Source organism: Dendrobates tinctorius, unplaced genomic scaffold (assembly GCF_039654945.1).
Source record: "Dendrobates tinctorius isolate UK_male_01 unplaced genomic scaffold, ASM3965494v1 ptg000020l, whole genome shotgun sequence".
NCBI classification, from domain to species: domain Eukaryota; kingdom Metazoa; phylum Chordata; class Amphibia; order Anura; family Dendrobatidae; genus Dendrobates; species Dendrobates tinctorius.
This window is the reverse complement of record NW_027361688.1, coordinates 3167719-3239807: the sequence shown is the minus strand read 5'-3', so window position 1 is coordinate 3239807 and position 72089 is coordinate 3167719. Positions and strand designations below refer to the sequence as shown.

General features: G+C 45.8%; 2 protein-coding genes across 2 annotated transcripts in view; both read left to right on the top strand.

The window, feature by feature from the left end:
• The first annotated feature begins 28710 nt into the window (after positions 1-28710).
• LOC141083297 (aldo-keto reductase family 1 member C1-like) lies at positions 28711-59798 on the top strand. The gene is made up of 9 exons (XM_073567478.1): positions 28711-28939; positions 29114-29287; positions 29374-29490; positions 29580-29657; positions 36344-36466; positions 36783-36892; positions 58593-58758; positions 58837-58919; positions 59652-59798. The coding sequence occupies exons 1-9, from the start codon at positions 28856-28858 to the stop codon at positions 59692-59694; spliced, it is 978 nt and encodes a 325-aa protein (XP_073423579.1). The 5' UTR covers positions 28711-28855; the 3' UTR covers positions 59695-59798.
• A 2630-nt stretch (positions 59799-62428) lies between these two features.
• Positions 62429-72089, top strand: part of LOC141083702 (aldo-keto reductase family 1 member C1-like) — a 54228-nt gene continuing 44567 nt past the window's right edge. The window contains exons 1-6 of the mRNA XM_073568095.1: positions 62429-62459; positions 65244-65407; positions 65582-65755; positions 66788-66904; positions 66997-67074; positions 67191-67332. Coding sequence (XP_073424196.1) covers positions 62429-62459; positions 65244-65407; positions 65582-65755; positions 66788-66904; positions 66997-67074; positions 67191-67332 — 706 coding nt within the window. The remainder of the gene's footprint in view (positions 62460-65243; positions 65408-65581; positions 65756-66787; positions 66905-66996; positions 67075-67190; positions 67333-72089) is intronic.

Here is a 72089-nt window from a genome sequence, read left to right as displayed (position 1 = left end):
CACACATTAACCCCCAGTTCCACTCATTAATCCCCCATCTCCACTCATTAATCCCCCATCTCCACTCATTAATCCCCATCTCCAGTCATTAACCCCCACACTCATTAACCCCAAACCCCACATTAACCCCCCACTCATTAACCCCCATCCCCACATTAATCCCATCTCCACTCATTAACCCCCACACATTAACCCCCATCTCCACACATTAACCCCCCACTCATTAACACCCATCTCCACACATTAACCCCCCACTCATTAACCCCCATCCCCACATTAATCCCATCTCCACTCATTAACCCCCATCTCCACTCATTAACCCCCACACATTAACCCCCATCTCCACTCATTAACCCCCACACATTAACCCCCATCTCCACTCATTAACCCCCATCTCCACTCATTAACCCCCACACATTAACCCCCATCCCCACATTAACCCCCATCTCCACTCATTAACCCCCACACATTAACCCCCATCTCCACTCATTAACCCCCACACATTAACCCCCATCTCCACTCATTAACCCCCACACATTAACCCCCATCTCCACTCATTAACCCCCATCTCCACTCATTAACCCCCATCCCCACATTAACCCCCATCTCCACTCATTAACCCCCATCTCCACTCATTAACCCCCATCTCCTCTCATTAACCCCCATCCCCATACATTAACCCCCATCCCCACATTAACCCCCATGTCCACTCATTAACCCCCATCTCCACTCATTAACCCCCATCTCCACTCATGAACACCCCCCCATCTCCCATCTTCGGTGGTTCTTCAGCTCCACAGAGGAGCACACTTACCACCAGCGTTCGCTCTGGGCGCCGGGAGTGACGTCAGCAGCGTGATCACATGACCTGATCACGCTGCTGACGTCGCTCTGACCCGGCGGTCAGAGCTTCAATTGTACTGGCGTCTGTATAGACGCCAAGTACAATTGCTGCCTGGGAGTCGGCGTGGCCTCCTTCTCTGCATCGGCTGTCAGCTTGAAGGCTGACACAGAGAACCTCCGATACTGCGGACAGTTGCATTAGGCGGCCGGGCGGCCCAACTGCGCCCCCCTGCTGCCTGCGCCCAGGGCAACTGCCCCGGCTGCCCCCTCCTGGATACGCCTCTGGGTTTCAGGGCTGTCGCTGGGTAACATTGAGTTTCAGCTCCATCCAAAGATTTCTATTGGGTTCAGGTCTGGAGACTGGCTAGGCCACACCAGGACCCTGAAATGCTTTTATCGGATCACACCTTAGTTGTCTTGGCTGTGTGTTTAGGATCATTGTTATGCTAGAGGACACAGCCACAACCCATCTTCATTGCTTTTATTGAGAGAAGGAGGTTGTTGGGCCAAAATCTTGTGATACATGACCCCATCCTCCCTTCAATATGGTGCAGTCATGCTGTCCCCTTTGCAGAAAAGCACACCCAAAGCATGATGTTTCCCCCATCGTGCTTCACGGTTTGGATGGTGTTCTTGGGGTTATACTCTTCCTTCTTCCACCAAACATGGTGAGTGGAGTTGATACCAAAAGTTCTATTTTGTTCTCCTTTGACCACATGACCTTCTCCCATGCCTCCTCTGAATCGACCATTGGGGAACTTCAAATGAGCCTGGACATGTGCTGGTGTAGGGAGGAGGACCCTCGTAGAGTGTCTGGGCCGGAACCAAGGGGACCGCCATCTGAGTTCCTAGAAAAACGGTACCCGGGGGACAACGGAGGAGAGCGGGCTATTGAAAGTGACAGGTCAGCAAGGGGCGGGGCGAGTATAAAGGGGGCGTGGAGCGTGCCGGGAAGTCAGTTGGTAGTACGCCAGACACAGAGAAAGAGACTGTGGGGGTGTGACGGAGCCAGAGTGACTGACGGCGACCAGAGGAGAGATCAGAAGCAGAGAGGAGATCTACGGTGGCCTTCAGAGAGGAGGTACCGAGCTTACCGGCAAGAGACTGTCACCCCTCTCCAAATTGGGCTCGCGACCTGCCCACGGTCGTCCTCAACTGCTGCCGCTGCACTCCAGCCAGTTGCGGCCTGCCCGGTGCCTCCCGCGGCCGCTGACACGCCACTTCAGCCTGTGGTTGCGGCCTGCCTTTCTGCCGCCCCGCCTCTGTCCTTGGTTGTGGCCTGTTCATCACCGCCCACAGGTGCCATTACCCCGCTGCAGATGGCAGTTGGGGCCTGCACCTCGCCTAAGGAGAGACTCTTTGCACAGGCCTAGTCCGTGTGCGTGGCCTACCAACCGCCACTCTTCCAGACTATGTCACTACCCTGCTTGGGGGGACTGGAGTCCCCATGGACTTGCTAACGAACGGGACCCTGCTGTGACTACAGGGGGTTACCACAACGAAAGACTTCCTTAGGGTCTGTTGTGCCTCAACTCCTCTTGGGTGCTGAGACGCCTGAAGACTACTACAGTTCCTTAACAGCTGGGCCCAGCGACTGCGACACCAAAGCAGCCACATCAGTGACACCAAAGCAGCCACTCCAGCGACAACGAGGGACGTCAGGATGGATAAGTTGACTTTAGGAAATAAGGAGCCATAGTTGGCTGTTTCATGGCCCCATAATATCCGGCTTTGCCGGGTCAGTCGCATTCTCATTAAAGAAAAGTGTTATTATTGTTGTTGAGTCCCTGCGAGGACAATTAGTGTTATCCCTTTTTGGTTGCTCAGTATAGCCATAGCGGCTCCAGTTCATAAACGTTACTTTCCAAAACAACACTCAGTCTCGTGTCTGGTCACTGCATCCTGTGAACCTGCTGTTGCCTACATTTGGCGTAGTCGGCATGATGCAGTCTCCGAGCACGGACAATGGTGCCCCAGACCAGGGCAGGGCTGTGAACTCTACAGATAATGAGGGCCCCAGTTCGAGCATTTCTTTGGGGGCTATGCTGAACAACCTGCCTAAGTTTTCCGGCTTCAGTACTATGCTATGGAGCTGGACAGAGCGGATGAGGGGACTCTTTCGGATGCACCCAATGACTCCTGACCTGGAAGCCGAAGTAGCTCTCATGGCATTAGACGGGGAGGTTCAGAGGTCAGTGATGTTGAGGCCCCCGGGACACTGCAACACCTTTGATAAAGTTTTGCAGATAGTAGAACAGACCCATGGGGATCCAACGAATGTGGGAGAATTAAGGACCCTGTTGTTCAGTCGAATGCAGGGAGAGGGGGAGACTATCACCCAGTATATCAATGTCCTCCAAGAATTGCATACGGCTATTGAAAGAAAGGACGGAGTAGGGGTAGGACCTATTGACATTACCCTACGCGACCTACTGGTGACTGGACTGCGAGACCCGTTAATAAAACAGGCATTACGGGAGCAGATCAGAATGAATCCCCGTATAGACTTTTCAGAGGTGGGGAGTCAAGCACGGGCTCGAGAGCAAGAGCAGGGGATGGCGGTCCCCGTGGGGAAGGTCCGGAGTGTGGAGGCTTCCGTGAACGCAGTCGAGGAGCCTCAATGGGTGGAAGAGATGAAACAAGAGTTGAAGAACATCAAGGGTGAGTTGGCCGAAGTGAAGAGAAGGACCGAGTCCAGGACTGGACGGCCTAGTTTTAATCCCGGTCCCTGGGGGCCCCGCTCCCGGCGGGGCGGTCGGTCTGCGCAGGCCCGGTGTTATGAGTGCGGAGAACCAGGCCACTTCGCCGGAGAGTGTCCGCAGCGTGGGAAAAACCCACCCCAGCGGCCATTAAACTAGAGGACTTCGGGCTAGGGGGACGCCGCTCGGAGCCAAAAACCACAACTAGGGGTGGTGGAAGTCCCGAAGATTTGGTCGCAAAATGTCCGGTGGTTTGGGCAGAAGTGGAGGGCCGGGCTGTCCGGTGCCTGGTGGACACGGGGTCACAAGTAACCACTATGCCCGCAACTTATATTCAACAAAATTTCCCTGAGGCAGCCAGGCCCCAGTGGGGGCCCATGATCAGACTAGTAGCCGCCAATCAACTATCGGTCCCGGTTGCTGGGGTGGTGTGGGTGCAGGTGACGTTGTGCGGTAAATCCCTTGGTCGCAGAGGGGTGGTACTGACTCTAGGAGAAACTGATAAGCAGCATTCAGTCATCCTAGGCATGAACATACTACGGGAGTTCGGCAACCTGCTCCTCAATGATCCTAAGCATAAGATTCTGAAGCAGTGGGGTTCTCGCACGGTCCAGGGACAGGTATTTGGTGCGGGAAGCGCGGGTACATCAGGACTGCCAGGAAGGCGAGGCTCTGGGCAAAGTCATCGCCCCAGCGGCTCCCCTGCTTGTGCTGTCTCCTGGGCAGACTGTGATGGCCCTGCCAATTAGAGCCTCGATACCTGTGATGGTATGATATGCTATATGGATATCATTTTGTGTATATTTCTATTTCACTTATTTTCATAGTGTTTTTCTTGATGCTGTAAGTCTACAGCCTGACTGTATCTGTCTCTTGATGACCCCTTGTAGTGCATTAATCCCCAAGGCTCCTTTGTTCTCCTCTGGGAGGCCTGGAAACCGCCCCAACCTGTTTGACTACCCCTGGACACAAGGAAGGGGGTGGGGAGAACAGGAGCTGGTCAAGTCAGTTCCTGTTTGGAGAGGATCGTGTATAGACTGCACTTCAGAGAGAAGGACCCATTTTTATCCTCTGGTGCTAGAGTTTTGGAATCTCGTCTCCCTGGACATTTTATCCTGTTACTGGACTACATTCTTGTTCTGGACTATTGTATCCTCAGTGTGGTGGATTGTTTATGGACCTTCTAATTTTGCCTGTAATAAAGGTCTTGGGATTGTTCACCCTTCCCTCGCTCTGTTGATTGTGTGGTATCGGAGAAGGACCCCATGACAACTGGTGGCAGCGGTGGGATCAACAGAGTGTAACCAAATAGAGAACCACCCACAGAGTGAGTACAGAAATTGGACTGTATCCAGTTTACAAGAGAGAGCCAGAGACCTGGGCCTGAACTACCAGGGACTGACTAAAGAGGCCTTAATCGATCTACTGGTGGGCGCTAGCCCGGCCACCACCTCCCAGATGTCTGAAGGACGAGTGGGTCGCCCTCGCCCACCCAGGGCTGCGGGGTACTCGGTACCGGGCCTGTGGTCAGGGGGATGGTGTGTCACAGCAGCGGTGACCCGTTCCGTGGCCCTGGGCGCCCAAATCACTGGCGGTGTTTGTAGTGTAGTTTAAATGGAATAGTTCGTGACGCCACCTGTGGTGTTTGGCAAGTAAGATGTTAAGCCAACGCTGCATGCAGATCCACTGGGACTGATGAGATGGTGCAGCAAAGATGGTGTAGCTCCCCACAGGTGGAGCTGTAGTCCCAGGGCAGTGTAGGTGAAGTGACACTTAGATGGTGTAGTGTCTGGAGCAGGGGAATGTAGCAGTGCCAGGCTGGCGGACGCAGGAAGGAAAAGAGGACACCAGGGCTTTGCAGTTTCAACGCTTTACTCACAGTTCGTGTCCTCCGGGGCAAAGACTCAATCAACCTCCCAGGCAAGTCAAGGCTCTCCTCTCCAACACTCCGCCAACATGTACCTTTCCTGAACGTCTCCTCTATAGCGCCTTTAAGTGTGAAGATCTCCAAGCTCTAAGTTATGCTGGAGTTCCTCCTGACAGATGTTCGTGTGTTCTCTACTCGTACGGCAGACAGCTGTAGCCTGCTTCGGGGACTCCCTTCTCCTGAGTCCCGGCTCCCTATACAGATGCTGTTGTGCCCCAAGTCTTAGATGGGAGTAGTAGATTTACAGCCAACTACTCCACCGGTGTCTGCTGCAGAACCATAAGTGTCCATACAACCTCGGGGACTGGGCCCCGGCCTAGCGCTGAGAACCTATAGGCAGGGTTCCTCTTCCAACCCACATCTCCTCTCTGTTCTCCTTAATCCGCCTTCGCTCCGTACTTATCTTTCTCTCTCTATGGAAACTTAGGTTACAGTTCTACGTCTTTCTCCTTCTCTTCCCTTTCCCGTGCCAGCTGGCTCAGACCAGTGAGGCAGCTGCAGCACTCCTTCTTCTCTCCCTCTTCTAGGGATCTCCTTCCTCTCGGACCCGTCCTCAGACTCTCCTGACTGACTGTCCAGACTCCCCTCAGACTCATCTGAGACTGACCTGTAATTCTATACCATCCCACTCTTTTATATATCTAAACTCCACCCACCTCCCAGCACATCCAGTGTTCCAAGCAGGGAACCACCACAGGTGCTCTGCTACTCTATAAGTACAAAGCCGCTTGTGGATATGCAGAACTACCCTGTTGTGTGGGATGCGAGTGTTGGAGCGTGGAAAGGAGTTCCCAACCTACCTAGATGGTGGGGCACTACACCTTAGGAGAAGGTGCAGTACCTCTGTGGCGACTGAGCCTCAGGGGCGCCACATACCCCCCGTTAAACACAGCACGTCTGCAGGCTGCAAGGTAAACAAAAGCGACAGCAAAGAAACTTACAAAAATTTTGTAATGCAGAACAAACTTTTCTTATACTAAGCTTCCTAGTATAGGAAGTACTCATTCTTGAACGTTACCAACAATTCTATCTAAAATTCTAAATTAAACAGTGCAAATTTTTCCTTAATTTAAAAGTGCTGTACTCTGTAACACATTTTCTTTATCATTTTTCTCTCTTCTAGACGCAAGACGCTGACCGCAAGTACCTGGTCCGTCACCTGTCTACTTTCAATTGTTAATTCTTAATTCTATATCAAAACATTCCTAATTCTCTGCAAAAGCCATTTCTCAGTTACTAATACTCTTATAAAACACATTATCAAATACTGTACAATAAAACATTTCAAAGATTCTTGTAAGTGCTGGACACCGCTCCCAGCCGGGACTTCTTGCAGTGTCATCTTCGAAAAGTGTCCATGCAAAACATCATCTTCGCAAAGTGTCCTTATGTAAAACATCATCTTCGCAAAGTGTCTTTATGTAAAACCAAGAAAGAGCACCTAAAGAGGTGCAAACTATTTGCAAGAGAGTTTGTGATACACTCCAAGTTCATGATCACTGTAGTTCAAACGCTGCCACTGCAAAATTAGGCAACAAAAGTGCTACCAGAAAAACATAATAACCACAAAAATAGGAACAGGCACAACGGTGCAAACAAACCCTCCTGGGTAATGAGATTTATAGATTCTTTAGTGCTTATCCCCTCCTGGGATGAAAAATGCGTTGGCCATCCACAGGTACTCTTTCTCCCAAGGGGTGAAATTGGTGTCCTCCTGTACCTTTGGCTGCTGGGCTGGTGCTGATGCAGCTGGTTTTCTAGGAGCAGGTACTTGCACAGTGCCAGTGACAACTGTGGGTGGAGGAGCAGCAGGCCGCTTCTGCTTGTAACTTTCAATGTACTCCTCTGGGATACGGCGTATATTCAGGGCGTACCAGCCCCTGAGCCCCTCATGCCGGGTGAAAGTCACGTACTCCCCAGGCCGCAGGTCCCTATCAGGATGTCCCTTCCTCAGATGCGACTCCACGTCCCGCCGACTGAAGAAGAGGTCACTTATTCTTTTGGGGTCTGCAATGAACCCAAAACCCCTCTCCTGGTTCACATTCAAAACTTGTCCCCATACAGCTGCATCCCGGGGACCGTAATGACCAGCACGGGCCGTCTCCTTTCGGTCTAAATCTGGGCCCAGTATCGCTAGCCGGCACTCCGATATATTCTGAAGACAGAGCAAAAGAGATTAAACCGATCAGGGACAAAATGGAAATTCAGCAAAGCCCCAGCCGGGGCAGCTGAACACAAAACTAAGCAAATCAGACAAAATCTCATGGAACAATAACAGAGCAAACCTTAGCTTTAGAAGACAGGAACTGAACTGGAGGCCAGAGCTCAGAGCAGAGAAATCACCAGCAACCCTACAGGGTGTCGGCTGCCTTATATCCACTCAGAGATTCCTGATGTCCAATCGCAATCCACCTGTTCAGGTGACAGGTGCCTCCTATCCAAATCAGTTTCACCACCTCCTTTCACCAGCAGAGGGAGTTCATCGGACATCAAAGGTGAACGAGAAAATGAGCTCACAACAGGTATCCACCGGAATGGTTGGTCCAGGTGCCAGCAATGGTGCAGTCGGTGGCGGCTCTGGGTCCGCGGGGGCCTCTGTAGGGACCTGCGCAGCCGCGACAGGTCCGGGTGGGAGCATGGTCTCAGCACTCGGGTCCTCCGGTAACTTTTTCAGGCAAGCAGCACTCAGCCGCCCGGACAGCGTGGAAGTGTAAATAAGCGCTGCCTGAGGACAGTCCGGTGCAGCGGCAGCAGGTACCGGTGGAGAGGGTACCGCAGGTGTAGGTCCCTCCTGGGCATGCTGCCGGCTCAGCCTCTCCAAGGCCTCCTGCCTCAGCCGCTGCCGGGTGGTCAGCTCGGCTATTTCCTCCTCCAGCTGCCGGCAGTTCATCTTGGAGATCGGGTTGGAGCCTTCAGCCATGGCGCCAAGGAGATCCGTTTCCCCACACTCCGTAGGCCTCCTTCCCTCTCTTTCCAAAATGGTGTTCTTCTTCCTGCCTCGGCCCCTTTCCCGCCACTGACTTCTTCTGCCCCTCCTTCTGGGGGTGGCGTCTTCTTCCCGCGCCTCTATACCAAGCCAGTATACGAACCCCTCGGGGGGTGGGCCATGTCGCTGTCACATAGTAATTCAGGCAGGGAAGGCCCAATACTCTTCGCAGTCTTTTCCTAGGATCTCTGATCTCTTCATCCCTTCTTCTCCACGCCAGCGGCAATTTCTAATGTCCATTTTACAGTCTATCAAATTAGGTCTTCTGCACATTTTCAAAAGTGTAAAGTCCAACAAATTTCAGGCACACAGAACCCGATGGCTTCGGGTCTCGTCATCCTGTTCGTGACGCCAAGTTGGGTCGCCCTTGCCCACCCAGGGCTGCGGGGTACTCGGTACCGGGCCTGTGGTCATGGGGATGGTGTGTCACAGCAGCGGTGACCCGGTCCATGGCCCTGGGCACCCAAATCTCTGGCGGTGTTTGTGGGCCGCCCTCGCTCGCCCAGGGCAGCGGGGTACTCGGTACCGGGCAGGTGCCAAGGTGGGAAAGTGTCACAGCAGCGGTGACCCGGTCCGTGGCCCTGGGCGCCCAATATCAATGGCGGTGATGTTAATGGTGTTAAAGTTTATTAGAACAGTTCGTGACGCCACCCGTGGTGTTTGGCAAGTAAGATGTTGAGCCACCGCTGCATGCAGATCCGCTGGGACTGATGGTGTGATGCAGCAAGGATGGTGTAGCTCCCCACAGGTGGAGCTGTAGTCCCAGGGCAGTGTAGGTGCAATGGATGAGGAGAGGTGCAGAATGGTATGGAGGCTGGTACCCAGGTGTAGTGGTGCGGGAATAACTGGAGGACACCAGAGCAAGCGGTTCCAAAGCTTTACTCACTGTTTGCAGTTCACTCAACTGCCTGCCTCCGTACCGTGTTCTCCAGGTCAGGGCTCCAGCCAACCTCCAGGCAGGATAGGATTCTCCCTTCCACACTCCGCCAACATGTACCTTACTGAACGACTTCTCCAATGCGCCTTTAGGTGCGAAGCACTCCAGTACTTAGTTACCCTGGAATGCCTCTCTCTAGGTGTTCCTAGTCTTTACTTGTCTGACAGACAGCTGTAGCCTGCTTCGGGGACTCCTCACTGCGTCCCGGCTCTCTATTCAGTTGCTGCTGTGTCCCAAGTCTATGATGGGAGCAAGGTGTTAGCGGTTCACTACTCCTCCGGTGTCTGTTGCCGGACATAAAGATCCAATCAACCTCGGGGACCGGGCCCCGGCCTTTGCGCTGTCTGGACTGGAAGGGTTCTCTATCTTTCTTCAACCAGCTTCCCACCGTCCTTCTATTCTCCTTCGTTCTGATCTGTTCTAACTCTCTTATGGAATCTGTAGTCTCCAGTCTACGTCTCTTTCTCCTTCTCTTCCTTCCCTAGGGAGCTCGTTCCACTAAGACCAGTCCTCAGCCTCTCTTGACTGACTGCCTTCCTCCGCCTTGAGCTCCTCTTCTCTCTCCCTCTCTCAGACCCTTGTCTGACTGACCTCCTTCTCTGGGACTCACCCCAGACTGACCTCCTTCTCTGGAACTCACCCCAGACTGACCTGAAATCCTACACCTTCCCTCTCTTTTATATCTAACGCCACCCGCCTCCCAGCACATTTCGTGTTACGAAGCAGGGTTTCCACGAGGGGTGCTCTGCTAACCCCCAGCCTGGATTACCATGCTATCACCCCAGACTCATTTAGGGCCAAGTTCTGAGACCTCCCATGCACCACGGGGGGATCGTTTAGGATGTATGCACATAAGATGTCCCAGGCATGTCGGAGATGGCTGGAAGCAGAAAACACCTTTACTGTGGAAGATGTTATACAAGCGTTCCATATAGAACATTTTCTTGCCAAGCGCCCTGCACAGGAACGGGAATGGGTCCGGGAGCGCACGCCGTGTACCGTGTATAGAGCTGCAGCCCTGGCCGATGAAGCCCTTACTATCCGGCCGCAATGGAGGAGGCTTCTGGACAATGAACCACGGCCTGCTCCCGCACCCCGTCACCCTCCAATTTTATCTGCCCTTCCACCTAGTCACAAGCCGATGACAATCACGCCTCACAATCCTAGACCCCAACAGTTCCGACCATGACCTGGGGGTATGACAGAGAGGAGGTGTTATGGGTGTGGGCAACCTGGACATTTGCAGTCTGGCAGTCCCTCCAGGATTCGGAGGGAGCCCACGCAGCCCCACCTCGTCCAGTGCATCTTGTGCACTCCACCACGCCTGAGGAAGAGCTAACACCACCCCCATCAGAGTGGACCACTGACCACGGCACCATAGATACTCCTCCTGGAGTGTACGGACTCCGGCCTCTGTCCTTTAGCTACTCAGAGCTACGGCAACGCCACCTGCAGGATGTCTTAATTGTTGGATACAAAGTGTCAGGATTTAGAGACACGGGGGCATTCTTGACTATCGCTGACCCCCGTGTGGTTCGACCCGAGGCAATTTACCAGGGTCCGGGAATTCCCATTGTCCTGGTGGGGGGTGCCCGCAAATATATACAGCGAGCTTCTGTGCGTTTGGATTATGGTTGTGGAGAAAAACTGTGTTGGATTGGAGTTATGGGAGGACTTCCTGCAGATATCCTCCTTGGTAATGACATTGGGGAGTTATAATGCCAATTTGTGGGAGCAGTCACCCGACTACAGGCCCTTCAAGCACTACATCATCCGGACCTCACCGGGGAGCAACCACCACGAACCGCATCAGAGGTGGTAAGCAATACGTTCGCTGCTACTACATTGGGAGAGTCTTGGGACAGAGAGGAGTTTATGAGAGAAATAGAGGGTGACACTAGCTTAGCAGCCCTTAGGCGAAAGGCAGAAACTGGGCACATGAGAGATAATGGGGATGGCTTCACTCGAGAAAACGGACTGTATTATCGTGTAACAAAGGGCAGTGACCAGGGCAACCCTAACGCAACGACCAGGCAACTTATTGTCCCTCAGAAGTACAGGGCACAGCTACTCCAACTGGCCCATGACATCCCCTTGGCTGGGCATCAAGGGAGAAAAAGGACTGAAAAGAGACTCACCCAAAGTTTTTACTGGCCGGACGTCTCGCAGTCGGTAGCCCATTATTGCCGCACCTGTGATGTGTGCCAGTGAATGCGGCATCCAGGAGCTCGACATAAGGTACCCCTGCAATCCCTGCCCATAATTGAGGAAGCATTTCAACGTGTAGCTGTCGACATCATAGGTCCTCTGGCCCACCCCAGCCGATCGGGGAAAAAATATATCCTGACCGTGGTGGACTATGCCACTAGGTATCCAGAAGCTGTGGCCCTGTCCAGTATTACAGCAGTAAAGGTAGCCGAGGCCCTTGTTACCATCTTTACCTGGGTAGGGTTTCCTAGCGAAATATTATTGGATCAAGGCACACAGTTCATGTCAGATGTTTTTCAGTCCCTATGGCATACCTGTGGTGTTCAAGCCATTCGCACCACACCCTTACCACCCGCAGACCAACGGACTATGTGAACGCTTTAATGGAACCCTAAAAAATATGCTGAGGGCTTTTGTTGACGTTGAAAAAGACTAGGAAAAGTACCTGCCACATCTCCTCTTCGCCTATCGGGAGGTTCCCCAAAAGTCCACAGGGTTCTCTCCCTTCGAACTACTGTTTAGCCGGAAGGTCCGTGGGCCTCTCACGCTTCTGAAATAACATTTGGAGGGAGACATCTCAGATACCAGAATGCCCATCGTTCCCTATGTTCTAGAGCTCAGAGACCGTCTCGCCAGCTAGCTACCTTCGCTAAAGAACATCAGCGAATGGCCCAGTCCAGACAAAAAACATGACCGTAATGCCAGGAACCGGGAATTTATGGAAGGACAGCAAGTGCTCATGATTACTGCTTCCCATGCCAACAAGCTTCAAGCAGTGTGGGAAGGCCCTTATCAGGTTGTCAAGAAAATTAATGACACTAACTATGTTATTGCCCTGGACTCTAGTGGTCGACGACAGAAAACCGTCCACATTAACATGCTGAAAGACTACCACGACCGATCTCTGCCTGTTCTAGCTGTCTGCCACCCCCCTAGTGATACCGCCGCTGCCTAGTATCTCCCCGATCTCCTCCAGGTTGCCCAAGCGGGAGGATCACTGGAACAAGTGCCCCTGGGCTCCCATTTATCGGATATACAAAAGGACAATATTGTCGCCGTACTAAGGCCGAGGGCTGCTGCTTTCTCCTCAAAGCCGGGGAAGACTACTCTCACCAGCCACCATGTGGAAACCCTCAGACAACGCCCCATCCAGCAGGCTGCCTACCGGGTTCCAGAGGCTGTTCAAGGCATGATAAAGAATGAACTGGACCGTTCGATGTTTTGTCAAGCAGCGCACTAAAAGTCCATGAATTAGTTCTATGAAAAGTCTGAAAGAACGAACTGGAGGAGATGAAATGACTGGGAGTTATTCAGCCATCTCACAGTTCTTGGGGATCTCCTGTCATCCTGGTCCCCAAGAAGGATGGTACAACACGATTATGCGTTGATTACAGATGATTAAATGATGCCACCAAACGTGATGCTTATCCCATGCCCAGGATTGATGATCTATTGGATCGTATCGTCTGGCCAGTGTCCAATTTGTGACCACTGTTATGATTGAGTCACCGTAGGAGGCAAAAACAGAAATGCTAGCTAAGTCCTGAAAACCAGAGAAGTTGGCATCTATCAGATTGCAGACCCCTGAACCTATCAACACAACTAGCAGTAGCCGTGGGGGATTCCTACGATGACCTAGACCCCTCGATCACAGCCGGAGAGATACATAGGCCTAAAGAAGGAAAGGGGAAATCTAACTGCCCCAGAGCAGACCCCAAAGCAATAGGCAGCCCCCCACATATAATGACGGTGAAGCAAGATGAAAACACTTACACAGACAGAAAGACAGGCTGAGCAAAGACGGGGCCCAAAAACTACCTAGATAGGAACGGATAGGAAGGCTGCTGTCTGCAATCTGCCAAAACCCTATCAGAGACAAAAGCCAACAAGCTGATATAAAAATGGCCCTGAAGCAACTAAGCTTCAAAAACTAAATCAGCACTCAGGTACTTTCAGAAGACAGAGCTCAAGGAACACTGCACACTCCAGCAGGGAGTGGCAGAATCCAAAAAGCAAGAAAAACAAAAACAAATCTTAGATGCAAAAAGGCAAAACAGAAAACTTAGCTTTAGGAGAGCAGGAATCAGACTGGTGTCCAAGAGTCCACAGAGAAATCACCCGCAGGGCAGAAAGGGAGGAGGCTGCCTTAAATCCAGTCAGTGACTCCACTCAGCCAATCGTCTTCATTAGTCCCAGGTGCCTGATAATCAGGCTCACTACCTTCCTTCACTAGAATAGGGAGTTCACCAGGCCTCAGTGACGGAGGGGAAAATGAACTCACAACAGTACCCCCCCTTGAGGAGGGGTCACCGAACCCTCAACAACGCTACCAGGGCGATCAGGGTGAGCCCGATGAAAGGCACGCACCAATCTTTTGGCATGAATATCAGAGGCAGAGACCCAGGAATTATCCTCCTGACCATAACCCTTCCACTTAACCAAATACTGGAGTCTCCGTCTAGCCAGACGGGAATCCAGAATTTTCTCTACCTCATATTCCAAGTTACATTCAACCAATACAGGGTCCGGAGGTGCCACCTCAGGCACAACTGGCTCAACAAACCTCTTCAACAATGACTTATGGAACACATTATGGATCTTAAATGTGACAGGAAGAGCCAAACGAAAAGAGACCGGATTAATAATCTCCAAAATCTTGTAAGGTCCAATAAATCTAGGCTTAAACTTAGGAGAAGCCACCTTCATAGCAATATTTTTTGATGATAACCACACCATATCACCAATCTTAAACTGGGGACCAATGGTCCTATGTCGATTGGAAAACCGCTGGGCCTTTTCCTGGGAGAGAGATAACTTATCCACCACTTGGTCCCAGATCTGGTGCATTCTCTCCACCACAGTGTCAACACCTGGGCAGGCAGAAGGTTCCACCTGCCCTGAAGAAAATCGAGGGTGAAAACCAAAGTTACAAAAAAAAGGTGACATCAAAGTGGCAGAACTAGCTCTATTATTTAAAGCAAATTCGGCCAAGGGCAAAAATGAAACCCAATCATCCTAATCAGCGGAAATAAAACATCTCAAATACGACTCCAAGGTCTGGTTTGTTCTCTCTGTCTGCCCTTTGGTCTGAGGGTGAAAAGCAGAGGAGAAGGACAACTGAATTCCCAACTTGGAACAGAACGTCCTCCAAAATTTAGATACAAATTGAACTCCTCTGTCAGATACAATGTTCTCAGGAATCCCGTGCAAGCGAACCACCTGTTGTAAAAACAGAGGCACCAACTCAGAGGAAGATGGCAACTTAGGGAGTGGTACAAGATGAACCATCTTAGAGAACCTATCACAAATCACCCAAATAACAGTCATTCTTTGAGAGACCGGCATATCAGAGATTAAATCCATTGAAATATGGGTCCATGGCCTCCTGGGGACCGGCAAAGGCATCAACAACCCACTAGAGCGAGAACAAGATTTAGACCGGGAGCAAGTCCCACAGGGCTGCACAAAATTCCTGACATCATGAGACAAGGTGGGCCACCAAAAAGAGCGACTCACCAGATCTCTAGTACCAAAAATACCTGGATGACCAGCCAATGCAGAGCAATGAACTTCAGACATCACTCTCTTCTTCCACTGGTCCGGAACATACAACTTTCCACTGGGGCAACGCTCAGGTTTGTCCTCCTGGAACTATTGCAGAGCAAGTCTCAAATCGGGCGAGATGGCAGAAAGAACTACCCCTTCGCCTAAGATGGTGGCAGGCTTGGTCACCACAGGAGAATCAGCAAAGAAACTCCTAGAGAGGGCGTCTGCCTTGACATTCTTAGTTCCAGGAAGGAAAGAGACCACAAAATCAAAACGTGTAAAAAACAAGGCCCACCTAGCCTGTCTAGGGTTCAAGCGTTTAGCCGACTCTAGGTAAATCAAATTTTTGTGGTCAGTGAGGACCACAACTTGATGTTTGGCTCCCTCCAACCAATGTCTCCACTCCTCAAATGCCCATTTCATGGCCAACAGTTCCCGATTCCCCACATCATAGTTATGTTCAGATGAAGAGAACTTACGGGAAAAGAAAGCACAGGGATTCATTTTAGATGTTACCGGATCCTTATGGGACAACACCGCTCCTGCGCCAATCTCAGAAGCATCCACCTCTACCTGGAACGGGAGTGAGACATCAGGTTGCCGCAGAACCGGGGCGGAGGTAAATCTACGCTTCAGCTCCTGAAAGGAAGCAACCGCCTCCGGAGACCAATTCAACACATCCGCACCCTTCCTGGTCAGGTCAGTCAATGGTTTGGCAATACTAGAAAATTTTGCTATAAATTTCCGATAAAAATTAGCAAAACCCAAAAACTTCTGGAGGGCCTTCAAAGAAGTGGGCTGAACCCAATCATAAATGGCCTGTACCTTGGCCGGGTCCATTTCAATAGTTGACGGAGACAAAATAAATCCCAAAAAAGAAATTCTCTGTACTCCAAAAAGGCATTTTGATCCTTTGACATACAGAGAATTCTCTCTCAAGATCCGGAACACAGTCCTTGGAGAAGATCAAAATATCATCCAGATAGATAATCAAAAATTTATCGACAAAGTCTCGGAAAATATCGTTCATGAAGCACTGGAAGACAGAAGGGGCATTAGTGAGCCCAAAAGGCATCACCAGGTACTCAAAATGTCCCTCCGGAGTATTAAACGCCGTCTTCCATTCATCCCCCTGCTTAATGCGGATAAGATTATACGCCCCCCTGAGGTCAAGCTTGGTAAACCAGCAAGCACCTCTGACTCTAGAGAATAGATCCGAATTCAGGGGTAACGGATACTGATATTTAATAGTAATTTTATTGAGGGCACGATAATCAATACAAGGCCTTAAAGAACCATCCTTCTTGGCCACAAAAAAAAAACCGGCACCTAAGGGTGAAGAGGATGGTCTAATATGACCCTTCTCCAACGCCTCCTTAATATAGGACCGCATAGCCTCGTGCTCGGGTACAGATAAATTGAAGAGCCGACCCTTAGGAAATTTACACCCCGGGTTTAGTTCAATTGCACAGTCATAACTCCTATGAGGAGGCAAGGACGCAGACTCATTCTCACTAAATACATCATAGTAGTCCGCCAAATAGTCAGGAACCTCATGCGACTGAGGAGAGGTGGAAAAAACCGGAGCTTCACTAAAGGTACACCGGCAACCCCAACTCACCACAGACACAGACTTCCAATCCAAAACTGGATTATGAATCTGCAACCAGGGAAACCCCAGAACAATGGCATCATGCAGACCATGCAACACCAAAAATCTGCAATTTTCTTGGTGGTCTGGGGCGACCCGCATGACCAACTGGGTCCAAAACTGAGGTTTATTTTTAGCCAGAGGGGTAGCATCAATCCCCCTCAAAGGGATAGGCGTCTGCAGAGGTGTCAACGGAAATCCACAACGTTTAGCAAAATCCAAGTCCATTAGGTTTAGCGCTGCTCCCGAATCCACAAAAGCCTTGGCGGAAAATGTGGACAGGGAACAGATCAGAGTAATCGCCAAAAGAAACTTAGGCTGAACCCCACCAACAGAAAACGTGTGTGCAAAGCGTTTCTCACGTTTAGGACAAACAGAAATAACATGTGAGGCATCTCCACAGAAAAAACACAGCTAATTACGCCTTCTGAATTCCTGACGTTGCGCCTTAGACAAAACTCTATCACATTGCATAGGTTCAGACGTCTGTTCAACCGGTGGCAACACCTCTCGTGTAATCCTGCGTTCACGTAAATGCCGATCAACCTGAATGGCTAAAGACATAGAATCGTCCAGACCAGAGGGAACAGGAAATCCCACCATAGTATCTTTTACGGCTTCTGACAAACCCTTCCGAAAGAGAGCAGCCAAGGCACTATCATTCCAGGTAGTAAGGACCGCCCACTTTCGGAACTTTTGACAGTACAACTCTGCAGATTCTCGACCCTGGTTCAATGCTAACAGGGTCTTTTCAGCCTGATCAATAGCATTAGGTTCGTCGTACAGCAACCCCAAGGCTTGAAAAAATGCGTTCACATTAGTCAGAATAGGGTCATCTGGTTTCAAAGAAAACGCCCAATCCTGGGGATCGCCGCGCAGCAAAGAGATGACAATTTTAACCTGCTGCACGGGGCTCCCTGACGAGTTAGGCTTCAAAGCAAAAAATAATTTACAATTATTTTTGAAACTCAAAAATTTAGATCGATCCCCAAAAAATACATCAGGTGTGGGGATCTTTGGTTCAACAGCATGTGAACGAGCAAGATAGGTGGAAATTCCTCGCACTTCAGCAGCGAGCTGCTCCACACGATCAGACACTTGCTTTATCTCCATTGAGAGAAAAAAAAATTCCCCCTACGGCCTCAGAGATATAGAGGAAAGAATATACACACACCTTTTTTTTTTTTTTTTAAACACAATTCTTTCCTGCTATTGAGTACCCCAGGATCTGCGGTTTGGGCGGGTGATTCTGTTATGATTGAGTCACCGTAGGAGGCAAAAACAGAAATGCTAGCTAAGTCCTGAAAACCAGAGAAGTTGGCAACTATCAGATTGCAGACCCCTGAACCTATCAACACAACTAGCAGTAGCCGTGGGGGGTTCCTACGATGACCTAGACCCCTCGATCACAGCCGGAGAGATACATAGGCCTAAAGAAGGAAAGGGGAAATCTAACTGCCCCAGAGCAGACCCCAAAGCAATAGGCAGCCCCCAACATATAATGACGGTGAAGCAAGATGAAAATACTAACACAGACAGAAAGACAGTCTGAGCAAAGACGGGACCCAAAAACTACCTAGATAGGAACGGATAGGAAGGCTGCTGTCTGCAATCTGCCAAAACCCTATCAGAGACAAAAGCCAACAAGCTGATATAAAAATGGCCCTGAAGCAATTAAGCTTCAAAAACTAAATCAGCACTCAGGTACTTTCAGAAGACAGAGCTCTAGGAACACTGCACACTCCAGCAGGGAGTGGCAGAATCCAAAAAGCAAGAAAAACAAAAACAAATCTTAGATGCAAAAAGGCAAAACAGAAAACTTAGCTTTAGGAGAGCAGGAATCAGACTGGTGTCCAAGAGTCCACAGAGAAATCACCCGCAGGGCAGAAAGGGAGTAGGCTGCCTTAAATCCAGTCAGTGACTCCACTCAGCCAATCGTCTTCATTAGTCCCAGGTGCCTGATAATCAGGCTCACTACCTTCCTTCACTAGAATAGGGAGTTCACCAGGCCTCAGTGACGGAGGGGAAAATGAACTCACAACAGACCACGTTAGACTTGAGCAAGGGGTACTGGCAGATACCCCTAACGGAGGACGCTCGTGAGCGCTCAGCCTTCATTACTCCATTTGGGCTTTTTGAGTTCCTGGGAATGCCCTTTGGGATGAAAACTGCCCCCACTACTTTCCAGAGACTGGTAGATCGACTGTTACAACAATGTCAGGACTTTTATCCACAATTCGGGCCTGAAAATACATGGCACTCCCCAACTACTGTATATACCAAAAAGATCAAGGAAGCATAATGCCATAAAATGTAATTTACTTTATTGAATGACGTATAACAAAGATAGACATAAAAAATAGACATAAAAAGAGATGGATATATCGGTGGATATCACTGGTACAGATGTGCTAAACGTGTACAGATACACAAGAAATGATATACTTAATAATCCGATGTCGAAGATATCCTAACCAAGTGTATCAATAAGAGGTATAAGAAGTATACAACGTATGTGCGTTCTTAGGCGACTGGATTGTAAAATGCTATAGTAATATTACTATCAAGAAAGAGAGCTATAGGCATCCATGGCAGTGATATGGCCACCACCCAATATATATGACCCAAATGGCCAAAAAGAGCTCTTAGCAGCTAATACATTAATATGGCCAAGTTAAGTGCACGACATTACTATAATACTTTGGACAAAAATTCATGTCCTAACAGAGAGGTAATGATATATGTATTCACCCCCTGTCACCGCTATGGCACTGCATAGACACATATACTATTATAATATAACACTGCTATAATTTGGACAACCCAGTCCTAAAAAAGTGCTAATAGTGCAAAATGTAAGTCTGCTGTCACAGCTGTAACATTAAGTAAACGTGCAAAAAGAATAGGCCAGAATGTTCAATGATTGTAAATGCGCTGTTTTAGGCAATTAGAATGCCAGGTAGCATAAAGTAGTATATACCCACATAGTCATATCGCAGACATGGTACAAGGAATAACACAGAGTGTGCATAGCATATAAGTCCCCATAGAAATGCTGATAAGCCCCCTTAATTAAGAGCACATATGACCTGAGATACCGCGGTTCCCGACGCGCGTTTCGCCTTAGCTTCGTCCTGGGAAGTAAGTGAGTATGGCTGTGGGGTGTATTAGAGTATATATAGCAACATGATTGCAAATCATTCACCGCTGAGAAATCATCCGGTGCCCGGCGTGTGACGTCATCATGGCGTGCGTCCCCCGGCCGCACAGCCACTCCCCATCATACACGTCATGATGTGGAGACGGCTGAATGAGGCCAGGGTGAGCGCGTTGCCACGGCGACGCACCACGCTGCAGGATGACGCTGCAGATGGGTAAGCCACTCCTCCACCCGACGTGTCAGGGAAGAGAGGCAGGCTTAACCCATCCAACAGACGTATCCGCACAGAGTGTGCACGGTGCTCTGGGAGATGCATAGAGATTAAGGTATGATAAAGTGTCTTGAAATCATGTTCCTCAAATGCATCATTTATAAATAAATGATAGACTTAAATAGCGTCCTGTCAGATTATATATACAGAAATACATGTTTCCAAAATTTTCACCATTAAACCATACAATATACATGGGTGAATATCCATTGATGAGATATAAGGAGAAAATTCTAAAGATTATTAATATAGAGAGAACTGTATGGTTAATAAAGATTTAGGAAGTTGAGCAGTAATATATATAGCGGCAAAGTTGAAAATTTCAACTGCATACAGTATGAATCGCATCGTACACTAGAGAATTGCAATCAAAGGCATATGATGTCATAAATTATCCCCCTAATTGTCAACATAACTAGAGCAACATTGCACCGTTAAGTAAAAGATGGCCATATGGAGATGTGAAAATGCAACATAACGTATCACTACGTATTCCTTCCCTAAATACTTTATATGGAAATATAGTTATAACCAGGGTGTCAACCATGTGCAAGTCAATTAGCACATGACTATATTGAAATTACAAAGGTGAGGACTCCAAAACAGGTGATGTGTGAACCCAAGAACGTACATGAATGTACTAATGAGTGCACACTCTGTCTAGACATCAGAGTCCACAGTATAGACATACAGCAGTCCTGAAAAATAAATCCCACGGTGATCACATTCTCTCTTGATTTCCCATGAGTGTCGACCAATAGATATTCGAGTCCCTCCAATATCAGATGGGATGTAACAGCTTCTCAATCAGTAGGCTTGGAGGTGTTGTCCTGACCCGATGTCCAAATACACCACACACCAATGTAATACAGAAACTAGGAATAAAATGAGAATAAAAAATATAAAACAAAGAAAGCCAACCTACACCTTACAACAATAGCATCCTACAGAAATGGGGCAAAGCTCAGAACCTCATTGAGTCCCCTTGGTTGGACCGTTCCCAGCTTGTATATCCATTCGGCTTCTTTTTGAGCTAATATTTTCTTCCAATTTCCACCACGGTGGTCAATATGAACCTTGTCTATTCCACAGACCTTGAGTAGTTTGGGATTACTCCCATGGACCAATTTAAAATGTCTCGGAACTGATTTGAGAGTTGTGTTATCCTCGGTATCAGAGGCATTTCTAATGTCCCTAAAGTGCTCCCTAACTCTGATTTTTAAAGGCCTGGAGGTCATGCCAACATATATTTTTTCACATGGACATACAGCATAATATACTACACCAATAGAATTGCAGGTAATGTGCTGCGTGATGTTGTATGTTATGCCACCATCACTGGATTTGAAAGAAGAAGTCTGTTGCATATTAGGACATGCAATGCATTCCTTACATGGGAAGAAACCCCATTTGGGACCCTTCGACCCAAATGCTCTCTCAGGTTTTAAACCCTTATGATAACTGTGCACCAATTTGTCCCGTAAATTGCTGGACCTCCTATATGTAATCGAGGAATGTTTAGGGACATATTTCGCTAGAGTTCTATCAGTCATGAGGATTGGCCAGTATTTATCTAACGCCTGTCTCATTTCGTGCCACTTATCATTAAATGAGGAGATAAATCTCACTTTTTGTGTTTCTAGAGGTCTATATTTAGGAACAAGCAGATCTATTCTCTTCGCCTGATTAGCCTTTCTCATTCCTCTATGGATGCTTCGTCTAGAGTACCCTCTAGACGTGAACCTAGATGTAAGATCCTCTGCTTGTCCCTGATACGCTTCCTCACTCGAACAAATGCGTTTTGCCCTGAGAAATTGTCCTGTTGGAATCCCTTCCACCAGTGATCTGGGGTGTGAAGAAGTGGCGTGTAAGATAGAGTTTACCGCCGTTTCTTTGCGGAACATATCGGTATGTAGAAAGCCGTCTGATCCCTTGAAGATTTTAATGTCCAAAAAGTCTATTTCGGACTGGCTATGCTTACACGTAAGCCCAACATTAATGGAATTATCATTAAGCATACTGAGGAAATTGAGAAGGTCCTGTTCTGTTCCCTGCCAGATGAGAAGAATGTCATCTATATAGCGGGCCCAGAACAGGACCTTCTCAATAAAGGCAACCGGGCGGGTAAAGAAGATGTCCCTCTCCCATTTGCCCAGAAATAAGTTGGCATATGATGGGGCAAACGCTGCCCCCATAGCCGTGCCCTGTTTTTGTAGATAAATAGTTTCCTTGAACATAAAATAATTGTGCTCAAGGGCAAATTTTAATAGTGTCACCAGAAAATCAACAAACCTCTCTTCATAGTCCGCCATCATTAAATAAGTCTGAGTAGCCCGTATACCATCCTGATGTTGGATGGAGGTGTATAAGGACTCGACGTCAAGACTAACCAACCACATGTCCTCTTCAAATGGGATGCCTTCGATTTTACGAAGGACATCACTGGTGTCTTTCACATAAGATGGCAAGTCAAAGACCAAGGGTTTCAAATGGAAGTCCAAATACTTGGACACAATTTCACATAGACTCCCATTGCCCGACACGATTGGTCGTCCAGGTGGGGTAGTACAATCTTTATGGATTTTTGGTATAAAATATATACATGCCACCTTAGGAAATTCTGGTACAAGGTTGTCTCTAAGTTCCCGATTGATCAGCCCGTCTTCAAAGGCATGTTCCAAAATTATTTTGATTTCCTGTAGATATGCTGTGGTGGGATTGAAGGTCATTCTCTGATAACATCTCTCATCCCTCAATTGCCTGAATGCCTCCCTCTCGTATGCTATAACGGGCCATATCACCACGTTACCCCCTTTATCGGCAGGTTTTATCACCACCTCTTTCATCTTACTAAGTTCCTTAAGTGCTTCCCTCTGAGCAAACGACAGGTTACCATGTGAGACATGTCTCGAAATCTTTTCAAATTCATTGGTAACTAGCCGTACAAACATTTCAACATTTGAATATAGGTTAAGGGGGGGAAATTTTTTTGGAACCGGAGGTTTGAACTTACCCTTATTGACAGGTCCTTCATTCTCTTCATTAAATTCCTCTAAGATGTCAGGACTTTGTGCTTACTTAGATGACATTGCCATTTTTAGCACAACCTGGGAGGAACATCTTAAACACTTGGGCATAGTGCTAGACTGTATCCTTACTGCAGGACTGACCATTCGCCCTGATAAGTGCCAAATAGGGATGGCTGAGGTGCAGTACCTCGGGCATAGAGTAGGGGGTGGGACCCTAAGGCCTGAGGCTGCCAAGGTGGAAGCCATTAGCAACTGGTGTAGACCCCAGACTAAAAAGCAGGTACTTGCATTCTTAGGAACTGCTGGATACTATCGCAAATTTGTTTCTAACTTCAGCACCTTGGCCAAGCCCCTAACCGACCTGACCCGCAAGAACATGCCTAGGAATGTGACGTGGATGCCTGCATGCGAGGATGCCTTTTCAGCGTTAAAGACTGCCCACATCACTGCTCCTGTCTTGGCTGCCCCGGATTATAAACGCAGGTTCCTCATGCAGACAGATGCATCCACCTTTGGGATTGGGGCAGTACTTAGCCAAGTGAACGCCGCCGGAGAAGAACATCCTCTTGCTTTTGCCAGTCGGAAACTACTGGATCGGGAAGTTGCCTATGCCACTATTGAAAAGGAGTGCCTTGCCATCGTATGGGCGCTAAAAAAATTGCAGCCATACTTGTATGGCAGAGACTTTACAATTGTTACAGACCACAACCCCCTCACAAGGCTGAACCGCGTATCAGGGGACAATGGAAGATTGCTGTGGTGGAGCTTGTCCTTACAACCCTACAGCTTCTCCATCCAATACAAGCGGGGAAGCCAACACCAGAACGCCAATGGTCTGTCTTGACAAGAAGAACCATAGGCTCCCCAGGCCGACCTACCGCTGCCACTGTACAATGAACTATAAATAACTGAGCAATGTGGACTAAAGTGAGCAGGCCAGAGGTCTGTGTAGACCTCATAGCGTGCTCACTTATTAAGGGGGGAGAGGTTGTGATGGTATGATATGCTATGTGGATATCATTTTGTGTATATTTCTATTTCACTTATTTTCATAGTGTTTTTCTTGATGCTGTAAGTCTACAGCCTGACTGTATCTGTCCCTTGATGACCCCCTGTAGTGCATTAATCCCCAAGCCTCCTTTGTTCTCCTCTGGGAGGCCTGGAAACCGCCCCAACCTGTTTGACTACCCCTGGACACAAGGAAGGGTGTGGGGAGAACAGGAGCTGGTCAAGTCAGTTCCTGTTTGGAGAGGATCGTGTATAGACTGCACTTCAGAGAGAAGGACCCATTTTTATCCTCTGGTGCTAGAGTTTTGGAATCTCGTCTCCCTGGACATTTTATCCTGTTACTGGACTACATTCTTTTTCTGGACTATTGTATCCTCAGTGTGGTGGATTGTTTATGGACCTTCTAATTTTGCCTGTAATAAAGGTCTTGGGATTGTTCACCCTTCCCTCGCTCTGTTGATTGTGTGGTATCGGAGAAGGACCCCATGACATATCCTTGGAGGGCGTGGAGATTCAGGTGGAGCCATGCTGCTCGGAGCGCTTACCTCCTGGCATACTGGTGGCCCGTTCCCTGACTACACTGTGAAAAGGGACCATCCTGGTGCGCTGCATCAACCTCGAAGACCAAGACATTGTCCTGAAAGTGCGGACTGAACTGGCCAAGCTAGTAAGGCCTTTAGAGGAAGTGCTGCCGGCTCCTGCGGTTCAATTCAGAGTACAATCCGAGGATCCTTGGGAAGTAACAATTCGAACTCTACAGGCCACCGAAGTCTCGGCTCAGGAGAAGGGTCGAAACATCCTGGAACATATGCGGGCCGAGCTCTCCAGGTTAACTCCAGCCCAGCTCTCACAGATGAAAACATTGCTCGGACAGTACCATGAGGTATTTGCTAGTCATGAGGAAGATTTTGGGTGTACCACTGCCGTCACTCATGAAATCCCCACGGCAGGGGCGGCCCCCATCCGAGAACGATATCGACAGATTCCTCCACAACTCTACCAAGAGGTGAAAACTTTGTTGGCCCAAATGTTGCGAAAGGGGGTGATACGGGAAAGCCAAAGCCCCTGGGCGGCTCCCATTGTGTTGGTCCGTAAAAAAGATGGTACATTACGATTCTGTGTGGATTATCGAAAACTGGTTGCTTGCACTATCAAAGACTCATACCCACTGCCCCGCATAGAAGAATCCTTGTCCGCCTTGGGGAAGGCGACATATTTTTCGACTCTGGACCTGGCCAGTAGGTACTGGCAGGTGCCCATGTCAGAAGAAGATAGGGCCAAGACAGCGTTCATACTGCCTATGGGACTATTTGAGTTCAATCGAATGCCGTTTGGACTGGCCAATGCCCCGGGAACCTTTCAGCGGTTGATGGAGCGGTGTCTGGGAGATCTCAATTTTGAGGCCACGTTGATATACCTGGACGATATCATCATCTATGCTGCCACAATTGAGGACCACCTAAAGCGGTTGGGACAGGTGCTCGGCCGGTTGCAAAAGTACGGGTTGAAGGTAAAACCCCAAAAATGCCACCTATTTTGCTCCCAGAGTGAGTATCTGGGCCATGTCGTCTCGGCAGAGGGTGTGAGGCCATCTCGGGAAAAGGTTGCTGTTATTCAGGGATGGCTTACCCCCGAGACAATAAAAGACATGCGGGCATTCCTGGGGTTGGCCGGATACTACCGTCGTTTCGTAAAGAATTTTGCATGTCAAGCTCGAGCCCTGCACGACCTGCTGAAGGGGGCTCCCGCTGGGGCAAATGGACGGAAAATCCAGTGGCAACAACCTTAGGAAGAGGCCTTCCGAGACCTCAAGGCTGCGCTCTCGGATGCTCTGGTGTTGGCCTATGCGGATTTCTCGCAACCGTTCATCCTACACACTGACAGGAGTCTTCACAGGCTGGGGGCTGTGTTGTCACAAATTCAAGATGGCCGGGAGAGAGTGATCGCCTATGGAAGCCGCTCACTCCGTGACTCCGAGCGCAACCCTGACAATTACAGTTCCTTTAAGCTCGAGTTCCTCGCAGTGGTGTGGGCCATGACGGAGCGGTTCGCAGAGTACCTAGCGGGCTCCGAGGTAGTGGTGCGGACCGACAACAACCCGCTGGCCCATTTGGAAAACGCCAAATTGGGGGCTCTGGAACAACGATGGGTGGCCCGGATGGCAAAGTTCAACTATAAAATCATCTACAAAAGAGGGACCGAGAATGTCCATGCTGACGCCCTCTCCAGGATTCGACATACAACCCCAGGAAAGAATCGAGACGATGAATTAGAAGGGGAAGAGATACCGCTCACCCTCACCGCTGCCGTGCTCACAGCTACCACCCAAAAAGTATACAAGTATATGGCTGCCCCTAACGAATACATTCCGATCAGGGAGCATGTTTTTTGGGAAAAGTTATGGAGGAACTACACCATCTCTATGGGACTGGCAAATCCCAGACCACACCATACCACCCGCAAGGAAACGGGGCCTGTGAACAATTTAATCGGACATTATTCCAAATGTTGCGTACTCTGGAGAGTGACAAGAAGGCCCGTTGGCTCGAATATGTTCCTGAATTAGTATGGGTCTATAACAACCGAGTACATCGAGTTACTGGCTACACCCCCTACTCTTTGTTGTTCGGACGACAGGGGAAAGGGATCACGGAGGTGGAGTTGGACCCCGAGGAGCCTCAGCCCTGGACCGGAGTATCATCCTGGGTCCGAAATCATCGTCACCGGCTGCAAACCCTTCATCGAATCGTACATACCAAACTCCGAGACTTGGAACACCCAGGAAAGAATACAACTCCACCTCCCCACCTCCAAAGCGGGGACCGTGTACTTGTACTAGATCAACGCCCCCAGAACAAACTGGAACCGCGCTGGGAAGAGAGTCCCTATCGGGTCCTACGCCGTATCAATCCTGAAGGACCTGTGTACGAAATACGACCTGAGAAAGATGAAACGCTGCCTACCCGCATTGTGCATCGTAATATGTTATGCCCGAGTATTTCCACTGACCTGAAGCAACCGGAACCTGCCCCTCCGGCCTCTGAACCGCTGCCCGTGTTTTGGGACCCGGAAAACGACGAAGACTTTCCTCCAACATCCAGAGGCCCTACACTCAATGACGAGCCAACTGACACAATTAACCCACGACCGTCCACCACCCCAGAAGACCTCACCCCACTTGAACTAAGACGCTCCGAGTGGTCAACAGCCGGCAAACCCCCCGAACGATACAAACAAGACCAGTTCATATGGCAACAAAAATTGATACCCCTACAGACCAATCCCAATATACTGAGACCCTCGCCTGAGGACTGGTGAGCTTACAGGATGGGGGAGTGTAAGGAGGAGGACCCCTGTAGAGTGTCACTGCCATCTGGGTTCCTAGAGAAACGGTACCCGGGGGACAACGGAGGAGAGCGGGCTACTGAAAGTGACAGGTCAGCAAGGGGCGGGGCAAGTATAAAGGGGGTAGGGAGCACGCCGGGAAGTCAGTTGGTAGTATGCCAGACACAGAGAAAGAGACTGTGGGGGTGTGACAGAGCCAGAGTGACTGATGGTGACCAGAGGAGAGATCAGCAGCAGACAGGAGATCTACGACGGCCTTCAGAGAGTAGGTACCGAGCTTACCGGCAAGAGACTGTCGCCCCTCTCCAAATTGGGCTCGCGAGCTGCCCACGGTCGTCCTCAACTGCTGCCGCTCCACTCCAACCCGTTGCGACCTGCCCGATGCCTCCCGCGGCCGCTGACGCGCCTCTTCAGCCTGTGGTTGCGGCCTGCCCGCTGCCACCCCATCTCCGTCCTTGGTTGCGGCCTATTCATCACTGCCCACAGCTGCCATTACCCCGCTGCAGTTGGCAGTTGGGGCCTGCTCCTCGCCTAAGGAGAGACTCTTTGCACAGGCCTAGTCCGTGCTCGTGGCCTACCAACCGCCACTCTTCCAGACTACGTCACTACCCTGCTTGGGGGGACTGGAGTCCCCGAGGACTCGCTAATAAACGGGACCCTGCTGTGGCTACAGGGGGTTACCGCAACGAAAGATTTCCTTAGGGCCTGTTGTGCCCCAACTCCTCCTGGGAGCTGAGACGCCTGAAGACTACTACAGTAGTCTGAATCAGTCTGATCGACTCTCTGGATCATGATTATTATGACTGACACTCGAGTTCTCTGACTGTTGATTCGTTGTGATTGAAATTAGGTATCATTAAAGTTTATGCTTTGTAATTGACACTTGTGATCCTGGTTGGTGATTGACACTCTGGATCATGTTGTTTGAGTTTGATGCTTTTGTAGGATCAGAAGGAAACTTTTCCACTTTAAGGGCAGATTCTTTTTTGCTTTATGTTTTTTTTTCTGTTTACTTCTTATGAAACAATCAGGAATACACAGCCTTCTGCAGTTTCCCCGTGACTTCACTTTTCATTTTTCCCATCACATATGTTTATGCAACTACTAAGCAATGACGCTGCAGAATCCCTGTCGAATAGGAGGCCGCCTTCACTAACCTATGGGACGGGCTGTACGGTAGGGGAAGGACTAGACAAAATACAGGCAGCACCTTGTGCACTGCGAGACACTGGGACACATTAAACCATGGCTCTGAATCCGGACTCCTACATGGTGCTGAACGATGGGAATAAAATGCCAGTGATCGGATTTGGAACTGGGGCAGACTCGGTGAGTGCATCAGACATAAAGTAGTGCCTGCACCCCTGAATCCAAAGCAAAGCGGCATTACTGCCGGTCTCTCACCACCGTAATGTTTCCCTATTTAGGACACTGTGCCATCACTTCGTGCGTCATTTACCCCATAGGGAAATATTGAGATTTATAAAAATTTCATCTTATTAGGCTAGGTACACCAATGAACAGGCCCATGAGTGCACCAAGGTGGCCATTGAAGTCGGATACCGTCACATCGACTGCGCTGATTTATATGAGAATGAGGTCGAGGTCGGCCAAGCCATTAGATCAAAGATTGCAGATGGGACTGTGAAGAGAGAAGACATATTTTACACTGGGAAGGTGACCAATCAAAATATTCTTTTCACTTTAACATGACCACTAGGTGGCGATGACGAACTGTTACAGGTTTTTAATATATTTTGTAGCTTTGGGGCAATAACCACACTCCCGAGAGGGTCCGACTCGGGCTGGAGAAATCTCTGAAGGATCTGCAGCTGGATTACATGGATCTCTTCCTTATCCACACTCCCGTGGAGTTTAAGGTTGGTGGATATGTGTGTGGGATCGATCGTGGCTTCCAATCAATGCCGAGCAGAAGGCATTATATGTGAATTCTTTTTTTCCCCTTCAGCCCGGAGATAATCTCTATCCCACAGACGAAAATGGAAAATTTATTTTTCATAACACAGATATCCGAGAAACATGGAAGGTAAATTATATGTAAGATTATGGGTGACTCCGGGCAGAATAACTTCCCTTCTGTTAGAATCTGTTTAGTTTGTGACTATCTGCCATTTTCTTGTAAGTGTTCTGGCTGCTGGTCTTTTTCCTCTGGTGCTGGGTTTGTCTTTGGTCAGGTGATTGTATCACTCTATTAATCTGCACCTGTCTCCCAGTCCTTGCAGGACAACAGTGTTAATCCGCTTGAGTTCTGGCTTGGAGCTTTGCTTTGCCTTCTGTGTGTGTAATTTGTGCAGTGCTGGGACCTCTGGTTCTGCTGGTCTTAGTTTCTTTTTTCAATTTGTTTCTGCAGCCTTCTCTTTGTTTTCTATTAGGAGGTTACCCGTTTTTGTACCCAGTCCTTAGATCCTTCAGGGACCCCCTTCCCCCGATCTATAGGTCTTCGATGGAGATTAACCTAGGATCGTTGGTGGGTCTATTTGCAAGGAATGGGTCACCCACTCCATCGTAGGGTATCAGCCTAGTCGCAGTGCAGGGTCAGTTTTCCCCCTTCTTCCCCAGTCCTGTGCTGCAGATCCGTAACAGTTTGTCCAGCCCGAGAAAGTATACATATATATAAATAAAAACCTCCCGGATTTTTGCAATATGAACAGTGTTCAGGATTTTGCTCAATGCCTGCAAAGGTTAACGTTGGAAGTTGCCAGCTTCCAACAGCACGTGAGCAATTGCCCTGGAATCTGCCCTGAGGAACCTATTGGCTTTTCCCGAATGTTTTTCTGGTAAACGGAGGGAATTTTTTTCGTTTAAAAATGCATGTTTGCTTTATATTCAGCTTAGACCCAGGTCTTCAGGGGCTGAATTACTGCGTGAGGGGATTATTATGTCATTATTGCGAGGTGAGCCGCAAGTTTGGGCATTTTCATTGCGTCCGGATGACCCTTGTTTGATGTCAGTAGAAGCGTTTTTTTCTGCTATGGGGTATTATATGATGACCCTGATCGGGTCATTACAGCCGAGGCAAAACTCAGACTCCTGAAGCAGGGTTCTGACGACGCTGAGAGATATTGTACCCAGTTCAGATGATGGTCTTCAGAAGTCAGCTGGAATGATCCAGCACTCAAGAGTCAGTTTTTAGCAAGTTTGAATGACAGGGTTAAAGATTTACTCATTGCATATCCTGCACCTGCTACACTTGAGGCTGCCATGCAGTTAGCTATCCGGGTGGATAGAAGATTGAGAGATAGACAGAATGAGGAGAAGGTTTCAAATGTGCTGGATCCAGTCTCTCAGGAGATCCCCGTTGACTGTGGGGAACCGATGCAACTTGGGGCGATGTCCTCTCATTCCCAGGATAGGGAGAGAAGGTTTTCTAGGGGATATGCCTTTATTGTGGTAAGACTGGCCATTTTATTAAGCAATGTGAAGGACGCATAACTCAGGAAAGTAGGAAAAAAAAGGTCAATCAGAGTAATCCTCCCGTTCGTATTGCATTTTCACTGTCCGCAGGAGTTTCTTTTTCTGGTAGTTCTACCTGTCGTGGTCATTCTATTGACTTTCAAGTGATGGTGGACTGTGGTTCTGCACTTAATTTGATTGATCAACAATTTCTGGACAAGTATAAGATTGATTCTGTACCTTTATCATCCCCTTTTCCTGTAGTGTGTGAATAAGGTCCTGGGAAAGAAAGGAAGAGGGGAAAACAGAGGGAGAGCGCTCTCTAAGCGTAGTGGATGAGTCAGTTCAGCTTGGTGAGAAAAATACAACTTAAAACTTGCTCACCTTGTGTAGTTGTGCATGAAGGCACAACATTGGAAAAAGTTTGCAAACAAGGGTGATCCTTCCACCGGTATGCTGCCCGTCTGTAATAGCATGGAGATAATTTTCCTTTCCCAGAAAGAAATTTTCCTCCACGTCATATCGCGAATAAAGAAGTTTTCAGGGCGCTTCCTTCAGAGGATCTTTAACCCAATTTGAAGCAAGAAGGTTATAAAGCCAAATAACTGAGTATCTCTGATGTTAAATCAGATGATATTTTATTGGCTAAGTAAAATGCAAAATTTTTTAAAAAACAATAAAAACATTAAAACATTTTTTGCTATAAAAAAAAAAAACGCGTTTCGGCCGTGTAGGCCTTCATCAGGTGTATAAAAAATAATTTTGTTGTAAGCTATTTATACCCCATTTTACAACAAAATAATTTTTTATATACCTGATGAAGGCCTACATGGCCGAAACGCGTTGTTTTTTTTAATAGCAAAAAATGTTCTAATGTTTTTATTGTTTTTTAAAAAGTTTTGCATTTTACTTAGCCAATAAAATATCATCTGATTTAACATCAGAGATACTCAGTTATTTGGCTTTATAACCTTCTTGCTTCAAGAAGATCCTCTGAAGGAAGTGCCCTGAAACTTCTTTTCCTGTAGTGGCGATTGATAACACTCCTCTAGAGCATGGGTGCGTTTCTCGAAAGGTCACCGGGTTTCCATTCACTGTGAATATGGAACAACAGGAATCTTTAGATTTGTTTGTACTTGATAAATTGCTTTTTTAAGTTGTCTTTGGATTACCCTGGTTAAAGATGAAGAATCCTGTACTGGACTGGTCGTCAAGTACGATAAGATCCTGGGGTCAGGGGTGTTATGGGAAATGTTGTGATGTACACATTGCTGCTGTTGTAAAGAGTGAGCTATCTGAAACCATTCAGGAATACTGGAAAGTATTTTCAGAAGTGGAGTCACAAACTCTACCGCCTCATAGAGATTACGATTGAGTTCGTCCCAGCTGCTACTCTCCCTAAGAGTCATTTATTTCATCTGACGATTCCCAAGAGGGAGGCCTTAAAGGAATACCTGCAGACTAGTCTTGCTGCAGGTCATATAAGACCGTCTAAGTCCCCTGTGGCCGTGGGATTCTTTTTTGTCAAGAAAAAAGATGGGGGTCTTAGGCCGTGCCTGGATTTCAGAGAGTTTAATAAGATCAGTTTGCTCAATCCTTACCCCTTGCTGCTAATTCCGGTTTTGTTTAATCAATGAGTTGGAGCCAAGTGGTTGTCTAAGATTGTTCTCCGTGGGGCATATAATTTTCTGTGGGTAAAAGAAGGCGATGAATAGAAGACAGCCTTTAATACCCCGGAAGGTCATTTTGAGTGTCTGGCAATGCCTTTCGGCCTTACAAATGCCCCGGCGTTCTTTCAAAATTTCATTAACAACATTCTGAGGCCGTTGATCGGTAGGAGTGTTATTGTTTATTTGGATGATATTTTGATCCACTTGCCCAATCTGGAGTCGCATTGGCAGAAAGTATGCAAGGTTCTGCAGATTGTGAGAGAAAACTCACTTTTTGCTAAACGGGAGAAATGCAAGTTTGCGGTACAGAAAATCATTTTTTTTGGGTACTTTGTTTCCAGTGATGGGTTTGAGATGGACCTGGTGAAGGTTCAGGTGGTATTGGAGTGGCCTAATCCTGAATGCTTGAAGTAGATTCAGAGATTCTTGGGGTTTGCTAATTATTATAGAAAATTCATCAAGAATTTTTCTGTTATCGCCAAACCCCTAACTGATCTGACTAACAAGGGTGCCAATACTGTCCAATGGTCCCCTGAGGCTGTGAAGGCCTTTGAGCATCTCAAGGAGAAGTTTAGCTCTGCTCCTGTTTTGATCCCTTTCTGGTAGAGGTGGATGCCTCATCAGTAGGAGTGGCAGCTGTTCTGTCACAGGAGGGAGAGGATGGGGTACATCCCTGTGCGTTCTTTTCTAAGAAATTTTCGGAGGCGGAGCTCAACTACAATGGGAACAGAGAATTGCTGGCTATTAAGCTTGCGTTTGAGCATTGGCGACATTTTTTGGAAGGCGCTAGACATCCTGTACAAGTCTTTACTGATCATAAGAATCTGATCTATCTGGATGCTGCTAAACGTTTGAATGCCCATCAAGCTAGGTGGGCATTGTGTTTTGCCCGGTCCCATTTCTCTGTGATCTATATCCCTGGGACAAAGAATGTTAAAGCTGATGCTTTGTCTCAAAGTTTCTCCCCAGCGGTTAATACTGAAAAGGAGGAATCTATTCTGCAGAAAGGGATGGTGGTGGCAGCTTTACGTTCTGAGTTAGAAAATAGCATTCTTAAAGCCCAGGATGCGGCACCAACCAACACTCCGTATGGGAAATTATTTGTGCCTAAAGCCATGAGGAGAGCTTTGTTTACGGAATGTCATGAGTCTCATTTGGTCGGTCATAGAGGGATTGCCGAGACTAGAAAGTCGATTGGACGGAGTTTCTGGTGGCCGGGGTGGCTATGAGAAATCGTCAAATGGGTGCATCAGTGTACCGTGTGCGCTAGGTCTAAGGCTTCTCATGCTCCAGCGGCAGGGTTGCTGTGCCCATTATAGGTTCCTAATTCCCCATGGACGCACCTTGAAATGGATTTTATCACCAACCTGCCGGTCTCTGAGGGTTTTTCTGTCATCACCAACCTGCCGGTCTCTGAGGGTTTTTCTGTCATCTGGGTTGTAGTGGACCGGTTTAGTAAGATGTCATCTGGTCCCGTTCAATAAATTACCCTGCGCTAAGACACTTGCCAGGGCATTTGTGAAAGAGATTGTCAGACTCCATGGTGTTCCCACGGACATTGTCTCCGATAGGGGACCACAGTTTGCTGCTTGATTTTGTCATGCCTTTTGTGACAGACTTAAGGTTCATTTGTCATTTTCGTCGGGTTATCATCCAGAGTCCAATGGACAGACCGAGAGGAAGAACCAGGACGTTGAGCAGTTTTTGAGATGTTTTGTAGCAGACAATCAGGAGATGTGGTCGGAATATCTACCATTAGCTGAATTTGCGCTCAATAATCATACGTCTTCTTCGGCTGGGTGTTCTCCTTTTTTTGTTGTACTGGGAAGCATCCATCTTTCAGTCCTTTTTCTAGGATTGGGGTGGCGGTGCCTGAGGAGGAGAGTTTTTCTGGAAATTTGGAAAGGGTTTGGACCAGTGTACGCCATAATCTGAATCAGGCTAATAGGAAGTCTAATATTTTGTCCAACGAAGAAGCGAGGCGAGGATTGTTGTTGGGGACATGGTGTTGTTGTCCTCTAGGAATCTGTGTTTAAATATCCCTTCTAAAACGTTGGGGCCTAAGTTTGTAGGATCCTTCAAAGTGGTTCAGATTGTCAACTCGGCAGCGGTCAGGTTGGACATTCCTTCGTCCTGGAAAATTAATTCAGGTTTTCATGTATAAGGTGGTTATGCCGTCTGCTCCTCCAACTGATGAGGACTGTGAGTTTGAGATTTCATGCATTCTTGATTCCATGTGGCATAGAGGAGGGTTACAGTATCTCGTGTCCTGGAAGGGTTTTGGTCCTGAGGACATTTCCTGGGTGAAAGCTGTGGGCGCCTCAGCCTCAAGATTAATTAAGGCTTTTCACAGGAGATTTCCAAATAAGGCCCGGCATAGAGGATCCGGGAGATCCTTGTTCAAGGAGAGGTACTGTTAGAATCTGTTTAGTTTGTGACTATCCACCGTTTTCTTGTAGTGTTCTGGCTGCTGGTCTTTTTCCTCTGGCGCTTGGTTTGTCTTTGGTCAGGTGATTGTATCACTCTTTATTACATCCATGATGAAGTGGTTCTTAGGGTCACAGAGACCAAATTCCTTGGTGTTATCATCTCTCATGATCTTAAATGGGGGAAAAACGTGGATGCTGTTATAAGAAAAGCACAACAGAGGATGTTCTTCCTGCGTCAGCTGAAAAGATATGGTTTGTCTAAGAATCTGCTGATCTTATTCTTTAATGCTGTCATCAGATCTGTGATTTGTTCCTCTCTGATAGTCTGGTATGGGGGAGCCACTGCGCATGACAAACTCCGCTTACAAAGGACTTTCAGAACAGCAGAGAGAATTATAGGTTCCCCCCTGCCTAAAATCCAGGATCTTTATGATAAGAGTATTCGATCCCACGCATTGAAAATTTCATCCGATCCCTCTCACCCGGGACACTCCTCATTCCAACTACTCCCTTCAGGACGTCGCTTCAGAGTCCCCAAATGCAGCACCAACCGCCATATGAACAGCTTCTATCCACTCTCTGTTCAACAATTAAATCGTCATGTGTAGACTATATACTGTATCTGTCTTGTTAGATGTTACTTGTTGTATCTGTTGTTATATATTATGTTGCCTCTTTGCCACAAAGAATTCCTTGTATATATGTAATATGTACTTGGCGATAATAAATTTGATTTGATTGATTTGATTTGATTATTAACCTGCACCTGTCTCCCAGTCCTTGCTGGACAACAGTGTTAATCCGCTTAAGTTCTGGCTTGGAGCTTTGCTTTGCCTTCTGTGTTTTAATTAGTTCAGTGCTGAGACCTCTGGTTCTGCTAGTCTTAGTTTCTGTTTTCAGCTTGTTTCTGCAGTCTTCTCTTTTTGTTTTCTATTAGGAGGTGACACGTTTTTGTACCCAGTCCGTAGATCTCTCAGGGACTCCCTTCCCCCTATCTATAGGTCTTCGCTTAAGATTAACCTAGGATTGTTGGTGAGTCTATTCGCAAGGAATGGGTCGCCCACTCCATCGTAGGGTATCAGCCAAGTCATAGTGCAGGGTCAGTTTTCCCCCTTCTTCCCCAGTCCTGTGCTGCAGATTTGTAACATCCTCCTCCATACGGGGTAAGATTCCCATTTTCGGATGGAGCATCTCTCTAATTAACTTACCATAACCTCTAGGCTATGGAAGCGTGCAGAGACGCCGGCCTCGTCCGATCCATTGGAGTCTCCAATTTTAACCGTCGGCAACTGGAGCTGATTCTCAACATGCCAGGACTCAAGTACAAACCAGTGTGCAACCAGGTACATATCACTGCTCATCAAGGATCAATTACAAATAAATATCCTAAAGAATTAGAAAAACTTGTAATTTTAAAAAACCCTACAGGCACTCTCCCCTACAGGTTGTGTGTGGTATTGCAGTACAGCTCCTTTCACGTTAATGGAGCTGTAATACCAGATATAACCCATAGACAGCTGTGGCGCTATTTGTGAAAAAAAAGGAGCGACGTTGTGATATGCTACCATCAACATGTTGTTTAAAGTGAAATGTTCTTTAAATTATTGCATATTATCTTCACTGATATATACTGTAATGAACCATTATATCTCTGCACAGGTAGAATGTCACATATTCCTCAATCAGAGCAAATTACTGGAGTTCTGCAAATCTCGTGATATTGTGCTGGTCGGATTCAGTGTACTGGGGTCCAGCAGAACAGAGGGCTGGTAAGAACAAGGATATTGGTTCAAGAATATAACTACTATAATATTGTTCCCCATGTACAAGAATGTGACTACTATAATACTGCCCCCTATGTAGAAGAATATAACTACTATAATACTGCTCCTATGTACAAGAATATAACTACTATAATATTGTTCCCTATGTACAAGAATGTGACTACTATAATACTGCCCCCTATGTACAAGAACATATCTACTATAATACTGCCCCTATGTACAAGAATATAACTACTATAATACTGCCCCCTATGTACAGGAATATAACTACTATAATACTGCTCCTATGTACAAGAATATTACTACTATAATATTGCTCCTATGTGCAAGAATATAACTACTATAATACTGCTCCTATGTACAAGAATATAACTACTATAATACTGCCCCTATGTACAAGAATATAACTACTATAATACTGCCCCTATATACAAGAATGTAACTACTATAATACTGCTCCTATGTACAAGAATATTACTACTATAATACTGATCCTATGTACAAGAATATAACTACTATAATACTGCCCCTATGTACAAGAATATTACTACTATAATATTGCTCCTATGTACAAGAATATAACTACTATAATACTGCTCCAATGTACAAGAATATAACTACTATAATACTGCCCCTATATACAAGAATGTAACTACTATAATACTGCCCCTGTATATAAGAATATAACTACTATAATACTGCTCCTATGTACAAGAATATAACTACTATAATACTGCCCCTGTGTACAAGAATATAACTACTATAATACTGCCCCTATGTACAAGAATATAGCTACTATAATACTGCCCCTATATACAGGAATATAACTACTATAATACTGTCCCTATATACAAGAATATAACTACTATAATACTGCTCCTATGTACAAGAATATAGTTACTATAATACTGCCCCCTATATACAAGAATATAACTACTATAATACTGCCCCCTATGTACGAGATTATAACTACTATAATACTGCTCCCTATGTACAAGAATATAACTACTATAATACTGCCATTATGTACAAGAATATAACTACTATAATACTGCTCCCTATGTACAAGATTATAACTGCTATAATACTGCCCCCTAAGAAAAAGAATATAACTACTATAATACTGCCCCTATGTACAAGACAAGAATATTACTACTATAATACTGCCCCTATGTACAAGAATATAACTACTAGAAAAATGAAGACCAAAACAGATACCATAATAAAAAATGGCTGCACCAGATGACTATAGCAACATGGAAAGGCACATTGCAGGAAAAAAGGTGAACCCTCCCAATTAGAGCAATGCAGAGAGAAAATGGCGCAATACGTCCAAACGTGTAATGTATGTAAAGTATAAGTTTATTACATGATTATAAATAGAATATTAGTGCATATTACCACAATAATATATAGCATGTACAGTAAGATCATATCACATGGGGCTTTTAATATTACAAGTGTGTAGTGCTTATGTAAACCTCCAAGACAAATAGAAAGTAGTGGGAAAAGTATACATTTTATGTAATAGGCCTGTAGCTAAAATCAGATCAAGGATGATATATAGAGACCCCACCATGTCCCCGCAGGATGAGGGATGACACTCCGCTAGCTATAATACTGCTGTCACGTGTGTGTCAGGTGTGAAGGTCTTTGTGTTTAGCTCATGTACTTCTTGATTTTTGCATCTCTGCTATGGAGCGATATCCTTCTCCCTCTAGGACCCTATAGTTACCACCAACTTCTGCTGCTAATAACACACCTGTGCTGAAGGTTTAATTACACTCAATTGCAGCAGCATGGTGCGGGTATTAGTGCATACTTGCCTCAGTCTTGTTGGAAGTTCTAGCAGTAAGTTAGTGTCTTCCCTGAGGACCCTTGGAGGATTGCTGGTGTGACATCTTGGTGGTCTTCTCAAGCTAAGTGCTTCCCCCCATCCGTCTACCCCCTCTGTCTTTAGATTTAGTAAGGACTGACTAGCGTGTACCCTGTCCCCTCCCTATGTAGGGCCAATCGCTAGGGTCAAGCAGGAATTAAGTTCCTGCTCGGCGATAGGTGCGGAGCATATATAGGGACGTTTAGGGCAGACAGGGTGAATTTAGATCTGCCCAAAGGCCTCCACTCCCTTTTCCCTAGTGTTTGGACTCCTCCTTCTCTTTTTTAATTGTTGTGTACTTACTTATCCTTTACCCAGCGTGACATTAACACCAGCCGTACACTTTTTTTAGAAGAAAAAAACCTGACAGTTGTTTTTTTTTTTTTTGCTTTTTTTTCCGGTGTTTTTTTTTTCCGGGTTCATGGATCCCGCTTCTCTGCTGGCAGAGCAGCAGCAGAGGTTGTCACTGGATATGAGTGACCTTCGTTCTGAAGTTCAGCAGCAACGGCAGCAGCTCTTACTGTGGGGGACTCTGCAGGTAGGCAGGTCCATTTTGAACCCAAAATTGCCCTCAGGGACAGGTTTTCAGGAGGTAGGGACAGGTTTTTGTATTTAAAGAAGCATGAAAATTGTATTCTAAACTTTGTCCTTACTGGGGATGAGGAGCATCGAGTAGGAATTGTTATTTCACTGTTGCAGGGGGATCTTCAATCCTGGGCTTTTTCTCTGCCGTAGGATTCTGTGTGTCTCCAGTCTGTAGAAGGGCTTTTCAGGGTTTTAGCCTTTATCTATGTTGAAGGGTAATCGTTTAGATTTGACCTTGTCAAATGAAAGAAGCTCAAGCGTATCCCCGTCCACCACGTCCGCAATTCTAAACAGGCCCGCAGAGGACCAAGGTTGGGCCATTGCATGTTCTAGAAAGCTTGACAGCAGGGGTTGAAATATAAAAGAAATCGTAGGTGAGTTTGGAGAAGCCAAACCAAACTTCTTCATACATGAGAGCCAGACTTCCCAGCCAGACTTCCCTTGTGAATTGGATGGGACCCAAAGAGATTCTGGGACCATTGCGGTCCTTTTCAGCCATAATAAAAAATTTGGATGGATTGGCGCCAGCGATAGTTTCTCTATTTCAGTCCATTAATTGTACGTCCAGACTGAGACTCATGAAGGGTTTCTACGAAGGTGAGCCGCCCAATAGTATTTAGTAATGTCTGGGACCGATAATCCTCCCTGAGACTTAGGGGAGATGAGGACATGCTTAGAAATCCAGTGACAACCATCCTTCCAAACAAACCTCATCATGGCTGCCTGAAGAGACTTAAGCTCACTCATTGGAACCCTTACCGGCAAGCTCTCAAAATATTAGAGGAGTTTAGGAAGGTGGGATATCTTAATCGAAGAAATCTTGCCAAGCAGTGGCGGATTATAATGTGGTAAATCTGGGTGGTAGCCCAGGGCCCAGTGGTGTGGGGGGGCCCACCAGACCAGGGTAAATGGCCCCATTACAATCCGCCACCATAGCGCCAAGCCCCCCAATGTGCCGACACCATCCTCGCCCTCCCAGACAGACCCACCAGCCACTGCAGCCCCTCACTGATAAATCCCTGCTCTGTGCACACAGGACCTGTGATGAGGTCACATGAGGGGAGGAGTCAGGGGTCACATGATCAAGGGCTTCGGTCCTTGGCCCCTGATCATGTGACCCCTGACTCCTCCTCTCCTGTGACCTCATCACAGGTCCTGTGCGCACAGCCCTGGTGTCTGCATGACTCTGCTGTGCTGGTTGTCATCGTGCTGGATGAGGGAAGTATGTGTGGGGTCAGGAGGGGTTTACAGGGTGGACGTAGCTGCATGTGTGTGCGAGATGTATGGAGCGGAGCCGCATGTGTTCAAGGTGTACGGAGCAGAGCCGCACGTGTGCAAGGTGTACGGTGCGGAGCCGCATATGTACGAAGTGTACGGAGCGGATCCGCACGTGTACGAGGTGTACAGAGCGGAGCCACGTGTGTGCGAGGTGTACAGAGCGAAGCCACGCGTGTACGAGGTTACGGAGCAGAGCCACATGTGTACGAGGTGTACGGAGCGGAGATGTGTACGGAGCGAAGCCGTGTGTGTGTACGAGGTGTACCGAGCGAAGCTGCGTGTGTGTATGAGGTGTATGGAGCGAAGCCGCGTGTGTGTACGGAGCGGAGCCGCATGTGTACAAAGTGTACGGAGCTGAGCCGTGTGTTTACGGAGCAGAGCGGAGCCGCGAGTGTACGAGGTGTATGGAGCAAAGCCGCATGTTTACAGAGCAGAGCCATGTGTGTATACGGTGTACAGAGTGTGGCCAAGTGTGTTCAAGGTGTATGGATCAGAGCCGCTTGTGTACGAGGTTTACAGAGTGGAGCCACGTGTGTACTGAGTGGAGCTGTGTGTGTGAGAGGTGTATGGAGCGGAGCCGTGTGTGTACGAGGCATACAAAGCGGAACCGTGTGTGTATGAGGTGTGCAGAGCTGTGCGTGTACAAGGTGTATGATGAGGAGCATTCATACCTCCCAACCGTCCCAGATTTTGAGAGTCTGCCCCACTGCCCCGACCGGGAGCATATGTTTCCCACGGACACAGGAGTACACAGCAAAGCCCCGAGGAGCACTTGAAAACTCACACATGACGTTCTACCGGAAGTGACGTGCTGGAAGCTGACCAGAAATTAGGTAATTTCGGGAAGAGATTGTGACGGAACCATGGAGGCACATCAGGGAATGCTTCAGATCATCACTATGTCCTCCTCCGACAGCACGGACAGTGGAATCGCCTTGGACTCGGGGATGTTGGCCATGTGAGTGGATCATGATATGTCCTGCACAGGAGGCTCAGGTGAGCCCTACAATGTGAGCCGAACTGGTATAGTATCTTTATAGAATCTTTCTTTGTCTCTGTTCTTTCTTTCTCCTCTTTCTTTATCTTTCTTTGTCTTTCTTTCTCTGTTCTTTCTTGCTTTCTTTCTCTCTCTGTTCTTTCTTTCTCTTCTTTCTTTCTCTCTATTTTTTTCTTTCCCCTATTTCTTTTTTCTCTTTCTCTGTTCTTTTTTCTGTCCCCTTTCTTTCTCTCTGTTCTTTCTTTCTCTCTCTCTCTCTGTTTCTTTCTTCTTTCTTTCTTTCTTTCTTTCTTTCTTTCTCTCTCTCTGTTTCTTTCTTCTTTCTTTCTTTCTTTCTTTCTCTCTCTCTGTTTCTTTCTTCTTTCTTTCTTTCTTTCTTTCTTTCTTTCTTTCTTTCTCTCTCTCTCTCTGTTTCTTTCTTCTTTCTTTCTTTCTTTCTTTCTTTCTCACTCTCTGTTTCTTTCTTCTTTCTTTCTTTCTTTCTTTCTTTTTCTCTCTCTCTCTGTTCTTTCTTTCTTTTTCTCAGTACCAGTCAGTGTGCCCACAGTACCAGCCACTGTGCCCACAATGCCAGCCACTGTGCCCTCAGTACCATTCAGTGTGATCAGCAGTGCTAAATGAGTGTGGTTGGGGCGTGGACATGGGTTTGACTAGTTGTGAAATGGGTGTGGTCGGGCAGCCGGTAACCAATCATCATAGTGGATGTCATCTGTTTCCATCAACTTTGTTTTATGTGGGCACCTCTAGTAAGGTGGGCACGACATGGCGGGTCTTGCCACCTCTGCCTCACACATAAGTTACTATGAGGTGTACTTTATTCCTGCCACATTTCTTTCTTGGCCTACTGAGAGAACTGTTTTGACCAGTTGAAAGTTATACAACCTGAAGATTGTGCATGTGTGCGCTGCCTGCATATATATACATTTACTTACTCCGACCCCTATATAAACCCTGCCCCTCTGACCGCCGTCCACTTTCCCATGCTCCTGTTCCAATCCTGGGGTCTTTTTTTGTTCCCCTTGGTCCTCCACATGCTGAACATCTGGGATATGACTAACATTGCGCAATGTGTGCTTGTTCGTCGCCAGATGCAGCGTCGTGTCCAGTGTGTGAGGAGACGGCGACTGGTCTGTGGAGTTAACCCCTCTGCTACCATGTTGGGCACAGCCTGTGACGAGGAGCGTCTCTTCCTGTGTATCCGGCCACAGGCTACACATCGGAGGCTGATTCTTCTATTGGGGAAAGTTCATGAAGCGGAAGCCTCTGTGTGAAGTAACTTGTCTGACAGGTCATGGGCCCAGGTCAGCAGGTGATTGAAGACTATTAGCTGGTTTCGATGTTAGGTACAGGTGAGTCATGACTAGAAGTTGGGTGGAAGCCTTCCAGTATTTGTAAGGCCTTGTGCACACGCTGAGTATTTGGTGAGTTTTTACCTCAGTATTTATAAGGCCTTGTGCACACGCTGAGTATTTGGTGAGTTTTTCGCTCAGTATTTGTGAGGCCTCGTGCACATGTTGTGTATTTGCTGAGTTTTTTACCTCAGTATTTAACCCCTTCCCACCCCTTGACACACCGTATGCATCATGAAAACTAGTGACTTTCCAACCCCGTCACATGAACGGGGGAGGCCTACAAAGTCTGAACAGCCCGGGGCCCTGGCTACCCTTAATCCACCCCTGCTGCCAAGTAATGAAAGTTGGAGCGGCTTCCATTTTTCTAACATTCTTTTTGACTCATTCAGGAGTGGTGGGAAATTGGAGCTATATAGGTTACCGTAATAGGAGGACAGTTTAATCCCCAGATATTTCATATTCTCTACTTTCCATCTGTATTTGAAATTCAACTTTAGATGGTCTAGTACATCAGGGGGGAAGTTCAATGGGAGGGTCTCTGTTTTTGAAGTGTACAGCTTATACCTCGAAAAATCTCCATTTTTTTAAGAACATCCATCAGGTTAGGTAACGTAATATGTAGATTGGTCAGGGTTAAAGGTCATTGTCCGCAAATAAGGAAATCTTAAAATCTTGTTGCGAACTTCTATTCCCGAGATGTTCGGGTTTTGCCAAATCATTGTCGCTAACGGCTCGATGCATAAAACATATAATAGGGGCGATAGATGGCAACCCTGCCCTCTAAAATTTTCCCCTTGAATATTTTAAATGAAGACGACATGTGGAAAGGAAGCCTAATTGAGGCAGAAGGGGTGCTGTACAGTGCTCTTATAGCTGCCAAAAAAGGGTCCGAAAAGACAAAGGCCTGTAAGATCTCGAACATGAAGGACCAGTTAAGGTGGTCAAATGCCTTTTCTGCATCTAGTCTCAGTATCAAGGACTGTAATTTGTTTTTATTAGCCAAATCTATTAAGTCTATCACCCTTCTAATGTTGTCTTCCCCCAGTCGGTTAGGGACAAAGCCCACCTGGTCCTTATTGATAAGCTGAGGAAACCAATGGTTCAGTCTATTAGCCAATAAGCGAGTGAAAACCTTAAAATCAGAATTCAAAATGCTATTGGATGATAGTTCAAACAGTCCAGAGGATCCTTCCCCGGTTTTGTGACAAGGACCAAGTAAGAATGAGCCATTGTATCCGGCGTTGGGGAGCCCTCCAGGAAAGAGTTAAAAAGATTAACCATGTGAGGAGAGAGCTCTTCTTCAAAGGTTTTGTAATACAGGTTTGTCAGTCCGTCCGGACCAGAAAACTTGCCCAAGGGGAGATCAGCCAAAATGCCCAAAACCTCCTCTCTGTTACACTCTGATAAAGGGTTGACAAGGCCTCAGTAGGGAAGGTTGGGCGATCTAAACCTGACAAGAATTGGCACAGAGGTCTCATTATATTGGTCCGATTTGGGAAGGTAGAATTGTGTAAGTTGTGTAATTTACTATAGAAATTATAGAACAGGTCCCAAATTACAGTAGGATCATAATCATACCGTCAGAGCCACTCAGAGCCTGGGGATGGGAATTTAGGTCTCTATCTTTCAACAACCTGGCCAAAAGTGTGTGGGCTTTATTACCCTTTTCGTAATATGTTTGTTTAGAGTAAAGAAGGAGTTTTTCGATCCTACGTGATTTTATATCTTTCAATATATTTCTAAGCCCCACTACTTTTTTAAAGTCCTTACGGAGGGCGAGGCTACCACCTTACACTCCTCACCTGCTAGTTGGGAGGTTCAATTTGTCAAACTCTGCTTTAAGGTTTCTTTTTCATCTAGAGCCTTCCTTAATACAGAACCCCCTCAAGACGGCCTTATGGGCTTCCCATAGCACTGCAGGAGAAGAAACTGAGACCTCGTTCAAGCAGAAAAAGTCAGAGAGATGGTTCAGCAAGGTCCTCCAAATTGTTGGATCCTTTACCAAGAACTCATTCAACCGCCAGTGACATCTTCTGGAAACCAGTTGAGAGGATTTAAGGTCCAAAATTGCCAGGGCATGATCGGACCAAGTGATATGACACATCCCTGCCTTTGCCATCATCCTGAGGATCGGGCTATTCACAAAAAACTAATCTATTCTAGAGTGGGTGTGCTGAGGAGAGTAGAAAGAGAAGGTCCTCCATGGGGTGCTCTATTCTCCACAAGTCAAATAGATAGTCCTAATTAGTTTTCTAAGATCTCTCACTAGAATGTTCAGGTTTTGTGTAGGGGGTTTACCATCTGAAAATAATCTGTCAAATTGCTCCTAAAAAGGGACATTGAAGTCACCACCCACCAGTAAGGCAGCCGGCAAAAGTTTTTGGATAATGGAAAAAACTTTTCTCAGAAATTTAATCTGCCCTGAATTTGGAGCGTAAAGATTACATAGAATGATGGGGCTGCCTCTCGAAGATGCCTCTGTGGCAAAACACATTCATGTGAAGAATTGATTAGTAGTGTACGAATGAAAGAAAGATGAGAAAGAAAAAACAGAGAGAAAGAAAGAAAGAAAGAAAAGAGAGAGAGAACAGAAAGAGAGAAAGAAAGAACAGAGATATAGAAAGAAAGAAGGGAAAGAAAGATCAGAGAGAAAGAAAGGAAGAACAGAGAGAAAGAAAACGGAGAGAGAAAGAAAGATTAGAGAGAGACAGAAAGAGGGGAAATAAAGAAAGAACAGAGAGAAACAGAAAGAAAGAAAGAGGGGAAAGAAAGAAAGAACAGAGAGGGGGAAGGAAAGAAAGAAAGAACAGAGAGAAAGAAAGAGTGGGCAGAAAAAAAGAACAGTGAGAGAAAGAAAGAAAGAAAGAGGGAAAAAAGAACAGAGAGGGAGAGAGAGAGAAAGAGGGGAAGGAACAGAGAGAAAGAAAGAAAGAAAGAGGGGAAAGAAAGAAAGAACAGAGAGAGAAAGAAAGATTGGAAAGAAAGATAGGAAATAAAGAACAGAGAGAGAGAAAGAACAGAGAGAGAGAGAGAAAGAGAGGAAAGAATGAACAGAGAGAGAGAAAGAACAGAGAAAAAAAAGAACAGAGCGAAAGAACAGAGAGAAAGAAAAAGAGGGGAAAGAAAGAACAGAGAGAGAGAAAGAGGGGAAAGAAAGAACAGAGAGAGAAAAAGAGGAAGGAAAGAACAGAGAAAGAGAGAGAAAGAATGGAGAGAAAGAAAGAAAGAGCGGAAAGAAAGAGAAAGAATGAGCAGAGAGACAGAAAGAGAGGAAAGAAAGAACAGAGAGAGATAAGAAAGAGGGGAAAGAAAGAGAAAGAGAGAAAGAAAGAACAGAGCAAAAGAAATAACAGAGAGAAAGAGAAAGAGGGGAAAGAAAGAACAGAGAGGGAGAAAGAAAGAGGGGAAAGAAAGAACAGAGAGAGAGAAAGAGAGGGGAAGAAAGAAAGAAAGAAAGAAAGAAAGAAAAGAGAAAGAAAGAACATGGAGAGAAAGAGTGGATAGAAAAAACAACAGAGAGAGAGAAAAAAGAAAGAGGGCAAAGAAAGAACAGAGTGGTAGAGAGACAGAAAGAGGGGAAAGAAAGAAAGAACAGAGAGAGAAAGAAAGAGGGGAAATAAAGAAAAAACAGAGAGAGAAAGAAAGATGGGAAAGTGTTATGAATGGGTCACCGAGGAGGAACAACAAAAGCTAAGTCCCAGAAAACCAGAGAGGTCGGTCACTATGCAGATTGCAGATCCCTGATCTTAACCACACAACTAACAGTAGCAGTGGAGCGTTCCTACGTTGTTCCTAGACACCTCGTCACCGCCGGAGGACTACATAAACCTAAAGCAAGAAAAGGGAAAACTAACTGCCCCAGAGCAGACCCCAAAGGAAAAGACAGCCCCCACACATGTATTGACAGTGAAGCAAGATGAAAACACATACACAGGCAGGAGAAAAGGCTGAGCAAACGATGGGGCCCGACTAACTAGAAAGGACAGGAAAGGAAAGCCACTGTCTGCAATCTGCCAAAAAATCCTACCAAAAATAATGTCCAACACGTCTGATAGCAAAATTAACCCTGAAGTCACTAGACTTCTCCCACTATATCAGCACTCTGAAATATTCTGAAACAGAGCAAAAAGAGGCCAATCTAATAAGGGACAAAAAGGCAAATTGGCAAATACAGATAAATAAGAGTGGAAGTTCAGCATAGCCCCAGCAGGGGCAAGCTGACCACAAAAGAAACTGAATTGACCAACAAGCACAAGTGTGAACATTAGCAAAAAACAAACTTAACTTAAGAAGACTGGAAGAGAGCTGAAGTCCAAGACCTGAGAAGCAGACTGAATCACCAGCAGCAGGATAGGGCGTCGGCTGTCTTATATCCAGTCTGATACTCCAGAGATCCAATCGTTATCCTTCTCATCAGGTGGCAGATAACTACCACTTAAACCAAACTCACTACCTTCTGTCACCACCAGAGGGAGAACGGAAGGAGAACTCTCAACTGGAGGAGCAGAAAATGAGCTCATAACAGGAAAGAAAGAAAGAACAGAGAGAGAGAGAAAGAAAGAGAAAGAAAGAACAGAGAGAGAAAGAACAGAGAGGGGAAAGAAAGAACACAGAGAGAGAAAAAGAACACAGAGAAAGAAAGAGAACAGAGAGAGAAAGAACAGAGAGAGAGAAAGAATAGAGAGAGAGAAAGAAAAAAGATTAGAGAGAAAGAACAGAGAGAGAAAGAAAGAAAGAACAGAGAGAGAGAAAGAAACAGAGAGAGAAAGAAATATTCTATAAAGATACTATAGCAGCCCAGCTCCCACTGTAGTGCCCACCTGAGCCTCCCGATGCAGGACATATCATGATCCGCTCCCATGGCCAGCATCCCCTATTCCAAGGTCGATCCCACTGTTCGCGCTGTCGAAGGAGGACACGGTGATGGATCTGAAGCATTCCTTAAAGTGCCTCCTTGGTTCTGTCAAAATCTCCTCCCGAAATTACCTAATTTACGGTCAGCTTCCAGCACATCACTTCCGGTAGAATGTCACATGCGAGTTTTAAAGTGCTTCTTGGGGCTCCCCGTGTACTCCTGTGTCCGCGGGAAAAGTAAGCTCCCGGCTTGGGCAGTGGGGCAGACTCTCTCTCAAAATTGGGACTGTCCCGCTGGATCAGGGACGGTTGGGAGGTATGAAAGCTCCCCACCATACACCTCCTACACGCACGGCTCCGCACACCTCATACACACACAGTTCCGGTTTGTATGCCTCGTACACACACGGCTCTGCTCCGTACTCCTTGTACACATACGGCTCTACTCCGTACACATACAGCTTCACTCCATACACACGCGGCTTTACTCCGTACACCCCGTAAACACATGGCTCAGCTCCGTACACTTTGTACACATAGGGCTCCGCTCCGTACACCTTGTACACACATGGCTTCACTCTGTACATTTCGTACACACGCGGCTCCGTTCCGTACACACACAGCTCTACATCCCCCCCGACCCCACACATAATCTTCCCTCATCCAGCACCATGACGAGCACCACCACAGCAGAGTCCTGCAGACACTGAGGCTTCTGATCATATGACCCCTGACTCCTCCCCTCCTGTGACCTCATCGCAGGTCCTGTGCCAGGAGAGAACAGCCCAGTGATGACTCATTGCTGGCTCTGGTGGGTCTCTGGGAGGGCAAGGATGGGGTCAGTGCATGGGGGGCATGGCAGTGGGTATCCCAGACAGCGTGAGTGGGCCCCCCTGTCTCGCCAGGGCCCTGGCACTTGCCCAGGTGTGCCGCGTGCTGACGCCACCCCTGCACACCCCCTCCCCTCTCATTGTTTGAGAACGCAGAGTGTGACACGGGGGAGGAGCCAGAGGAAAATCTGAAGGAGCCCGTATTGTCAAAGTGTGTTTCCTGGAGGAAGGCAATATCTGCCTTATGGGACATCAATTCCCGTAAGGCAAGCCCTCTCTTTCTAGGGGGGTTAAGTCCCTTGACATTCAAAGATAGTATGCATAACATTTGGAAAAGTAATGAATATCACATGCCTATGATCATCCGAGGCCAGTGCCATACTCACCCCCCTCCAGAAGCGGAACCCAACCCTCCTTTCCAGATTGTGATGCAAAATATGTTCCAGAACTTGCTGACGGGCGGATAAAAAGGGGAAGAACAAAAGGTAGTGGGGAAGATGAGGACAACAGAGAACACAAAAAGAAAAAACAAACAATATAAGTAAGTAGGACAACATATTTCTTAGGAGTAATAAAAAAAACCCCGGTCTGTGACTGACCCTATGGAAAAAGACAAAACCACAAGATTAGAGATACCCAGCAGCCAAAGAAAAAACATGTAGGGAGACTTAGACCACTTCAGAATCTTCAAAAGGAGAGAACATGGCCAAACAGGGCTCCCCCAGGCACAAAACTACAACAAAATCGAATTGCAAGTCTCCTTTTCAAAAGGGGGTAGAATGGAAAATGGCAAATAAACTGTTGTAAAATGATAAAGAAATAAGCCTGCATGGACAAATACATTCAAAGAGCCTTATGCAACCATCAAAACCATAGATTGCTTTTCCCCCTTCTTATGTATGAGGAGTGAAAAAAGAAAAAACTTCCATCCATGAGATCAACGAAGGCCCGACGCTCGCCTCCATTCTCCTCCATTTCTCAAACGGTCTTTCTTTCTCTTCTAGAAGGTTGGCCTGGCGGGGATGGAGTATCCCAATCAGAGATCTTGGGGATCTGGAGATCCAATTTCTCACAAAAAGATATGTCCTCTTGAGAGCGTAGAGTCGCAGACACGCCTTCTCTCTGGGCAGTCAAGGCAAAGGGAAACCCCCACCTGTAGGGGATGTTGAGATCCTTTAGAGTGGACACTAAAGGCCAGAGGAGTCTTCTTTTTTGTAGAGTTATACGAGAGAGGTCCGGGAACAATTGGATAACTGTGTCTTGATACAGAATTTCCTTCAGGGTCCTGGCCTTCCTCAGAATCCTCTCTTTAAATTCAAAGTCATTGAGGCAGCAAATGATATCCCTTGGGAAAGGGAGGGAGCCTTTGGGCTGTAAGACCCGTTACACTCTATCCAATTTATAGGCAGTGGATACTGGATCACCCAGGGTGGAGGAGAATATGTCCTGAAGGATTGATTTGACGTTTTCCTCTCCATCCGACTTCGGTACCCCCTCATCCTGATGTTGCCCCTCCTGCCCCTGTTATCCAAGTCCACTTGAGCCTGAAAGTCCCTGATCACCTTCAACTGCATAGTAGATGTCTGGTGCAAGGCAGCCATATGGGATCTAGTTTCATTATGTTATTTTTCCAAAGAATCCATTCTGCCCGCCAGAAGCTGCAAGTACTGTCAGTCTCACACATGAAATTTCTGACCTGCAAGTGTCCTTGACCTCTGATATTAATGCCTTAAAGTCCTCCCTTGAAGGAAAACGAGCGAGGAACTTCTGACACTGTGGGGAGAGATGATTGTGTAGTGTGCCCCCTCTTCATCTGAAGACCCCTCCATATAATCAGCTCCATCATCGATGCGAGGATAGCTAGGGGTTAATTTAGGAGGTTCTCCCTGATCAGCAAAGTCTCCTTTAGTTCCCTGGGTGCCCTTCTCCCCATATAAGGCTTTTAGCTGGTAGGCTGATGTGTCAGGGCTGCAGCCCAGGAAAAATCAGATGGGTGAGAAAGATGGTTGCTCCCCCCCAGCGTACTGAACAGGGCCCAGAACTGCTGTATGGCTGTCAGGAGAGGATGACTCCTGCATTAATCCAGCAGGGGAGCACAGGGTGGGGGCATCCCCTTGCTGTGTAGACACAGCCCCCGGTATCCCTTCCACAGCCCGGCCTGAAGGCTCCTCACCGCTCAGCCCAGTGTTCGCTTCTGTGTCTCCCCCTGCTCCTGAGCTGACTCCTCCATGGGGCAATATGGCGTTCAGACTCCAGCGGTGTGCTGGTCCCGAAGGAGGAAGGCGTCCAGGGCCATCACGGGACCCGTGGATGTTGCTCCAGACTGAGCCGGGTTCTTGTGTATTCTGGGACCCATCCGGTGAGTAAAATAAGCATCGGTGTAGGGTACTTTGGCTGCTATTTCGGTGTGCCCAGCGGGAGCTCCTCAGCTATGCGTCCGCTCACTCCGGCATCAGAACACGCCCACTCAGGTTTTTATTAACGAGAACGTGAAGCTTCACAGGGTTCACTCCAATGTGGTGTCAGATCGAGGGACTCAATTTGTTTCTAAGTTCTGGAAAGTGTATCTTACTTGACTGGGTGTGCAGCTGTCCTTTTCCTCTGCTTTCCATCCTCATTCGAATGGACAGACTGAGCAAACTAATCAGAATTTGGAGACTTACCTCAAGCATTTTGTTTCCGAAAACCAAGAGGATCAGGCATCTTACTTACCGTTGGCCGAGTTTGCTATTAATAATCATTGCCAAGAATGTACCGGCATGTCACCGTTCTTTGGTGAATACGGTTACCATCTGCAGTTTGGTACTTTTAGCGGGGGAGGGGCTTCGGGAGTTTTAGAGAACTCGGGACAAACGTTTTGCTTCGTTGCTCTCTTCAGTGTGGTGGGGGGTGTGGGGAAGGGGGTTCAGAGTAATTTGAAGGTCATGGGAGACAGGTACAAATGTATGGCTGACAGAAAATGCTCGCCAGGTCTGGACCTATTGTTAATGACTTTGTATGGTTGACTACCAGGAATAATCATAATAATCATAATCAAGTTGAAGATCCCTTCCTGACAGCTGGGACCTAGGTGTATTGGCTCGTATAGAATAACCGTCGTCATTAACCCTGCAGCTTTTTGTCTTGAGTTACCCCATGCTCTTAAAATTCACAATGTGTTCCACAGGTCTCTTCTCAAGAAGTATGTTGATCCTCTTGAGTTTTCTCTCATGCTGCCACCCCCAGTCATTGTTGAGGGTAATTTGGAGTTCCAGATTTCAAAGATTGTTGATTCTCGTATTCAGTGTCATTCCCTGCAGTCCTTGGTGCACTGGAAGGGTTATTATGGTCCAGAAGAGAGGATGTGGGTTTCAGCATCAGAGGTGAATGCCCCTAGACTGGCTCGTTCATTCTCATCCTGAGAACCCAGGCCCTGAGTGTCCGGAGGCCACTCGTAGAAGAGTCGGTACTGTCACTGGTGTGTCAGGTGTGACAGTCATTCTGGATTCGGCTGTAGAAGGTCTTTGTGTTTAACTCAAGTACCTTCTTGATTTTTGCATCTCTGTTATGGAGTGCTAGCCTTCTCCCTCTAGTACCCAATAGTTACCTCCACATTCTGCTGCTAATTACACACCTGTGCTGAAGGTTTAAATACATTCAATTGCTGTAGCATGGTGCGGGTGTTAGCGCATACTTGGCTCAGTCTTGTTGGAAGTTCTAATAGTTGTTAAGTGTCTTCCATGAGGACCCTTGGAGAATTGCTGGTGTGACATCTCGGTTGTCTTCTCAAGCTAAGTGCACCTCGTCCCCTCCCTATGTAGGGCCTATCACTAGGATCAGGCAGGGATTAGGTTCCTGCTTGGCGATTGGTGCGGAACCTATTTAGTGACATTTAGGGCTGCAGGGTGATTTCAGATCTGCCTAGGGGTCTCCACTCCCCTCTTCCCTAGTGTTTGGGCTCTCTGTTCTGCCCTCTGAATATAGAACAAATATGTTTGTACTATGTGCTGGTTTAGTTATAGCACCATCTAGTGGTGGCCCGAATTTATAGCTGTGCTTTTAATAGCTTTTATAGCCTGTGCCTTTAAGAGCAGACAGAGTGTTGCATCCTGGGATTGATGCAATGTATTCTTGGAATGAGGATGATGCCATTTTCTTCTGTGTATTTCTTAGGATGCATGTGTTTTTCTGTTCTCCTGTAACTCCCTACTTGAGTTTGTTATCCAGGTAAAGCATATCTGGTAAGATTAACATCTTTTCTTGCAATGCAGTGTTGTTCAGAGATGTTATTAACTGTATGGCAGCCAGAGCTTATTAGATGTAATTAGACACCTGAGTACTCAATGTAAAGTTTGCATCACACTGTATACTACCTGTAATTGTGTTAGCTGTGTGATCGTCTGCCCAATACTTACCCATATCGTTTGTATTCTTTATAGTTTTACTGCATGTTCTATACTCTTCACCAATAAACAAGTTAGATTACGGAGAGAGAACAGTCTGCTTATTTTGGAAGATAGAAGGTGGTTTATGCTGTATGCTAGATTGCACAGCGTGTCAACGTGTATGAAGGCAGAACACTCTCTTCCCTCTTCCTATTGTTGTACACTTACTTATCCTTTACTCAGTGTTCTGCCACTCTGAACTTTGTGCTTAAGAAAAGCGAGTTGACAGACAGATAAACTCTTTCCTATCGATGCATTGAGGTAGACGCAGGCGGTCCTTTACAACTTTTATTGATACGATCAGTGTAAAACTACAAGAAAAATGAAAGTACTCAGTACAAGACATACAACATATCTAAAATACATAGCATTATGTATGGTACAGACACTCAGAGTCACAGCGTAATTACACAACATGGCGAATAGTGTAAATAGCTACAGTAGAACAGAGTAGCTGCAAATACAATATGTTGAGCTCTAACAAGGGGAAATAATAACTCACCGACTGTGCTATGTGGAGGTAAACAACCAGATGGGCTGAAAATCAGAGAGAGGTGATCAGCATGTCAGCATTCATGAGGTCAAAATGGCTGCTGGAGAAGAAGGGGCAAGGCAAAAGCAGAGGCTGATGGGAAACTACGGAAGCCTTGACGGACAAAGATTAAATTGCACAGTAAGCAATGAAAATGGAAGTAAAGCTGAAATGAGAACATTGTCAACAGATGGTGCTGTTGGACAAGTTATCACAATACAGTGATTCAATGTTATCAATACACTACAATTCAATATTACAAAGCATTGTATACTGATTGCCATCTATACTCAAGTATAAGCCCACCCAAATGTAAGCCGAGGCACCTAACTTTGCCATGAAAAATTGGGTCAACTTTTTGACTCGAATATAAGCCGGGTATGCATTGTCTCCTCATCCTTATCCTGCTATACATGGCACCCCCCGTCGCTGTCCTGGTATGCCTGGCTCCCCTGTCCCATCCTGGTATGCATTGCTCCCCCATCGCTGTCCTGGTATGCATTGCTCCCCCCGTTGCTGTCCTGGTATGCATGGCTTCCCCCTCCTGTCCTGGTATGCATGCTTCTTATTACAAAAAGAAAACATCCTACTCACCCTCCTCCACGCCCTCACAGCATCTCGTTGGCTCCGGCTTCCAGCAGCTCTTCCTGCCAAGCGATCACGTGGCCCCACTCATTAAGGTAATGAATATTCCCTCCAAGCCAATGGGAGTGCAGACGCAATACCTAATCAGTGGGGCCACATGATCGCTCAGAAGGAAGAGCTGCTGGAAGCCAGAACCAAAAACATGCTGCGAGGGCGCCGAGACCAATGAAATGCTGCGAGAGCGAGAAGGAGGGAGAGTAGGATGTCCTCTGTAAGTCAGCAGCTGCGGGTGTCACTGTGTGCGCTGTAAGAGAAATGAATATTAATTTCTCTTTAGCAGTGGCACAAGTTTTAGCCACAGCCACCAGCTCATGTCTCTGTCACCCGCTGCTCTGCCGCTCCCCCTCCCCCGCCGGCTGTCTGGGACAATTGACTCATGTATAACCTGAGGGAGGTGTTATCAACACAAAATAATGAGCTGAAAAACTCAACTTATACATGAGTATATAAGGTATATAAATTTGTATAAAGGCATGACAGCCAGCGTGACAACTGCCCCAATATACAAGAATATAACTACTATAAACATGCTCCGATGTACAAGAATATAACTACTATAATACTGCCCCTATGTACAAGAATATAACTACTATAATACTGCCTCCTATGTACAAGAATATAACTACTATAATACTGCTCCCTATGTACAAGAATATAACTACTATAATACTGCCCCTATGTACAAGAATATAACTACTATAATACTGTCCCCTATGTACAAGAATATAACTACTATAATACTGCTCCCTATGTACAAGAATATAACTACTATAATACTGCCCCTATGTACAAGAATATAACTACTATAATACTGTCCACTATATACAAGAATATAACTACTATAATACTGCTCCCTATGTACAAGAATATAACTACTATAATACTGCCCCTATGTACAAGAATATAACTACTATAATACTGCTCCCTATGTACAAGAATATAACTACTATAATACTGCCCCTATATACAAGAACATAACTACTATAATACTGCTCCCTATGTACAAGAATATAACTACTATAATACTGCCCCTATGTACAAGAATATAACTACTATAATACTGCTCCCTATGTACAAGAATATAACTACTATAATACTGCTCCCTATGTACAGGAATATAACTACTATAATACTGCTCCCTATGTACAAGAATATAACTACTATAATACTGCTCCGATGTACAAGAATATAACTACTATAATACTGCCCCTATGTACAAGAATATAACTACTATAATACTGCCTCCTATGTACAAGAATATAACTACTATAATACTGCCTCCTATGTACAATAATATAACTACTATAATGCTGCCTCCTATGTTTGAAGAATCATAGAATCATAGAATCGTAGAGTTGGAAGGGACCTCCTGGGCCATCTGGTCCAACCCCCTGCTCAAAGCAGGATTCGCTAAATCATCCCAGTCAGATGTCTGTCCAGCCTCTGTTTGAAGACTTCCATTGAAGGAGAACTCACCACTTCTCGTGGCAGCCTGTTCCACTCATTGATCACTCTAACTGTCAAAAAGTTTTTTCTAATATCTAATCTGTGTCTCTTCCCATTCAGTTTCATCCCATTGCTTCTAGTCTTTCCTTGTGCAAATGAGAATAAAGTTGATCCTTCTACAATGTGACATCCCTTTAGATATTTGTAGACAGCTATTAAGTCTCCTCTCAGTCTTCTCTTTTGCAAACTAAACATTCCCAAATCCTGCAACCTTTCCTCATAAGACAGGGTTTGCAGACCGGTCACCATTCTGGTCGCTCTTTTCTGAACTTGCTCCAGTTTGTTGATGTCTTTTTTAAAATGTGGTGCCCAAAACTGGACACAATATTCCAGATGAGGCCTGACCAAAGAGGAGTAGAGGGAAATAATGACTTCACGTGTTCTAGACTGTATGCTTCTGTTAATACATCCTAGAATTGCATTTGCCTTTTTTGCTGCTGCATCACACTGTTGACTCATATTCAGTCTGTGATCTATTAGTATACCCAAGTCTTTTTCACATGTGCTGTCACTTAGCCCTATTCCTCCCATTCTATATATGCTTTTTTCATTTTTATTGCCCAGATGTAGTACTTTGCATTTCTCCCTGTTAAAAACCATTCTGTTAGTTGCTGCCCACTTCTCCAGTTTATTTAAATCTTTTTGAATCCTCTCTCTCTCTTCTCTAGTATTAGCTATCCCTCCTAGCTTTGTGTCATCAGCAAATTTAATCAGTTTACCCTCAATTCCTTCATCTAAATCGTTGATAAAGATGTTGAACAATACAGGGCCCAGGACAGAGCCCTGTGGTACCCCACTTGAGACATTCTTCCAACTGGATGTGCAGCCATTTACGACCACTCTTTGGGTCCGATCACTAAGCCAGTTATGAATCCACCTAACAGTTGCCTTGTCCATTCCATACTTAGTCATTTTTTCAATAAGGATTGTATGAGAGACTTTGTCAAATGCTTTGCTGAAGTCAAGATATACTATATCTACAGCATTTCCTTGATCCACCCAATCAGTGATACCGTCATAGAAGGAAATTAAGTTAGTCTGACATGACTTATTAGTTACAAACCCATGCTGACTCTGTTTAATCACTTCATTCTTATCCAGGTATTGACATACATGTTGTTTAATAATTTGTTCAAAGATCTTTCCTGGTATAGAAGTCAGACTCACCGGCCTATAGTTGCCTGGGTCCACCTTCTTCCCCTTTTTGAAGATAGGAACAACATTTGCTCTTCTCCAGTCTTCTGGCACTTCTCCTGTTCTCCAAGAATTTTCAAAGATTATGGAGAGGGGTTCAAAAATTTCTTCTGCTATCTCCTTCAGTACTCTGGGGTGTAATTCATCTGGACCTGGAGACTTGAATTCATTTAGGTTAGCTAAGTGTTTCCTCACTATCTTTCTGTTTATAGATATCCTGGATTCTTCTATTCCCTTAATAGGACAGTGAATAACAGTTGATGTTGCATTTCCTTTCTGAGAGAAAACAGATGCAAAATAGGAATTTAAAAGTTCAGCCTTCTCAACATCCTGTCTTACCATTTCATCATTTTCATCCTGTAAAAATCCTATAGCATCTTTGACTTTTCTTTTACTTTTGACATATCCCCAAAATCCTTTATTATTGCTTTTGACATCTCTTGCAAGCCTCAGTTCATTTTCAGCTTTAGCTAATCTGATTTGTGCCCTGCAGGTTCTGCAGACAAGATTTTGTACAAGAATATAACTGCTATAATACTGCCCCTATGTAGAGGAATATAACTACTATAATACTCCTATGCACAAGAATATAACTACTATAATACTGCCCCTATGTACAAGAATATAACTACTATAATACTGCTCCTATGTACAAGAATATAACTACTATAATACTGCCCCCTATGTGCAAGAATTTAACTACTATAATACTGCTCCTATGTACAACAATATAACTACTATAATACTGCCCCTATGTACAAGAATATAACTACTATAATACTGCCCCCTATGTACAAGAATATAACTACTATAATACTGCTCCGATGTACAAGAATATAACTACTATAATACTGCCCCTATGTACAAGAATATAACTACTATAATACTGCCTCCTATGTACAAGAATATAACTACTATAATACTGCCTCCTATGTACAATAATATAACTACTATAATGCTGCCTCCTATGTACAAGAATATAACTGCTATAATACTGCCCCTATGTAGAGGAATATAACTACTATAATACTCCTATGCACAAGAATATAACTACTATAATACTGCCCCTATGTACAAGAATATAACTACTATAATACTGCTCCTATGTACAAGAATACAACTACTATAATACTGCCCCCTATGTGCAAGAATTTAACTACTATAATACTGCTCCTATGTACAACAATATAACTACTATAATACTGCCCCTATGTACAAGAATATAACTACTATAATACTGCCCCCTATGTACAAGAATATAACTACTATAATACTGCTCCTATGTACAAGAATATAACTACTATAATACTGCTCCTGTGTGCAAAATATAACAACTTACTTCATCGCCCATGTCTTACCCTTCACATCATGTCTCATGTAATAGTGACTATAATGTGATAGTAGTAACAGTATCCTTCATAGTAGGCATATGATAGCATTATATATAGTGCGCATATAATAGTGCCGTTCCCAGAATGAGACATCACTGACGGCCATATAATGACTATTTTTTTCGTGATTTTTGGAGAACACAAACCAATCTGCTTGTTTTCTTTCCTTTCACAAAAATTTTAGGAAAAGTGTGAGATTTAGTTTATTTTCTTTCTGACAGGAGTGATCTGAGTTGCCCCGAAGTTCTTGAAGACCCTGTTTTAAATACAGTCGCTAAGAAGCTGAGCCGCTCTCCTGCGCAGGTGGCCCTGAGATATTTGCTACAGAGGGGATGTGTCGTCTTGGCAAAAAGCTTCAGCCCTGAGAGGATCAAGGAAAACTTCCAGGTCAATGAAGAAATTCAAATTAGATTAATTTCCTTCCTCTTAAAAATAATCTATAATTTTAATACTTTTCACTTACAGGTTTTTGACTTTGACTTAAGTGATGAAGACATGAAATCTCTAGATGGAGTCAATAAAAACCTGCGTTACATGATTATGGATTCGTAAGTGTTGTTGTTCTGTCCTCACTGAATGAGACAGACGTCATTGCAGCTTATACAGGCAGCTAAACCACTATACCGGGGGGTCCAATAAGGAGACTGTAGGTTGAATCTGTGCTTTATTGAACGTGATGGTATATTGGCATGGTGAAACTACAATACAAACATATATATACACTTAGTCAATACAGGGTACATCAGGGATACATATTATGCATAATACATCATCTGCACTAATAGCTAACCAGGGGAGAACTAACTAAGCAGGGTAGTATGAGGCAGAAATTGGATACAGGAAACATAAGTACACACCACCGATGCTGTCACAAGGGGAGAAGAGAAATGAGATGCTTCCTGAATGCAGGCAGAAGGAAAATGGTGGACTTGAGTGAAAATGGGAGCTGAACTAACCATAATCCTTTGCAAAAGGCTACCAGGGTGGATTGCAACCTTACCAGAATGCACTGCAAACGGAGGGAAATAGCAAATGAAACTAAAACACACAATAACACTGCGGTTATGACTCTGGTCACTAGGTGGAGCCAGAAAACACTGTAAACATTTAACAAGCAGATAATCAGGGATTATGGATTAAATGTCGGAAACATAATAGTTGTTCCTGACCTTCTAGTTTCCGAGAACATATTTATTAATATTTTTTCTTTACATTAATTTTATTAATATTTTTACAATTTTATTTTATGTTTTTACTTTACTTACTTTTTTTTATTTTAGCTGGAAAGGAAGCCCTAAATATCCATATGACGATGAGTATTAAGAACATTGGCCAATTTCTCTGGATTCATCCTTATAACCCTGGTGTTTTATTATCTTAGTCTAGCAGATTCCAATCTACAGAAAATAAACGATCTATGAAATGGATTCTGACTCTGCTGTTGCGCTTATTATGGCTCGGATTTGAAATGACAGCACATAGACACATTTTATCATGCAATGAGAAATTCTATGGCTGAGTACAGATGCTGCAATTATATAGTGAATTCTCTTTTTGTTTTTAGTCAAGAGAACAGCATTCTTCTTTATGTTGCAATAAAATAAATTCAGGTCATCATCCACAGGTCAGCGGGAAGTTGTGATGAGATTACCTCACATTGAGTATTTAGTTGATCTGCATAGTCCAGTCTTCTTTGTTTTGCAAGTCAACAAACTAGCTGGCTTGGTACAATGTGTAATCAACATATTAACACACATCTATTGTTCAATTACCCTTTGTCTCTGTCTTGAAAAGACAGCAGACAATACTCTGTAGGAGCTGATACAAGCAGCAGCCATTCATCAATATAGAAAAAAACACAATTCAAGAGTCAAATGTTCTAACAATAGTCTATGATTCTTGACCTACCGAAGAAAAATGCATCAATTCTAGAGTCAACATTCAGGCTCATAAATAATAGTCTAAGACTATGTGTTTTGACCAACTGAACATAGACGTCTGGATAATTAAGATTAAGTGCTGTGTCGCCACAGCTTGTTGCCTACATACCAAAAAGAGGCACAGCAGTGCTCAGTAAGTACAATAAGATATACGCAAACACAAGATCTAGACTACAGTGTTGCTGAATAAAATGCACTAACAAAAAGAGAAAAGGAGGGAAAGTCATTACACATTGAATAAACTATACAGATCGTGTATGACAGCATTGCACTGAAGGAGATCAAAGTGGGAGGGAAAGAGTATGATATTATACTTGAATTTCCAGCGCAACACGAGACTTTGAAGTACTTTTGATTCACAACAAAAGTTCTTGACCAAGTTTGCACACATTGCAGCAGGGATTTTGGCCCCCTCCTCCATATAGATTTTCTCCACTTCTTTCAGGGTTCGGGGATGTCGCTGTGCAACATTGAATTTCTGGTCCATCCAAAGATTTCTATTGGGTTCAGGTCTGGAGACTGGCTAGGCCACTCCAGGACCCTGAAATGCTTCTTATCTTTCACTCCCTAGTTGCCCTGGCTGTGTGTTTAGGGTCATTGTTATGCTAGAGGACTCAGCCACAACCCATCTTCAATGCTCTTACCAAGGGAAGGAGGTTGTTGGCCAAAATCTTGCGATACATGACCCCATCCTCCCTTCAAAAAGGTGCAGTCATCCTGTCCCCTTTGCAGAAAAGCACCCCCAAAGTATGATGTTCCCCAACATGCTTCACGGTTAGGATGGTGTTCTTGGGGTTATACTCATCCTTCTTCTTCTAAACACGGCGAGTGGAGTTGATACCAAAAGTTCTATTTTGTTCTCATCTGACCACATGATCTTCTCCCATGCCTCCTCTGGATCGACCATTGGCGAACTTCAAATGGGCCTTGACATGTGCTGATGTGAGCAGGGGGACCTTCGTGCTCTGTAGGTTTTGAATCCTTGACGGCATAGTGCGGTACTAATGGAAATGTTTGAGACTGTGGTTCCAGCTCTCTTCAGGTCAATGAAAAAACAAAAAAGGGAGTCAGCTTACCCAAATTTCTGTGAATAATATCCAGACCAACTCCTCGCATGGATACAGGCAGAGCAACCAGAAAATGCAACAAAAAAAGGGAAAAATCCACCATGGAGTGGAAAGATAAAGATACTTTATTCACTAGTTACAAGGAAAAACATTTTCCATGTGTTTATACAGGCAGATACAGCTCCATGTGACACAGATCAACGCGATTCGATGTGAGTCTTTGTCAAGATCTGACTCAAAGTCAGAAGACAGGTCTTGAAATAACGTGCCTCCCTGTAGTTACAAAAAATAGGTAATTATATACACATGTGCATCTTATAAAAACAAAAAAGACACAAAACAAGGAAAAGAAAAAGAAAAGGGAAACAAGTGACGGTTATAAAATATATATAAACAACATACTGAATAATGTAAGAAAAGAACATCATTCACCAATTGATTTTGACAAGAAAAAACATGAAAGAAATTATAAATATAAATTTCAATACTGTTTAATTAGATCACATCTGGTGTTTAGACCAAGAGGGGTGCGGGTATTTAGAATAAAAATCCAATAGGATTCCCTGTTTAATAATTTACGTTTATGATTACCTCCTCGTTGCGGTTTGAAAACTTTTTCAATGCCACTAAACTTAAAAAAAAATCCAAATTGCCAATATGGACTTGTAAAAAATCCTTAGATACTGCAGAGGGTGAAGTCGCTTTTGGATTGACCACAACCGGAAGGTGCCGTCTAATGCGTGTTTTTAGAGGACGGGTTGTACATCCAATATATTGTAAATCGCATTTAGTGCATTGAACCATATAAACAACATAAGATGTATTAGAATTTATATAGTTATTTATAGGATAAATTTTATCATTATGTGTAGATGAAAATCTCTGCGTTTTTGCAGCGTAAAAACACGCTTTGCACTTATTTGCTCCATGTTGGAAAAAACCTTTAGTATTTAGCCAGTTGCTAGTGTTTCCAGTGCTGCTTGGTTTACTAGAGAAAAAACTTGAGGACGAAAGGATACTCATCACATATGTTTATGTAGCTACTAAGCAATGGTGCTGCAGAATCCCTGCCGAATAGGCGGCCGCCTTCACATACCTATAGGATGGGCTGTGCAGTTGGGGAAGGACTAGACAAAATGCAGGCATCACCTTGTGCACTGCGAGACACTGAGACACATTGCACCATGGCTCTGAAGCCGGACTCCTACGTGGTGCTGAACGATGGGAATAAAATGCGAGTGATTGGATTTGGAACTGCGGCGGACACGGTGAGTGCATCTGACATAAAGTAGAGGCTGAACCCCTGAATCCAAAGCAAAGCGACATTACTGCCGGTCTCTCGCCACCGCAATGTATCCCTATTTAGGACACTGTGTCATAACTCTGTGTATCATTTACCCCAGAGGGAAGCAATGAGATTTATAAAAATGTCATCTTATTAGGCTAAGTACACCAAGGAACAGGCCCATGAGTGCACCAAGGTGGCGATTGAAATCGGATACCGCCACATCGACTGCGCCTTAATATACAGGAATGAGGTCCAAGTCGGCCAAGCCATTAGATCAAAGATTGTGGATGGGACTGTGGAGAGGGAAGACATATTTTACACTGAGAAGGTGACCTATCAAAATATTCTTTGCTCCACATTGGAAAAAACCTTTAGTATTTAGCCAGTTGCTAGTGTTTCAAGTGATGCTTGGTTTACTAGAGAAAAAATTCAGGGACAAAAGGTTACTTAAGGTTGGTGCCTTCTTGGCTGAAAAATGTATACTATCATTAATCACAGTTCTTAGGTTATTATCCAAATTAAGCATGGGAAGATATTTTTTGGCAACAGATATTCTGGTATTTCTGGTATATTGGGGCTATATTGTATGGTGAAAGTAACTGATCCTTTAGAAACACTATTATTTTTTGAAGTTTTTTGTAATTTTGTGAAGCTTTTTTTTTTACAGCTTTATTTAGAATATCATTAGAATAGCCACGTTGTAAAAATTTATTGCGCGTTTTTGCCACCTCCTCTGCCTAAGTATCTGCGTTTGAACAGTTGCGCTTCAACCTAATAAATTCACCATATGGTAAATTATTAATGACATATGAAGGGTCGCACGATTTGGCTGCCAGGATAGAATTACATGTGGTTGGTTTAGTAAAAGGAGAGGTGATTATAGAGTGGTCAATTCTATCAGCATATAATGTTAGATCCAAAAAAATGAATTTTATTTCCATCAAAATGATGAGTAAATTTCAAATTAAATTCATTGGTGTTAAGATAGTTGACTATATCAATAGCTTGTTGGTGGGTACCCCTCACTCAAACAAACAGGACGTCGTCAATATAACGACCATACCATACAATATTGCCGCTAAGTATATTATATTGTTATTCCAAAATAATTCCTCCCAGCGGGACATCACTAGATTTGCCAAGGAAGGGGAAAATTTGGCACCCATACTTTACTTACGCCACTTGTTTGCAAAAAAAATCTATTATCAAAAGTAAAATAATTGTGATTAAGCAAAAAAATCAACCGCCATAATGAGAAAATCCTTTGTCTCTGTGTTATACAAACTGTACTTGTTTAAATGGTATGAAAGACATTCAAGTGCCACAGAATGCGGAATCGAAGGGTATAGACTAACAACGTCACATGAAAGCCAAGTATAATTCTCTTTCCAAAAAAATCTATCAGAAATCATTGTTATGTATTTAGTGTCTCTGATGAAACTTGGAATCTCTTGCACCAGAGGCTGAAGATGAAAGTCCACCCATGCTCCCAAGTGTTCTATCATAAAATATCAGTGGTCATTTATAATGACCACGAACAAGATAAAGATCCCCAACTCACATCAGGACTACAAGATCCCTGGTACTTTCAGCTGCATTACATCTAATGTGGTGTACTTAATTATTTGCACTAAATGTCCAACTGGGGGTCTGTATGTGGGGGAGACAGGGCAAAAGCTTAGAACAAGGATGAATGCTCATCATCACACAATAAGAGAAAAAAGAATGGATGTACCTGTGGCAAAACATTTTTGTATCCCTGATCACAGCAACATGGATATGAAATTACTGGTATTGAAAGGTAACTTCACATCTCAGAGAGAGAGACATGTTTGGGAGTATAAATTGATGACGACCTTTGACATTCTCAGTGCTGGAATGAATGTGTCGCATGGATTTATGTCTTTTTACATCAATTAAGGAATTTGCTTTCAAGACCTGGTGGGGGCATCACAACACATTAGGAGACCCCAATCAGAGGACTATAAAACATCCAAAACTCCTACATATAAACTCCTTATCTATGTACTGGTCCAATATTTATGTTTCTCCCTCTCCCATATTGATAGTTCTGCTTCACGTCACTTGTCTTATCCATTGCATTTTTTCTGTGTTGTATTGTGCATAAATATGTGACTCTTCAGATTTTGTATTAGTCTAGCCTGAAGAAGAGACCTGAGTAGTCTCGAAAGCTGCAATGTGTTGCCATCTTTTCAGTTAGCCATTAAAAGGTATCAACCACTGAGGACTCTCAATTCTGAATATTTTCCTTTCTAACTGACACTTGTGATCCTGGTTGGTGATCCGGTTTCATTGACACTCTGGATCATGTTGTTTCAGTTTGATGCTTTTGTGGGATCAGGAGGAAACTTTTCCCCTTTAAGGGCAGATTCTTTTTTGCTTTATGTTTTTTTTTTCAGTTTCCTTCTTATGAAACAATCAGGAATGCACAGCCTTCTGCAGTTTCCCCGTGACTTCACCTTTCATTTTTCCCATTACATATGTTTATGTAGCTACTAAACAATGACGCTGCAGAATCCCTGCCGAATAGACGGCCACCTTCACTAACCTATAGGATGGGCTGTACGGTAGGGGAAGGACTAGACAAAATGCAGGCAGCACCTTGTGCACTGCGAGATACTTGGACACATTGCACCATGGCCCTGAAGCCGGACTCCTACGTGGTGCTGAACGATGGGAATAAAATGCCAGTGGTTGGATTTGGCACTGCGGCGGACATAGTAAGTGCACCAGACATAAAGTAGTGGCTGCTCCACTGAATCCAAAGCAAAGCGGCATTACTGCCGGTCTCTCGCCACCACAATGTTTCCCTATGGGGGACACTGTGCCATCACTCCGTGCGTCATTTACACCATAGGAAAGCAATGAGATTTATAAAAATGTCATCTTATTAGGCTAAATTCACCAAAGAACAGGCCGGTGAGAGCACCAAGGTGGCCATTGACATTGGATACCGCCACATCGACTGCGCCGATTTATACGAGAATGAGGTCCAGGTCGGCCAAGCCATTAGATCAAAGATTGCGGATGGGACTGTGAAGAGGGAAGACATATTTTACACTGGGAAGGTGACCTATCAAAATATTCTTTTCACATTAAGCCTAAGTGCACACGTACCGGAACTCTCGCGGAAATTCCCGCGAGAATTCCGGAATTCCATTCCGAGGGAAAATCACATTTTAAATTCCCGCGATTTTCCCCCGGAAAAACTAGCATTTTGCAAGCGTAATTAGCTTGCAGAATGCTAGCGTTTTCCAAGCGATCTGGAGCATCGCTTGGAGAACTGATTGACACGTTGGTCACACTCGTCAAACATAGTGTTTGACGAGTGTGACCAACTTTTTACTACTGAGGCTGCCTATGCAGCATCAGTAGTAAAAGATAGAATGTAAAAAAAAATAAAAAATGGTGTTATTCTTACCCTCCGACGTCCCGCGCATCCGTTCCCAGTAATCCTTTGCGAAAATGCCCGCGATGACGTCAGTTCTCGCGGGATCGCGACGTCTCGCGGTTATTCGCGATGACGTCGCGCGAATGACCGCGAGACTTCGCGATCCCGCGAGAACGGACGTCATCGCAGGCATTTTCGCAAAGGCTTACTGGGACCGGGAGCGTGGAGAGAAGCGGGAAGGCTGCGCGGGACGTTGGAGGATGAGAATAACAATATTTTTTATTTAAAATTCTATTTTTTACAGGGATATGGTACCCAAAGCAGGGAGGACAGTCTCCTCTCCTCCGGACCGTGGGTACCATCCGCAATTGTTCTGCTTACTTTCCGCATGGTGTGCACAGCCACATGCGGGAAGTAAGCGGAACAATGCATTCCTATGGGTGCGGGATCGCCGCGATTCCACAAATTAATGAACATGCTGCGGTTTTTACCGCGAAGCGATTCCGCCGCGGTAAAAACCGCAGCATTAGCACAGCATTGCGGAATCCCATAGGAATGCATGGGATGCTTATTTTTCGCGTTTTCGCGGCAAAATCGCGCGGTTAAAACCGCCGCAGAAACGCGAAAAAAACGCCACGTGTGAACTCAGCCTTACATGAACACTTGGTGGCGATGACGACCTGTTGCAGGTTTTTAATATATTTTGTAGCTTTGGGGCAATAACCACACTCCCGAGAGGGTCCGACTCGGGCTGGAGAAATCTTTGAAGGATCTGCAGCTGGATTATATGGATCTCTTCCTTATCCACACCCCCGTGGAGTTTAAGGTTGGTGGATATGTGTGTGGGATCGATCGTGGCTCCCAATCAGTTCCGAGCAGAAGACATTATATGTGAATTCTTTTTTTTTCTCCATCCAGCCCGGAGATAATCTCTATCCCACAGACGAAAATGGAAAATTTATTTTTCATAACACAGATATCCGAGAAACATGGAAGGTAAATTATATGTAAGATTATGGGTGACTCCGGGCAGAATGACTTCTCCTCCATACGGGTTAAGATTCCCATTTTCGGATGGAGCATCTCCCTGATTATCTTACCATAACCTCTAGGCTATGGAAGCGTGCAGAGACGCCGGCCTCGTCCGATCCATCGGAGTCTCCAATTTTAACCGTCGGCAACTGGAGCTGATTCTCAACATGCCAGGACTCAAGTACAAACCAGTGTGCAACCAGGTACATATCACCGACCAGTAAGGATCAATCACACATAAATATCCTAAAGAATTAGAAAAACTTGTAATTTAAAAAAACCCCCTACAGGTTGTGTGTGGTTTAAAAACACATGTGACATGCACAAATGTGAATAAGTCGGTCGGACACTGTTCACATCACCCACTAACTGAGACACAAACAGAAGGCACAGAATGACAAATGTGCAGAAATACCTTGCAGTAAGACATATGACAGTAGTCAGCAAGTGCTGATAAAAAGATGGCAACAAATACAGGGTGTTTAGTCGATATGTTTTTTGCAAAAAAAATGTATACCAAGCTGCTCCACCTCGTCAAGGTAACCCTTATTGAAGCAGTCCCTATCTAATGTATTTAAAACCTGAACATATGAACAGTGTCTAAATGAACAGGATTAAGACAGGCGCTTTCTAGTATGGGCACGTGGTGTAAGACAGCTCTGTTTTGAGAGACCCCACCCCTCTTTTGTGTCAGAGACACCGCACTGCACTTGCTCATAGAGCCAGTGCGCGTGTCCTGAGTACAGAAGCAGTGCTGAAAGTTACCTGGGGAGCAGGGCAGCAGAGGTGACCATGCGTGCTTCAGGCTAATAGTGTCAGGGTCCAGTCAGCGCTGGAAAGTAAAGAGGCATAGGACCTGCGGACACTGAAAATGAGTAAGCTTGCACGGGACCTATGGTCATGTGACTGCAAGGGGGCGGGGCTTAGCGTCCTGTATTCAGATAGGACAGGACACCATACAACAACTCAGAGTCAGGCAAAACAGAGGTCACAGCAGTACGGGCAAACGAGGTACAGGAGGGACAAACAGACGGGTAGTCAGACAGAGCCAAAGGTCATACACAAGAGGGCGACGTGGTACCAAGTGGACGAGCAGAGAGGAGTCGGGTCACAAGCAGAGAGTCATACACGAGAGGTAGCGCAGTACAAGAGGGTCAGGCAGAACTCGTAACAGGGACAGAACCAAATCAAAACCACACAAGCAAGCAAGATATCAGGCACAAGGCACACGTATATAAGAGGTCACTTAACTCAGCCGAGGGCAGGAGTATAACTGACACCGGACCCAGGTCCAGTGAGCACTAAATAGCCTCTTGCTGCCAGAGAGAGGCAGCACAATTAACCCATAGTATAACCAGGACGGGTCAAAGCGAAATCCCGTCCTGGATCATGACAGTACCCTCCTCTCAATGGGGGGCCACCGGACCCCCAGGTCTCTCAGGGTACTTGGCGTGAAAGGCTTGGATCAACCGATCCGCATGAACTGATCGAGCAGGAACCCACGAGCGTTCCTCAGGACCGTAGCCCTTCCAATGTATCAGATATTGAAGGGCGCGACGGACCAACCTGGAGTCGACAATTCGTTCCACCTCGTACTCAGTCTGCCCATCTACCAGAACCGGTGTCGGGGAAGATGATGATCCCTCCCCACCGGACCTCACAGGTTTCAAAAGGGCCTTATGGAAAACATTAGGGATCCTTAGAGATGGCGGAAGACTCAACCGAAAAGCCACCGGGTTAACTGCTTTGGTAATTACATAGGGACCTATAAACTTGGGTCCAAGCTTCGCAGAGGGGACCTTGAGCCTTATATTTTTGGTGGATAACCATACCTTATCTCCGACCTGAAACACTGGACCCACGGATCGTTTTTTGTCCGCAAAAAATTTAAATTTGTCCTGGGCCTTCGTAATGTTATTCTGGACCTCCCGCCATACCTCCCCCAACCGCTGGATCGTCTCGTCCGCCCCAGGACACCCAGAATTCAAGCGGGAAAATTCTCCAAAATGAGGATGAAACCCATAATTGCAAAAAAAAGGAGATGTACCCGTAGACTGGTTAGTGCGGTTGTTAAATGAAAACTCAGCCAATGGTAACACAGAACACCAATCATCCTGTCGGGCTGAGGTAAAACAACGCAGAATTTGCTCCAGAGACTGATTGGTCCGCTCAGTCTGCCCATTAGTCTCTGGATGGTAGGCGGATGAAAAGGACAGACCAATACCCAACCTCCTACAAAAGGCTCTCCAAAATCTGGACACAAATTGCACTCCCCTATCAGACACCACATTCAGGGGTACCCCATGCAACCGCACCACATGCTCCACAAACAATCTGGACAATGTTTCCGCATTAGGTAGAGCTGCCAAAGGTACAAAATGTGCCTGCTTACTAAACCTGTCCACTACGACCCAGACCACGGTATTACCCTTGGAAGGGGGAAGGTTGGTGATGAAATCCATGGACAGATGAGTCCATGGTCTCTCAGGAATTGGCAGTGGTATCAATTCCCCGGCCGGCCGGTTATGGGGAGTTTTCGCACGGGCACAAACCTCACACGCAGACACATACTCCCCAGCATCAGAGGCTAAAGAAGACTACCAGAATATTCTAGCAATGGCCTTCCGGGTCGCTGAGATCCCTGGATGTCCACCCAGAACTGAGTCATGGAACTCCTGGAGGACCTTGAGACGAAACTGAGCTGGCACAAAAAGTTTATCCACCGGCTTAGCTGGAGGTGCAAGAGCCTGGGCTTCTCGAATCTCCCGTTCCAACACATTAGAAACCTCTGCCACCACCACCCCAGGCTGAAGAATGGAGGATGGAGGTTCCGGGGGGGACACCGGATCAAGACTGCGTGACAACGCATCCGCTCTGATATTCTTGGATCCTGGCCAAAAAGTGATCGAGAAGTTGAATCGGGAAAAAAAAGTGACCATCTAGCCTGTCTGGGAGTCAACCTTTTAGCTGACTCAATGTAAGCTAGGTTTTTGTGGTCCGTGATTACCGTTATAGGATGAACAGCCCCCTCCAAAAAATGCCTCCATTCTGCAAAAGCCAATTTTACGGCCAGAAGTTCCCGATTCCCCACATCATAGTTTCTCTCCGCAGGGGAGAACTTCTTTGAGAAAAAAGCGCAAGGTCTTAAATTCGTCAAAGTGGCGGGTCCCTGGGACAATACCGCCCCCACCCCCACTTCTGAGGCATCTACCTCAACAATAAATGGTTCAGAGGGGTCCGGTTGGATAAGAATCGGGGCCGACATGAAACATTTTTTAAAAAACTGAAATGCCGCTACCGCTGCGGTTGACCAATTCTTGATATCGGCCCCCTTTTGAGTCAAGTCTGTCAGGGGTTTAACCACCTGTGAAAACCCCCTTATAAATTTCCGATAATAATTAGCGAACCCTAGGAACCGTTGCAGACCCTTCAAATCACACGGTTGAACCCACTCGAGAATGGCCTGCACCTTATTAGGATCCATGCGATACCCTTCAGCAGACACGATGAACCCCAGAAAGGACAGTTCATGACCAAATTTTCAAACAACCCTTCAGTAGTGAGAAAAGCGGTCTTCCATTCATCTCCGTCCCGGACTCGGATAAGGTTATACGCTCCCCGTAGATCTAATTTCGAAAACCACTTAGCTCCAGACAACTGATTGTATAAATCAGGAATAAGTGGAAGAGGATAAGTATTCCTCACAGTTATTTTATTTAACTCACGAAAATCGAGGCATGGGCGCAAGCCACCTTCTTTTTTTTTTACAAAAAAGAACCCTGCCGCCACAGGAGAAACAGAAGGACGAATATGTCCCTTACGGAGGCTCTCGGAAATATATTCCTTCATCGCAGCCCGTTCCGGACCCGAGAGGTTATACAGGCGGGCTTTGGGCAATTTGACACCTGGAACCAGGTCAATGGCACAATCAAATGGGCGGTGTGGTGGTAAAACCTCAGCCTCTTTTTCGGAGAAAACGTCAGTATAATCTATCAGGCACTCCGGAATGCCTTCTAGACCCACGGACGACACAGACACAGAAACAAGACATTTCTCAGAGCAATAGGGACCCCATTTAACAATATCCTGAGATTCCCAATTAATCACAGGATTATGCAGCTGTAACCAGGGGAACCCCAACACCAGTCCCGCAGGCAGGTTGTTCATTACAAAACATGAAATACGTTCCTGATGTAAGGAACTCACTTTAAGGAGAAACTCTTCAGTACAAAACATAATGTCATTCTTAACCAGTGGTGTTTTGTCAATAGCAACAAGGTGAATCGGAGTCTCCAACCTAACTGTCCCTAACTTACACCTGGCCACCAAGTCAGAGTCAATAAAGTTCAATGATGAACCGCAATCCACGAAGGCAGAAGTGGATGTGGAGACACCCCCACAACAAAGTTCCACTTGAAATGACATTTTAGAAAATGCAGAAAAGGGTACCTGAGAGCCTGGGTGACCTCCACGATAATCACCCGGGCTCAGTCGCTTGCTGGTTAGTGGCCGGGAGGGGCAATCCTTTTTCCCATGTCCAGACTCGCCACTGTGAACACAGCACTTTCTCACGTGCCGTTGTCTCCTTTCTTCCTCCTTAAGGTTGATGGTTCCCATCTCCGTGATTTTCAATGAAGAACTGGCTCCCCTTTCTTGGGAGAATAATGATGTCTCGGTTTGTATCACTCCCCTTGCCCGTAACCTGCGATCCCTTCGGACGGCCTGTGTCATAGCTTCCTCCAGGGCATCAGGTGGGGGGTGGAGAGCCAAGGCGTCTTTCAGATGCTCAGACAGGCCTCTACGGAACAACCCTCCTGGAGAGCGGCGTCATTCCAGCAGACCTCAGCAGCCCAGCGTCTGAACTCTGAGCAAAACCACTCGGCTGAGTGTTTCCCCTGGCAAACATTCATCAGCCTGTCCTCAGTCATACGCACCCGATCAGGCTCATCATAAATATGCCCCAGGGCCTCAGAAAAAAA

Excerpts from the sequence above, each read along its gene's own strand:
- LOC141083297 (XM_073567478.1), top strand. The coding sequence starts at position 28,856 with ATGGCTCTGAATCCGGACTCCTACATGGTGCTGAACGATGGGAATAAA. Across the intron at positions 28,940-29,113 it reads TTGGAACTGGGGCAGACTCG|GCTAGGTACACCAATGAACA; the intron begins GTGAGTGCATCA and ends TCATCTTATTAG. Across the intron at positions 58,920-59,651 it reads CGTTACATGATTATGGATTC|CTGGAAAGGAAGCCCTAAAT; the intron begins GTAAGTGTTGTT and ends TTTTTATTTTAG.